The 72,089-nt window shown below is 31.5% G+C and overlaps 1 protein-coding gene and 1 long non-coding RNA gene across 2 annotated transcripts; one reads left to right on the forward strand and one right to left on the reverse strand.

Annotated features, from left to right (window-relative positions):
* The first annotated feature begins 26,448 nt into the window (after positions 1-26,448).
* Positions 26,449-51,476, forward strand: LOC148609146 (paired box protein Pax-6-like). The gene is made up of 11 exons (XM_088596286.1): positions 26,449-26,503; positions 26,927-27,014; positions 29,660-29,743; positions 35,222-35,568; positions 39,695-39,908; positions 48,342-48,491; positions 48,925-49,007; positions 49,224-49,390; positions 49,646-49,752; positions 50,051-50,167; positions 50,460-51,476. The coding sequence occupies exons 2-11, from the start codon at positions 26,963-26,965 to the stop codon at positions 50,570-50,572; spliced, it is 1,434 nt and encodes a 477-aa protein (XP_088452412.1). The 5' UTR covers positions 26,449-26,503; positions 26,927-26,962; the 3' UTR covers positions 50,573-51,476.
* On the reverse strand, positions 27,008-33,608 carry LOC148609147 (uncharacterized). The gene is made up of 4 exons (XR_015924803.1): positions 33,558-33,608; positions 28,964-29,029; positions 28,119-28,185; positions 27,008-27,717 (listed from the first exon to the last, which is right to left on the reverse strand). It is a non-coding gene; the product is annotated as an uncharacterized LOC148609147 (long non-coding RNA).
* Positions 51,477-72,089: the final 20,613 nt, after the last annotated feature.

A 72,089-nucleotide genomic window follows, 5' to 3' on the forward strand; every position in this document is an offset into this window, starting at 1 on the left:
TACATTTAATTCATCAAAAATAACATCACAATTAGTATGAACAACTGCAGTTATCGATACATTTGTGAGTGACATCTTTTATGTCATTAAAGGTCTGTTGGCACTGTATGTTTGCACTTAAAAACATCCCACAATTGATGTTCAAGTGCCACTTAATCGCCAGAAGCTCGGTATATCCCGTTCATCTAGGTCAATCGAAGCAGAGCGAAAACTCGAAACATCAAAGACCGGTATTAGCACCAGTAAAGACAAACTGGTCTTTTGGTGGCGGAGTTTTGAGTCATCTGCATCTAAAACAGACGATATTAACCTTCATCAGAAGAAATTTACCATCGGTGTAGGGCTGATTACACTCACGAAATTCAATTGCATGAAATTGTGAAAAATTAGCTTTACATCTTGTAGAAGCCGGGAGAGAAATTTTCCGCTTGGTAAGGAACGATTTAATTTCGGTATCTTGCCCAATAAGACGTGAAATTTGGGATGTAATGAAAACTCATTGATACTGTGCGACATCACATCCGCACGTCTTCAGTGCGCTTCAATGCTTATTTCATCTTCAGGCTCACAGATAAATTTTCTCCAGGCAATTATTTCGTATTTGTAAAATTTCCAAATTATTCCACAAAAGGTTAAGACTGCTACGTTTCATGACCATTCATCTTTTAATAGGGTTGCTTAACGTGACGTTGTATACAAAGAAACTATCTCCTCTGGTCATTTGAGTGTTTTTCATATTAAGAGATCATTCTCTTGAGTAAAGATCATTTAAACCGCGATTAATCAATACAAGTTTTAATCGTCGGGTGTTTTTGTCTAATATCTTTTCTTCTTTTAATAAAGAGTGCTGAACTTTGGTGCCATGTAAATCATTTTTACTGTCAATTTACAACTTTTAGAGTATCTTGGCACATGAAATTAACATTGGTAATAGGTATCTATGACACTACTTTACAGCAATTTTAGCAGAATTTCGATCTTGTAGCAGTGTTGGAATCGCTTCTCAAGTAGCCGTAAATCTTTATTTCAATTGTGTGGAAATTTGTTTTCTTAGGCGAACAACATTAACCATCATAAAACAAATAAATGGCTACATAACTATGGAAATTTATTACATTCTGCCGACTTTGGTGCCCAGGAAATGAATATGTTTGGGTGCTCTGATGACATTTTATGCAATTTATTTTACTAATTTGTGAACGTAATTGAAAACTTGTAATTAGGTTGACAACAATCAGAGAAATAAATAGTTTCTCATTAAAACAATAATAGACAAATAAGGACCAAGTCCGAACTGTTCTCCTTAATGGCAACCTTGTAATTATTTCTCCACGAGTCGATCTCGTTTGAGCATTTTCAAGCCTACTTAAAGTTTTGAGTGGTCCATGGGAGTACAAGATAAAGCAGATGTGTCTGGTCGATGCTGTTGTAAAGCATATTATGATTTTTCGAACCTTAGAATGTCACCATCGGGGCAGAAAATTGCTGATGTTATTAAAAATGACGTGAATGTAAATTATTTTTGCCTGGATTTTGTTTTCGAAAACTTTATTCATGGAAATAGATTTGAATATAAAATTAGGAAATAAATGAAATCAGTTCTAGCTATGTCAAAGTAATGTTGGATCCTTCTGTAATACTAAACATTTACTGTAAAGTCGCGAGTATGATTTGTCATGTTTGGGTGGAGCTTTGTTGCTTTGTTGAATTCAGACCTAATAAAATTCATTTAGGGTACAACACTATCATAGAAAAGTTAATTTCCGTTTTAAGATTTTTTTTAATTTCTTGATTTACCGAACAATGAAACCACGAAAATAAGTTCCCTGCGACCTCAGATATATTACGATAGTTTTATACATAAAAATTATTCAAGGGTTTAATTCATGATAACTCACTTCTTTAAGGAAAATAATTTATTTTAAATGTTATGATATTTATGTTTTTTTAAATTCTCATTTCTCATGAAACAATGAAGATTAATCAACCAAATTCTTTAGCACTGTTTATAAATTTATAAACACAACTGAATACGATGCATATTTTCACACACACACACACACACACACACACACACACGCACATATCTACATTTATATCTATATCTATATGCCTCTATATATATAAATAGGGCCTCTATTACTAAGCTCCGGATCTAAAAACATTTGGCAATGCTTTGAAGCCAAGCAATATAATGTGGACGTCAAACATCATATTAGTAAAACAGATATTGCTTAAAGCTTAACGTTGAGATATATCTAGTAATGAACTTATTTTATACATGGATTCTATAATTTATTCTCATCTAAAAACATCAAATATTGAATAAAACATTGACTTGCCATCTGTTTAATGGATCCTGCAGATCAGAGGTACACATTTGAACTTTTCATTTTGAATAACCGGCATAGTATTTTTGCAATTTGATCAAACAATTCATTTACATTTTCATTAAATCGCTAAGGAAATAGTTGTTATTGCCTTTCTGTGTTCTACATTATATATTCTTTTCATTGACGATTAGACAAAAACATAGGCACTACCCACCACAATTGAAATCGGTTTACCATAAATGGAGATTTCCCTACAGAAATCAAATGCAAAATTCACAACAAAGTCTACAAAATTACCTGTAATTAATTCCTGAAAATGAAAATAATGACAGTTGAGACAACGCTTGTGGGTTATACACCTTTTAATGAATTGTAGAAGTTCGGTGGAGATAGATTATTGTCGCGTTTTTTTTTTAGATTGAATATCTTTTTTTCGGCCCACATGGGTCTGGTTAATGTCAGACATTTTTGCTGTATTGAATATGGTGCGTCAATTTCACAGATTGTTTTCGCTGTTTAATTTTTATTGCTACTTTTTTATCAATGAAGTGATAAAAACAGAATGTTAATAGAACTTTACCTATTGTCAATTGTTTGTCATTTTATGCACCTTTTTATCCAGGTGAAAGAAACACTTAAAATTGTAAAGCTTATTATTGATAAACCCTCGGCAAACAAGTTATTTGCAGTTATGTATCATCAAAATTATTATCCTATCAATATTCCTATTCTTTTCGCTACTAGTTGGTTAAATATACTGTCTATATCTTAATTACGTTCATGTGTTCAAAAAATATTTGTATTTATCTATATGTTCTGTATGCGAAAGCATCACTAATTTGCTTGGTTCCCTTGATTACTCTAATAAACAATCGAGCTTGAATTACTGAGATCAAAGCTCCTCACTTAAGTAATTGTTCTTCTGTCGCATTTTGGGGGAGAAAACAGTAGCATAATGCACAGAATATCAGGTATATTTAATGACTGACTATAGAGAAGATAGTGTTGGATTGTGAAAGACAAGGATGTTGGATCTGACAGGATTTATTGAACACATTAGACTGTTTTATAATGTTTATTCATGTAGATTTCAAAATTTCAAATTCTGAGCGTTTTGAAAGCGGCATACGAAAAAACATCAATAATGTTTTTTTTTCCATTTTCTTCCATGTTTAATAAAACAAATTACTTAATTCTCCAAAGGTGTGAAAAAAAACAAAGTCACCCTCCTCCGATATGTTACAGTAGTGACTCTCCTCCGATATATTATAGTAGAGACCCTCCTCTGATATGTTATAGTAGAGACCCTCCTCGGAAATGTTATAGAGAGACCCTTCTCCGATTTGTTTTAGTAGTGACTCTCCTCCAATGTATTAAAGTAGTGACCCTTCTCCGAAATATTATAGCAGTGACCCTCCTCCGATATGTTACAGTAGTGACCCTCCTCCGATATATTAAAGTAGTGATCCTCCTCCGATATGATATAGGAGAAACCCTCTTCAGATATGTTACAGTAGTGATCGTCCTCCGATATGTTACAGCAGTGACCCTCCTCCAATATATTATAGAGAGCCTCCCCTCCGATATGTTAAGTAGAGATCCTCTCCCGATATGTTATAGTAGTGACTCTCCTCCGATGTATTATAGTAGAGATCCTCCACCGATATGTTACAGTAGTGATCGTCCTCCGATATATTACAGTAGTGACCCTCCTCCTATATATTATATTAGTGATCCTCCTCTGATATGTTACAGTAGTGACCCTCCTCCGATATGTTAAAGTAGTGACTTTCCTCCGATATATTATAATAGTGACACTCCCCGATATGTTATAGTAGTGACTCTTCTCCGATATATTATAGTGCAGACCCTCTTCCGGTATATAAAAGTAGTGACCCTCCTCCGATAAGATATAGGAGAGACCCTCTTCAGATATTTTACAGTAGTGATCGTCCTCCGATATATTATAGTAGAGACCCTCCTCCGATATGTTATAGTAGAGACCCTCCTCCGATATGTTATAGTAGTTCACATCTCTTTGATATGAAAACGAGAGAGAAAAATGTCTGCAGTAATTTTGTTGAAAGTTTTATTTGTTACAACAGTTTTCTGTTTTGATAGCTTTCTTATTGTCAGTTCAGTGTTATTCTACTATGACAAGCACTTAGTGATATGAAAACTGCATACACGAGAGCCGATGGTATGTTTCAGCAAATAAATGGAAAATTAACGATAAAATCTTCACAGTCGACGTGGAATTAAGTCCCTCGTTTTTCCTCTCGCGTCGATTTTCAGGCCAGGACACGACTAAGACAGACTTAGGCGGCATTGTTTACGACTTTCAAGAGACATGTCGTTGAGAAGAGAGGCAATTTTCCGTCGCTTGAATACCTGTTGTTTGTTGCCAACACATTGGTCGAATATTCAGACGTCTTGCAACCATCTTCGGCGTGTTTAGAAATTGACCAAATGTCGTATCTTATGGGTATTCTCTTCTTTATTTTAGCTGAACATATTGCATTGTAGTAGATAAATCAAAAATAAAATAAAATTACAGCTAATTCTGGCATTCTTGTGATCCTGAAATTCCTTGTAATCCTGAAATTCTTGTAATCATGGCATTCTTGTAACCCTAACATTTTTTCCTGGTCTTCTTGTAATCCTGACATTGTTGTTATCCTGACATTCTTAAAATTCTGACATAATTGTAATTCTGACATTCTTGTAATCTTGACGCCTTATTGTTATTTCAATTATTCACAAAAATGATCATCCAGAATTAAATTTATTAATAAAGGTTTTGATTTTATCGACATTGCCGGTATTTGGAATGATTATACATTTACGGAAACTACCCCTACTTATTTTGATAATATTCAACCCCGTGAATTCTATTTTCTATATTTACAAAAAGCCATCCCGTCAATGTGTCTTTAATTATAGTGAAGTATGCAAAGATGTAAATATTAAGGAAAATATGCCAATATATTTAAATTGAAGTAACTCAAAATGCATTTATGGTCCCAGTTCCCATGTTATTACACATAATCTGAATGCGGGTAACGACCGTTGGTGAAATTATTTCTTCAAAAAGGACCTAAGTGTCGCTGGAGTAGACGTCGTAACATCTTCCAGCACTAACTCACTTCGTATTGTATAAAACGGATAAAACGTTAGAAAGTAGACAAAAAAGCATTAGATCCTTTCTTCAAATAGTTATGAAAATACAATATAGTTTACATCCGACAAAAACATTTTGAGGGACACTTTACTACTAATTAATAAAACATAAAGGCCGTATTTCCCGATTGAAACACAAATGTCATGACCTGGACCAGGGATTTATTTTTGCTCTTGCTGTCAAAGCTGCAAATAATATTGTTATTTGACGTAAATTCTATATTGAAATTCTATCAAAAGAAATAACGAATTCACCTACATTCCTACTGGCTCTTTACAATCTGAGCCTAGTAGCATGAAGGTTCCTACCATGTACTGGCTACCCAAACTTCACAAATCACCTTATAATTAAAAATGTATTTACTCTTCAAGTCATTGCTCTACACCCAGACTTTCTACTTTACTTACTAATGCGCTCGATATCATAGAAAATCTAATTATAAATTTATGCAACAAAGCGTATGAAAAGAGTGGTATTAACTATTTTTGAGAGTTAGAAACTCTCTTGAAGTGCTTAGTAACATACATGCCCATGTGAGATCTTTCGAATCTGTTCAAAATTCTGATTTTTCTTCCCTATACACTACACTTCCATATTAAACAAAAATTCACATATCCTATCAAATGGTCCTTTGATAAATCGGGATGTAAATATATATGTTCGTAGATCATTTTTAGTATAGAAAAAACATAACATGCTTTGATATGCTTACAACACTAGAATTTCTGTTAGACAACATATTCGTTCGTTTTTGGCGATATCGTTTGTTGTCAAGTTATTGGAATTCCCAAGGGGACCTATTTTGCACTGTTTATTACGGACCTCTTTCTGTATTGTTACGAATCACAATTTATGGCTAGAATAAACAAAGAACCTGCTAAGCAACAATTGGTCGAACTGTCTTTGGATAAAGCAAACATTGATGATAAAGAATGTCCGTTCTTAATCTTAGTATTCATTTCAATAATGGTAAGCTTAATACTAAAATTTACGATAAAAGAGATAATTTTTCCTTCCCTATTATCAACTACATGTATCCGTTTTTAGATGATGACGTTCCTTGTCACCATCATATGGCTTTTACATATCACAATTGGTTCGATTGCTCGTATTTGTAACAATGTTTCAAATTTTAACGAAAGAATTTTTTATATAACCAAGAAATTACTACATCGAGATTTTCGATATCACAAGCTCGTAAAAACATTCACAGACAATTTTAATCGGTACAACAGACAGATGTACTTGTCAACGATTAATAAACGCGCGGGTATCTCCCATCCTATATTATATGGTAATATTCTTCCCAAAGCACGGAAAGCTAAATACTCACCCAAAAAGTTAACTTATTAATAACTATTGTATAGATTCATTCGTAAGGGATAAGTTATGATATTGTTGTCATATCGTTGAAGATAGCATTTGTTGGCGCTTATATGATCTTTACATAGAAACAAACACACTATATGCAGTTTTTGGCATGGCATGAATTGCGTCCTTATTGTATGACTTATGATGTAGCATAGCATAAATTGGGATCGATTTTACATACGATGAGGACATAACTTTTTGTAGGTCTAAAATGGTCTAGAGTTGGAATGTCAGTTAACTGTTTGTAGTCTTGTGCTGGTGCATTTGGGTAACGCATAATCAGTTTCTTTATTTCTGTATTTTTGCGAATGTCCCAAGTCAGAAATTCTGGTCTCTGCATGTCTTGTTTCGTTTTCACTTTTCGTTACTTTTATCTTGCTTGAGTAATAGGGGCAACTATTTTGCTGTACCTGTTTATAATGTTGTTTTTGGGCCAGCTGAAGACTGCCCTATGGTTTCCTCGTCTTTCGTAGAAGACCCATGGGTGGCCTTGAGTTGACATTTTCATTCCGGTAGGGTTTTTGTCACTTCTCCATATCTATTCTCGTTATATTGTAATCCTGACATTATTGTTATCCGGTCATTCTTATTTACCTGAAATTCTTGTTATCCTAAAATTCTTGTAATTTTGACATTCTTGTAATTCCGACATTCTTGTAATACTGACATTCTTGATTTGTAACTAACATTTATGTAATCATGACATTCTTGTAATTCTGACATTCTTGTTGTTCTGACATCCTTGTAATTCTGACATTCTTGTAATGCTGATGTTCTTGTTATCTTGACATTATTTTAATCGTGGCATTCTTGTACCCATGGCATTCTTTTTCACCTGACATTCTGGTAGTCCTGATATCCTTTCATATCTGCCATTCTTGTTATCCTGACATTCTAAAAATCTGAGAAACTTATTATCTTGAAACTCTTCTTATCCTTACATTCTTCTTTCATTCTTTGACCCTTGCCATTCTTGTTATCCTGGCAATCTTGTAATCTTGACATTATTCTTAGCCTGGCACTTTTGTCATCATGACATTATTGTACTCCTGTCATTGTTTTAATCACGACATTCTTGTATCCCTGATATACCCCACCTTTAATTGCATGATTCAAAGGTGGACTTAATCTTAAGTAGCAGCCTTCATAGAGGTGATTGATGAGTAAAAAACAAATTCGCCTTCCTTTCTTATTAAAAAACATAATGAAATGAGTCCTAGTCTTCACTTTATCTGGATTATGTATGAAAATGGCATTTGGCGAGAGTTATTGTTCTTAATTTGGTAGATTTATGTGGGAGATGAATGTATGGTTATGAATGTGTATACATAAAGGACATACATCTTTTTATTTTTTTTCTCCCAAACTTATTTGTTTATACCAGAGTAAACAAAAGGATGTAGCATTTCATAAATTTGATACATGTACATGTAAAGCCCTTCAAAAAGTGATTTTTTTTTTCAGCTAATAAAATATCTGAAGCTTACAAAAGTGCGTTATATCTCGGTCTTTATGTTAGCGAGTTCCTTATATTTCACCAATGAAAATCGGGCATGCATTGTATACATCGAAAGCGCATATGTCTAATTCAAATACTTTTAATGTATCTTCTGCGTTTCTTTTCCAAGATGTAGCTATTGTTTTGATTTTATTTAAAGAGACTATCGACATTTTATCTAATGAAAACATTCGGAAAACGAATATTTTTCCCAATTTTGACTAATTTCGATATGTGGTGAATTAAAATTATATAAAAGTTGAGGTCAGTCGTATTCTTATCTCCAGGGTACACTTCTTCGCTTTAAAAAGTTGATAAGGACTTGTTTCACAGTTAGACATTTTAAAACCCCGCTATTGAAACATGGGTCAATAACACCTATATCACAACTAGACACGCGTTATAACGTTCATCCCTTAGATTTTTCCAGTCGTCAGAAACTATCTAAAATCCATGAAACGATTTGGAAACAGGAGGTCACTCGCACCCTTATCTAAAAAAGACACTTGTTAAATGAATATCTCTTTCACTTTTGACTTGTTTCAGTGTTAGGAAACATAAAAATACCCATCAAAGGAATAATCCGATCTGCATGTCATAACTCACGGCTCATATGTCGATTTCTGTCATGTATTCACAAATACACTGAGAAAGGCTGGGCATACGTGAAAAAGAAAACATATCATTAGTAAACTGAATAAAAGCGAAAGTAAAAAGTCAATATCTACTTCAGACTAATGCCTTTATAGAGATTCAGGGCAGATATCCCAAATTTGTGCATTATTAGATGTTAAGAATCTACACAATATCACTTTATAAGCAAATACAGACTTTTGTTGATGAACATGACAGATTGTTTTGAAACATTTTTATCACTTAATTAAACTTTTATGTTGAAAAGGGCTTTCTGTATCTCATAAGAACAGGTCGTTTTTGATTAATTTTTCGTTTCTATAGGTGGGTTGGACGGATTAGAGAAAGAATTTTTGGAGCTTTTCATTCTTCCTCAAGTTCCTCAAGTCTTTTTACAGTACTGTTTAGATTGTGGACAATTGGAGATCGACTTAAAATTCTGAAAACGATTTTTAACATTTGAATTGTTGCAATAATTCAAATTATATTGTAAACTATAACACTTCCTGAGTGTATTTATATTCACTTTAACTTTATAAGATCCTTAATCCCCGTTCTCTCTTAAAACCAACAATAATTAGGTACAAGAAAAATTGCCATGTCCAATAGCCATAATTTCTTAACTGACGCCTGAATTCCGAGTTTACGGCGACAAACAAAATGAGAGCACTCAAAAGAGAGACAGGAGTTACAAAGAAAACTCTCCTCCTGCTTGCCCTTTCACTTCACTATTGTTCTATCCGGTCACGGGGATAATCTATGTATCAGAAGCGTTTATTCACACGGGGATAGAAGAAACTAAAAGGTAAATGCATTGAATTGGATTTTAATGCAGAAAATATAGTGTTTGGACCAAATGCGGGAGGCTAAAGAATTTTAATTCCGAGTTTATGAGGTGGATAAGTCTGAAAAGTGTGCAGACAAAACTTTTTAGAATGTATTTGGCTCGTCTGAACTTTATTAATTGTGCCTAATGAACCAATATATAAATAATTTCTAAATGATATCAATGATATTAGAAAATAAATAAAATTAATCGTTCATAGCATACCATAGTTAATCTCGTTTATAATTTTGTTTGATCCGTTCAAATTGTTATTTAAAAATAAAAAATACTTTCAAAATTAATATTAATGAATTTCTTTCATACCAAACATTTCTGTATCTGCTGATAACATTTCTATCTTGTCCTATTTTAGTGGTTTATAAAAAAGTGCGTTTTTTTATGCGGCAATCTATACAAACGATTCTGGAAAAGATTTTTTATAGATAAAAAAAACTAAAAAAAAGGAATGAAAGAACGAATCAAACAAAAATTCAAATTTAGTATATATGTGGCATTTCTATTATATAGGGAAATGCATTGTAATTGTCCCAGTCAATTAAGTTTGCATCGATAGGGGGCTATTTGTAAGGGTGAAATCGGACTGAAACTTATGCATAGATTTATTTGAGGACTTTACTGTCGTCGGCGCGACCTGATTGACCACCATGGCGTGTCAGTTTCCTATATAAAAAAAAACGTCTCCATCCGTAACAGATTCCATTCACAGCGAGTGCCTTATTAGAATTTTAAGCAGGGATTGCGTACCCTTCCGGGTTACCTGACCTCACACCTGATTTAAATGTTGCCGTTTCTGTGTATCTGTGTATTTTTTTACATGTCATTACTTTATTGTGTTCAGTCGTGTGTTTTTCCATCATTTTCCCCTAGTTTGATATTTGCAGGGTGCGATTTTTTTATCGATTTCCTCTCTGTTGTCGTTCCCCCTGTCCTATGTCTTGGGAGATCCCTTCGTTTCATTTTCCCATGCTGTTTTGTCCACCGATCTCCCCTCGTTAATCGTTATTTTGATGCCCCGAGCTTTGATATCCCGAGCTGAGTTTTGTCAACCGATCTCCCCTCTTTGGTCGTTATATTGATGCTCCCGAGCTGAGTTTTAATTTAACTAGATCTTCTCATGTTTGTATTTTAAGTTTTGCACAATAAATTGCCGGCATTAAACTGCGTGTAATATTTATATTCGATTAACTTTACACAAATCGTGAATGTAGAAGTCGCATTAATTAGCACCTTTGCGTGGCGTTGTTTTGCATTGCAGAATTGCAAATATTAACGCTATAGAGGGCGTAATACACTAGTAGAATTAAACACAACGCAAGATATTGCAAATATAAGAATCAGCGTTATTGTTGTTGTAATCAACCTGAACGGCTGCAGGGTTAATGATGTTCAACACACCGTATTAATTCATGCAAATCAACCAACTTAATTACTTCAAAATAAAATTAACGCATTAAAGTTCTCATAAAATACTTAATTTCAAATTATGTAAAAGGCAACGTACAATTGTGGCACTCACGTGCCTATTTTTACTTGTACTTTTCATAAAAGTAACGCTATTTCTATGTAAATTGCAATTAATTTGGGTGTATTGATGAAGTTATTTGGACTAAATATTTTATATAACTAATCGTTGATCACTAAGCCTCCATAATAAATTGGTATCAGGCTTGAACGGAAGTGGATTAGAACGATTTTTAACAAGTGATAAAAGTTTGGTCTGGTTTTAATTAGTTGCTATAGCGAAACATCCGAAGAAAATATGAAAAGCTTCCAAACTCCCTCTGGGTTGAAGCAGAATATGAGAAATTTTCCACACCAGAGACACAGGTTTCCTCCAACCTAGCTGCATCTACATAATGCGATAATTGGATTATTCCCCGGAAAACAGTCAGGCGTAAACCGCTTTTGCCTTCGGATATTTACACAACTCTGCTCTCCTAAATCTGCCAACTGTTTGGCATACGTACCAATCTTCTGGTTTTCATGATTGGGAAAAATACAGGGACACAGGACATCAATCTGTGCATATGTCTTTATAAGAAATGTGCTAATTTTTGTTGTTTCTTGTTTCAATTGAGGCTATAAACAGGCAAACACTATGTTGCAAATATAATAAATCCAAATAAAATTGTTTCATTTTAACTTCTGAAGATAATGTACGGTATGGCTACTCTATGAAAACCATACAGGAAATGGTTAATTTTGTCTTTTCACTACGATATTAAAGTAATTGACAAAATTCAAAATCCTGATGATTACTGCCTCCCTTATCTAGATTGCCTCATTCTAATCCTCATTAAAAACAAACTGTTAGGAAACACTTTTCCTGTCCTAATCTGACTCCGGGCATTAACCACGCCTTTTGTTGTAACTTAAACGGACAGGTGATATAATATTTAATGAAGTGGAATCTTTAATCACCCAAAAAATGAAGAAGCTAGGCGTTATAATCCATGTTTTATCTGGATTATATATACCTTAATCAAAGACGTCAAAAGATATTTTGTTGTAAAATTACATTGACCGGAACTTGTAAACAAAATTGTGGCCGATCCAGTATACACGGAATACTATGTAATGTGTTAGCATGAATAAGTTCTAAAGTGTTGTATTGTGGCAAAGTGTTAACATTGTAATGTAATCCTGGGTAATATTTTAAATACAGACAACTGGTCAAGCACCACTCGACATAATTAATGGGAATATTATGACAGGCTTAGCAAATAAAGCACATTTTAAATCCAACCACAATAGTTATCTTGATAAAAAACTGACTGGTGTGATGATCGTTTAATGTATGTAAGGTTATGTTGTGTGTATTTGTCTACCACATCGTCCACATCGATGCTTGTACACAAATTTTGACATGAATTTCTGACATAACAGAGGCTCATTAAAGTGGCTCTTATATGTCGCGGGGACGTGATATTTGGAATAAGGAGTGGAGCAGTACACTACCTCTTTTGGCAAGCATGGATAACTCAGGTTAAGACTACCAGTCAAAAAGAGAAATGCAAATGTGTACCAAATTCTTTTCGGGTTTTAATTTGTTATGTTTTGTTTTGTTTATTGTTGTTATTTTTTATTTTGCTGAATTCTTTATCCACCTACACATACAATTAACAGTATTGAAAACTATATAGTCAAATTACCAAAGAATAACTGGATTGGGATCACAAAATTGCGCACTTTTAATCTCAACTTACCAACTGAAAAAGGACGCTGGTATAACATTCCAAAACCTGAGAGATTATACGCTTTTTGCAACGAGAATATTGGCGAAGAATTCCATGTTTTTTTTGTGAAAAATGGGTGGTTTACTCAATTTTTGCAATAAACGTTTTAAAAAGGCTTTCTATGCTCATTAAAATATATCTGCTATGTTACGATAGATTTATCACCTTTCGCTCTCCATTTGTATCTGTATTTACATGTAGCTCTGTATTTATTATTGCTCATTTCTGTGTCGTTTTCTTTATGTGATACTGATTGGCCACATGTAACACATTTGTATGTGTCTAAGTGCATATAATGAAACCTGAATCTGAAGTATTCATTCCAAATTTTCGACTAAGGATATCTAAAGACAAGCATATCCCCAAGTCAGAACCTTCTCCGGTGATGTTATATCTATTTTGTCCGATTTATTTTGCACGTGACTTGATTATGGATTAGATTAACGTTCGGTAATGTTGTTGTTACATTTATCATATTTAAGTCAAACATAATTATTTTATAAAGGATTATGTAGTATTTTAATTTATATTGCTTTTTTTAAATATTTTTTTATTTTATATGGCTTACTGGTATTTTAAGTGCCTCATATGTCAATAGTGGCCGGCCGCGGGCAACTAATAATTTCATAAATGTGCATATTGTATTGTGTATTGTTATGTATATCTGATGTGTGACACTCCAATAAAACTAATTATAATTTATATTATTATCATAAAAGTGTATTTTACAAGTGCTTAGGAAAAAAACGTTATTAATAATTATAGGATTCAATTTATTTTTATTTTAATAAATGAATGAGAGTCAATTCATATTGGAAAATGGGATGGAAAACTATTCTTATTTGAAAAAGTATACCTGTTGAAGTTAAGAAAGTAATGGTGCTGTGTTAGGTCTGCTTCATTTCTTAACATGTACTCACATTTATCATGAATCCATAGTTTTTTTTTTCCGAAACATATCTACAAGTATTTACAGAAGTAACTAACATCATGTATATAGAATAACCATCAACACAGAAAATTTGTATATGTAACTACAAAGAATACCAAGTTTTAATCTACGGGGAAAATGTGAGAAAACAATCAAAACCAAACTCACGAGAAATACGAAACAAGATTGTTGGAACCATTCTATCCCTTACTTGGATACCAGTATAGCCATTATACGTTCAGGGCCAAAATTACGTAATTTGATAAGAGGCTTTCATTGCAAAAACCTAGGTCTGAGAATCCTAAAAAAAATCCTTATTCTGAGTAAGTTTTGGATCTAGGTATAAACTAAGGAATTGTCCCATTCCAACCTAAAGATGTGTATAAATGCAGACAAGGAAAGACAAAATTTTATTTATTATCTTATATATGTCATGTTAATAGTAACAAAAGTTAATTTTATCTAGTGATACAACATTTGTTCTATTCGTTGAGATATTTTTTCCCAACATATAGATGTATCATTGGCCATTTGAAAATACCAAATACCAAATGAATGCATTTATTTCTTTATGTAATTTTTTTTTTACTACTTATACAATGTACGTGTATACAAGCCTTTTTTCCACAAATCTTATCAAGAAAACAAACGAAAATAGTTTTAATTGATTCTTTGTAAAACTTTTGTCAGGAAGATTTTTTGTTATGACCTTGGGATATTTTTGTACAGTTCAAGTCCAAGATTCAGTAGAATGTATTGGACATAGTGTCGGGGAATTTAAATAAGAGGAACAGTCCCTGAAAACTTGATAAATTTTCGAAGTAAAGACATTTTATATTCAGCATTTATTTTATCTATGAGATATGAATGAATTATGTAAAGTTGTTCACCTGTAATATAGTTCTTTGATCATTAATGCCTGCATCATGTGCAATACTGCTGAAATCAAATTTAGTCATTTCGGAACTAAACGACATATTTTTATGTTTCCCGCCATGCACTGTAAATTATTTCTAGTTTGTTTGTGAACTAAAACCATATCATTAAAGGAATAAAAACCCTACGCAATTCATTAATTCTGAAAAATTTTAAACATGAATAATTTTTATTTTTTTAGAACTAAATTTATGAGGCTGTAATGAGTAGTTGTTATTTCGTGGTCTTTGAGCAATGAAAGACAATATTGCGTAAGATTGGTCCAGTACCGAAGGACCTGACTGAGTGCGCCACTGGTCTGGTACCGATTGACCTGACTGAGTACGCCATTGGTCTGATAGCGAATGACCTGAATCCGCCACTGGTCCAGTACCGAATGACCTGACTGGGTGCGCCACTTCTTCAAGTTTCTCTCGTCCTTTTCTGTAGTAGGCAATGAAACAAATAGCTGCATGCAAATTTGTTGAATACTATTATAGATTAAAAATGTCAAATAAAATCAGAGAAATTCCACAAAATTTCATACGTTCAGGCTAACCAGTTAGATGTGTGTGTGTGTGTGTGTGTGGTAGGAGTAGCATTAGTTTTTCTTCCCTGGATGTAGAACCGTTTGCTGCATTTCAAAATGCAGTATTCGAATTTTGTATGCTTGCATGTTTTATCACTGTAAAACACGTGCAATTGAAGCCAAGGAACCGATGTTTTAGCTTTACAGTAAAATTCTTAAATGAATTGTATTAAATTATTCACTAGTTCCCAATATTCATGTAATATTTATATGTTCGTTTGGTGTACAGACCATACAGACCCCGAAATGTATATAAATGCCCAAAAAAACTGAGACAAAAAAAGAAATTTTTTTTTTTTTTCTATTTTGTTTTCGATACTTTTTTATCGTGTTTTCAAAAGAGTTTATTCTTGTTATGTGTACATTTCCTATCGTTTTATGAATGTCCTTTTGTTCTCTTTAGCAAGTAAAATTGATATAAACTAAACATGTGTTTTAATTGTTAGATCCTGTGTCTGATTCAAAATTTTACTAAAACACATGTAAGTTTATAAAGCCTATGATCTTTATGAATATTCATTGTTTTCGGGGCGTCTTCATATTTATATGTTTATATATCTACTTCATACTTTTATTTGAATATGTATATACATATGATTGTATATAGTTGTACGAATTGCTTGTATTTATGCAGAATCTTTGCCATTTGTAGGTATTGAAAGAAAATAACATTTCTGGTTTTAATTGTATTTGCATTCAGTGACTAAAAGGTAAAAATGTTTATTTCAAAAATTAAAACACATATTTAGAGTGCGGCTATCGGATAGTTTTAATTATGGGCACTCATGGAATAAATAAAATCTTATTCATTTTTATGAAAGCCTCTATAAAAAGATTGCTTACAAATGTTGGTCAATATAGCTACAGAAGATTACAAGTCACTGTGTATGTTTTGCATATTATCACATGCTGAATTTGTTACGTGTTGTGTGGTTTGTTACGTGTTGTATAGTTTGTTACGAGTTGTTTGGTTTGTTACGTGTTGTGTGGTTTGTTACGTGTTGTGTAGTTTGTTACGAGTTGTTTGGTTTGTTACGTGATGTGTGGTTTGTTACGTGTTGTTTGGTATGTTACGTGTTGTGTGGTTTGTTACGTGTTGTTTGGTTTGTTACGTGTTGTTTGGTTTGTTACGTGTTTTGTGGTGAGAAGCTTTATCTCTTTAAATTGTGGACGTAACATAAGTTTTTCTCAGCATCTGTGTTTGCACCTTATATCAACATATTTACGTGTATATGTATGTGATAATACGGATAATAAACATGTAATTTTCAGAAAAGGGCGCTTCCATCAATACAGAGAAGCTTGATGCTAGCAATAAAGGACATTATAGTGGCACAACTACCTAAAGCGGTTGATTTTTTATTTATTTAAATAGGGTTTTTTATCCGAAACAGTTTTGTTTTTAGTGTATATCATTCTTCTGAAAGTTTTCAGGAATTCCGATACATCGGATACAAAAGTAGCTTAATGTATTATGCATTCGAATAAATGCTAAATGAAATAGGTTTTAGAGCATGAATAGTTCTGAATGAGCTATAAGAGCACCCTATGCTGAAGTGGTTAAAATATCTGCCTTATTGTGAAAAAGTGTGTAATGGAGTACCAGTATAGTGTTCCGGAAATCTACAGATACGTGATGCTCTTGGAAATAAGTGAACTATTTGGATATTAATCACGAAATTACGCTTTAAACTTGGAGGAATCTGGGTAATGGAGCACATATAACACACATTTGTATGAAAACACAACCATATATTGTTCAGCTTTTATACCGGAGGTAAAAACACACATTCACAAAAAAAACAGAAATTCTTTCAACCGCCTACAAGCAAGTGTTCTCATTTTTATCGAATGTTTAATTAATAAAAGCAAGGGTTGTTATGGCAAACACTATACTTAAAATACGTCATGTATATAGAAGAAGTTGTGATTAGTAATCGTTTGGTAATTAAAACATTTATTGGAGATGAGTTCTCTTGATACATTGTAATTCTACCAATCAAATTTCAAAGATAAGAGGATACATTATATATAGACGAAAAATTCTATTCTAAATCTTATTTGTCTAATTTTCAAAAAAATAACAATTACCAAAAATATTTTGAGAAATATGCTTACAAGAAAACAGTAGCAACCGAATAGTCTGCCAAAATTACCCAGAATAGTCTGCCAAAATTGCTTAAAATAGTTTGCCAAAATTACCCAGAATAGTCTGCCAAAATTACTCAGAATAGTCTGCCAAAATTTCCCAGAGTAGTCTGCCAAAATTACTCAGAATAGTCTGCCAAAATTACCCAGAGTAGGCTGCCAAAATTACACAGAATAGTCTCCCAAAATTACTCAGAATAGTCTGACAAAATTACCCAGAATAGTCTGCCAAAATTATTCAGAATAGTCTGACAAAATTACCCAGAATAGTCTGACAAAATTACCCAGAATAGTCCGCCAAAATTACTCAGAATATTAATTTGATTTAATTGTTTTTTCTAAGAACCAAGGATTTTGAAATATAGTTTAAAGTTCTTTTTAGAAAAATTCTTCTTGCCTTGCAATAATATTGTGCAGATACATTTCGTTTCTGTAAATTCGATGGTATTGAGCACTGCTTTTGGAGTAATTTTGCATTATCTACATGTATGAAGTCATTGCATGTTTTTTCGTCAAGTAGATTTTAAGGTTTGACAGCATTTTATATTCTTTATCATAGTTTATCGGGATATTTTTTTACTACGTACATATTGTCAGTGCTAAATCCTACTCATTTAAGAAAATTTAATTTTCAAGTTTTAAATCTATTATGAAAACATTGAACATATAATTTTCAGTCATACATATTTCAGTCTGTTTTCAAGTTTTGTTTATTTATCTTTATTATTTGATATGATTTTGAAATTTTATTTATACAGTCAATATTATTTTCTGAATATTTTTAACACTCATTAGAAAATTCAATTGCCAAAATAAAAGGACAAGATTTTTGAAATCGAAAAGGGTCATCAAGTTGTCATCATTCCATACACTTGTTACTTATTTCTCTATAATTTGGGGAAGATTGTAAAATAGATGAAATTTTATATGAACTGAAAAATATTTTTATCTGTATTACAATTTAAAAATAGTCCAAGCTTATCAGCTACGTAATTTTATAAGTGTTTGTTTGTTTGTTTATTTATTTTTAGTATAATGATATAATTCTTGTTAACTGCCATCTCCAGATTCGTGTCCCAGAATTTCGGAAATTCTAAAACATTAGCAGATGTTTTAGAATAAAATATTGTTTGAATAAAAGAATTATTTTCGAGAGTCTTTCTCGTGCACTAAAGCAATTCAAAGTTTTCACTGTAAAAGATATTCCAATAAAGATCAACGACGAAATTAAAATTTAACGGAAAGATGCATTCGTCAGTTATTTAAAAATTTAGGCAGTAGGTATACTGCGAATATAATTTTTCCTTATTAACATTAACAACTTTACATAAATATAACAACTACACAAATTATTTGACCTTTCCTGAAACATGTAAGAAGGGAAATTTGATTTCACAGAAAATATACATTTCATCATTGCACTGAACCGATTCTCGAAAATAATTTAGTATTTAAAATTGAAAAATCGAACTAAAGTTATGAATGAAACAATTGCATGATGATGTATCATCATGCAAAATTTAAATAAATAATTACACAATAATAAACAAATATTCATGAGCGTTAAAATCGACAATTAATACATTTTTATGAAAGACTTACAGACATTTTAATGAAGAATTTAATTATTATCGACCAACATTGAATTATTAAATCCGAAAATCTATTCAATATTCCATAATAATCTTCAGTTTGGTTAAAAATGCATTAAAGAAATGAAAATGTCGCTTCTCTATCCGATTGGCTGATTTGAAATTCAATTATCTCATTATAGCAGCAGAAACCAATCTGGATCTGCATATATTCCGCAAAAGTACCCAATTGGATGTAATATAGTTTAATAATTCAATCCAATAGTTATATTATATTTATAATTTCATCTATGCATTAATCATTTCTACCGATTTTAATCTTTCTGATTGCTCAAGCTTAACATTGTCAGAGAACTAGTTGATGATTGGGGGAAATGTATGTAGCTCCGCCTACTTTTCATGATTTAATAAACATGTGAATTCATGGCTAAAAAGAACTTCTGGATTGAGGTGCCAGTTTCAAATCAGGCGTTATAACGTATCAAAGTGGTGGAAAAAGCAATCGTCCCTAAAATATTTGGAAGAATCACTGTAGATTTATAAAACTTTGCTGCAGAAACTTTATTTATCATAAACAGTACGTTTCCAACCGACACAAACTAGGAATTTATTACATAAAGTTATAAGTTTAACTTTCGCTTTGATTTTGGACTTTTACATACCGACAGAGACATCCATTTCTAATATGTTTCTCAAGAGATAATTGCACGTGTGTTTACTGTCCAGAGGAATTGACGGAGCAAGTTGTCATCACTCAGTCGTGAAAAATCAAATAATTTATCTTCATCGGAGGGACAAAATTTTGAACTGATGCGTGAACTACACATCCACAGAGGCTGCTAGATAATTGAATCAAAAATTTTCAAAACTTTCAGGTAAGTCATTTGAAATAATTGTTTAAATTTTCGGAAAATGGCACCCTCCCCTTTTGTGCATGATTTTTTTTTCTCTTGTGCATCTACAAAATGTTTTGTTCATTTTTAGAATAAACTTTGGGTTGTTTATTCAGGCACACAAGTCTGGATTGAATCACGGGTCATTATGTTAGCTTTCTTTCCTTGCATAACTGCAATACATTTTCTAAATTATTTTTAACATATTTTTTACATTTCCTAGGGCTGAAATTGTACTTAGATTGAGTTGTCGTTTTAAAAAGACACTCTGATGGTCATACCAGTTAAAGACTTACAAAAAATTCGATGACCTCTAGCTGCCTTAGCCTTTGTCAAGGATGATTTTATGATTTACGAATTGAAGAAGTTTTATACAAAATGCATGTTTTTGGGAAACCTTAAGGCAACCGCATAAAACAGTTGGAAAGCATACAAGCTAGTTCATAGTATACATAGATTTACTGCGATATTTTATCCGAATGCAAAAAAAAATACATACAAAGCAAGTTGTTCAAATCGACTATTAAATATCAATCTCTCAATTGATCCATAGAAATAATGCTATATACATGTGATTTAAAATTGGATAACCATAAGTTTTCGAATATAAGATTTCGCAAAATGTTTGTTTCCAATGCGAAAACGTGCATGTTAAATGAAAAAAAAACTCGTCCCGCTCGTGAATAAAAAGCTTAATTGCAATTTAATTCAACCAAATTTAACCATTAAATTCCAATCCATTGTAATAAATTTTGTATTTTCACATATAAATCTCTGAAGAAAAGTTAAAAAGAAAATCTAGTTATTAACATAACAAGGGTAGGCCATGAAACCGTCATGGCGCCGTGTGTATTGGGTCCTAAATCCCGCTATATAATGCGTATTAATAATATTTTACCTAAAGCCATATTTCAATGTATAACGTTGATAAAAATTTTGCTTGTTTTTATTTTATTACATTGCATGAAATTTACCAGGCATAAAATTGACAGTTGTCATTTACCGAACACACGATGCTCTTTCCAGATAAAACGGATTATCTCCCCTAAAGGAAAATATTAAAACTTTATCAGAAATGTATTCAAAGTAAACGGGATTAATCTGAAGATGATCATATACATATATACAAGGAAAATGATCTAGGAGCAGTGTCTTACGGCTTAAGTTTTCTGGTTTGATCCGTGTAATGGCTGGCTATTTCACATATCTAATTGTCCCTTTATTTTCTTTTGCTCTTTCTTGTATTTGCACATTTATCATTATCAAAACTAATATTGCAAAAGAAATATTGTATTTTTATTATTTAATTTCTATCATAATTTGTAGGAAATTCATGTTTTACAAGCCGAACAAATGTATAGAAAATTATTCATGTAATTACAACATATATTTTTTTCAAACCAAGTTTAAAAAAGAGATGTAATTTTACGTTCTTCACAAGAACAAATTTGAAGGATTTGTAAGTTGAATTTTTCCAACATCCAACATTCATTTGTGTTTGTCTATTACATAAAAAAATAAAAGCTGATATGTAATATTTTACTAAAATATGTTCAACAAATTTAATAATAACTTCTCAATGATTCTTTGCGTTTTTATAAAGAAATAATAAATCTCATAAAATTTTGATTACATGTGAAAGTCACCACTTGAGTTGGCCTTCAACACTTATCTCTTAATACTATTGTATTACCTTTTAATAAATTCCCTTTTGTATTTACACAAAATCTTTAGAGATTAAGGGCTAACTGTTCACTTAATTATCAAGTAAATTTGATAGAATTACCAGGTAAAATTCCTTAATCGCAAAATGGAGTTCATTTCCTTTTTTAAGGATGATGCCGCAGGAATCTTGAAGAATCTTGAATAACATTAGAAGATAACAATACCATAATTTTATTCGGCGTTTTTCTTTCTTATGAATGAAAAAAATATTTTGCGATCAGTGAAATAAAAACTTCAAATGTGTTAAACTCATTCTGTTTTTAAAGTTAAATAAAGATAAATACACATGTAAATTTTAGATTTTTATTCGTTACAAAAAAGTCAACAAACGCCTACATATACTATTATAATGATATTTTCTATAAAATTGTATGTATATGAGTCACGCTGGATTGACATCTGTCGTTTTCAATGAAATGATGATTTCCTTATGAAAACATGAGACAATATTAACAAGAAATTTAACAGGAACTACATTTTGTAGTATGTAACTTCAAAAAGAATTTTCCAATAACACTTCAAATAATCAATATATAAGAGGTGTCGTAAATATAGCCGCTTGTGCTTGAAATGTAATTACTTTTGTTATAGAAAAGCAGTTGCTATAAGTTTACTTCGTTAAATATTAGAATTTTGGCTCAAGAATAATAATCAAAATAACAAAAAAAAAATGTTTGACCATTTTTTTTTACCACTAACTATTCAAATTTCCCCAAAATGAGTTGTCGCCCCTTACATACATATATATGTCATATTCCCGCTAAATAAATCTCTAGGTCCAAATTTCTGATGGTTTTTTTTAGAATAAACAGTATATATTCAAAAATATCATAGCAATTATAGTGCATATGAACAATAATGAGATAGAAAAAAAAAAAACAATTTCTGTATGAAGAGTTATGTAGTAAAATAGTGTGGAGTAGGAGTCCTCGTATTGATAGTATGTAAGATATTTGTCTGTAGCTCTTGGCTGTGTTTTTAAAGATCTGTTACTTGACACCTCGTACCTGTCAGCGAATCACGGACAGTGGCCAGATATTCATACTTAATTAATATCACAAAACCACATTCATTTGTTAACTTAATAGACTTAGATATTTTGGACTGATATCTTGTCCATGTTGCGTCATTGTGATTATTTAGGCCTTTGGGTTATTTGTTGTATCTCACAGATTAACGATGTACCGAGAAGATGATTATAATTGTGGCAAGAACTTAAAACCAATCTGATGTTTGCTGTGTATCTGCTACTAATTACTGCTGTAACATGGATTAGGAAGGCCAAGAATGATCGATGGCATGTGCTGTCACAATGACAACAGACATTCCACAATTTTTTTCGTCATCACTAAGTTACAAATGCTTAACTTCGCCATTAAAGCCGTTTTAACCACTTATTGTTCAGTAAAAAAGTTTACATGTTTATGTAATCTGTGGAAATTCTCGAAATTTATTATTGAATGTAGCAAAAAAAAACAGAATTTTTATTAATCAACAGTTTGTAGAAATCCTAGCTGAATCATCTATAGCTACTTAAGGTCTTCGACGAAGAGAGCACACAACGGCGACCCTTTGTACTAAATAAAAAAGAATAAAATGTGATTAGGAATAAAACACCCCTAATAGAATCATTGACTTTATATCCGGCCTCCTACTATAAACCCACTGCTTATAAACACGCCGAACTATTCCATAAAAGATGACTTTTTCTTAATTGTGGTTGTTCCCGCTGAGCTTGTTTTGTTGGCAAAATATAAGGATATTTTCTTTTGAATGTAAATATTAGAGGGCTATGATCCTTGCCATATAATTATTTGATGATAAGAGACTCTCTACAAGAGCAACAGCAACTTTTAAAAACAGCTTGTCTAACCAATTAAAATGCCTTAAAACTTTCAACAGTGCATTTCATTTTTGTCAAAGAGGCCGCATTCAATACAAACTTTGCACGATATCTGTTTATTTATAACGAAATGACCAACAATGCACATTGCAAAAATTCTTAACACAGCATAACCTCTTTAAAAGCGGTCACATTACAAACTAAAAATGAAACGGTCTCTATTATCAAGCTGAAAAAAAAACTTATTTTCTCAATTTCTAAAAATTTTCTCCAAACTTTTAGCAATTTTTTTCTGGTATAAGAATAGAAATGCTCATGTTTCTTGCTCGATATTTTACCTTAACACAAAAAATACCATTGATATAATATATTAAAATCGTTTTTGTCTAGTTTTCCAACGGTGCTTGTTGTGGAATTTGATTTGATCTGAGTTTTATAATTTAAAAAAAGTATCTTTGAAATAATTAACTCTCTTCAAAATTTCATTGAAACTTGTGAAAAAAGTGCTACAACCGCATCAAACATCCATATCCCTGCAACACACGGCATGGCGGTGATACTTCTGTCACGTAACATACGACATTACCTCTATTACTTATTGCCCCATTAACACTTCATACTTTAGTTTACATTATTAGAATTATTGAATGTAAAATACTACTTGGGCAATCTAGAAAGACGGAGAATATATATATTGACCAATATTATACAGTAGAAGGAGCTGGCTTATTCACCTTCAAATTTACTTATAACGCCTAACAGGCTATCACTCCATCAAAGATAACATTACTTCATAATAGGAGCTTACGGTTGATGTTCCCTGACCACGGGCTCTGTTAGTTTTTGTCATAAATGACCTTGCCTATATAATTAACCAACCAAAGTATTCAGGACTTGCTATGGACTTGGACCGAGACGTGTCATGCTCTTTACCTTGGGTTATTTATATTTTGTAACACTTGGCATCACCCTCAGCCAAAAGCCGTGTATCTAAATATTTTTTCTGAATCGTGCAAAAACACGTACGAAAGCGTGTTTCCTACAGCGGAAATGTTTGCACTTCTGTGAACATTGTTGTAAAAACATTGTCTTCGTTAAAGCATCTAGATCTATGGGTTATACGTCTATTGTCGAAATAATCACTATTTGACGGTTTCAAAGCGTGGTGGTTTTTTGGTAGCACACAATGAAGAGATGCGATTATTTGGTACCATTTACATTGCATTGTTCTGAATTTTTAGGTATTAGTTATCAAACTCTGAACATGATGGTTTGATTCTATTTCAAGTAGCCATGTCTCTTCTCAGAAAAAAACTTTCAATTTTAAAACTGTAAATAGAAACACTTTAAAAAAAAAAACTGTTTGACGAAGTCATGCAAAGGTTGTCAAATTCAATAATAGTCTGGCCACCCGAGTTGCTAAATGGTTATTGTATAAAGTATATAATTTGTTTCCGCTTTCCAAAAATATACAATAAAATTGTTTTCGAAAGAAATTTACACAGCATCATCTGAAACCCACATCTGTTGTAAATATATGTTTTAAAGCATGAGACAATGTGACACAGATCTACCCTTAGATTCCTATTCTTTTAAGGTCTTTTCAACTCTTGTAAGAAGCTTAGAAGCATTGTGAAACTCTAAGCTTGACAAAGAATGTGAGTCCCGAACCTTTTTGTTGTTTAAAACCCGATGAATATCACCAAGGTCGTTACTTGTCCTTCCGCTTTTATGGTAGCTCGTGTTTATTCGCTGCATTTTTAATTCGTTGCTTTAGAGAAATATTTATACTCATTTTTGCTCCCAAAACCTAATCATCTGTAAAAATGTCAGAAATGTGAGTTTGCGTTGTCATAAAGCCAAATTTGTCGATTTATAACTCTTAGTTAGAAGTCCGAAAATTGACAACATCCATTAAAAATACAATATCTTAATTTATGTGTAAAGAAAAGAAACCTTATCTCAAATATCACGGAAATACAAACAGCAAGTGTCAATTTCAACTATTGCAACGAACATTGCTTTAATTCTTTTCGTTTCTATTGTGACTTGATTGTAACCCAGTATTTAGAGCTACATTTTAACTGCATATATATTTCATTTCACAATCGCATGCTTTATGATCTGATTTATTTATTCTCTATTAAAATAATACAGTAATTCAGCTGAAAAATGTAGAATTGTGTTGATTCATGGGAGAAATAGAGGGTTGGTCTTTGACGGATCAAAAACATGATTGATGGATTCGGTCGGTTTGTCGTGGCTAAGCCAATAGGATTCAAGTCTCTTTATACTTAACTTCAGTTCTAACTATGGGTATTATTGTGTGTGAAGTCGCAAGGCCTTCGTTTTCTGCTCCGTTAGTTGTTCGACAGCGTTATGAATTAATTGGATTCATTTAAGCATAAGGATAATCTTGAACGTCATTGTTTTTGAGGGGTCACTGTTCCGAAGGACAAGGCATGTAGTTCGATTGTCCGGAACTACTACGGTCATTGGGTGCCGGTGGAATTACCAGAATGGACTCTGTAAGGACTGTTTGAATTGTGTTTGGACTTTTTACGACCTAAATTCATTTTACATGTAACCGTGTACACATTTATAAACAAAAATATTGCAACACTGGTGCATTTTAAACGTTTAACGGTTGAGTTCATGTAAATAATGTGTGTGACTTACTCTTGTGTGTGGTCATGGTCTTCTCTGTAAACAAGCTGGAATACCTCATGTTAAAACTTTGACATATTGTGATTATATATCTAATAAAGGTGAGATAATTTATGCGACAACTATTTGTCATTTTTTTCATAAAATAGCGACTTAGTATTCATTTTTGGACATTTATAGTGTCTTCATTCACTTTTACCCATAAAAGTATCGGAAGTCAAATGTCTAAATTAAATGTGGTTTATTTTTTTTTCTGGTCTATTATGTTTTTTTTTTTTTTTTTTTTTGCTCTGTTTTTATTTATTTATATTAAACACGCATTTATTTTAATCATTTTAAAAGAATTTAAAAAAAAGAACAAAATTTATTTTGTTCCCAACTAAGCTGCAGTTGCATTAATTTATTATTTACTCATTTTTCTTTTGGCATTTTTGTGTGTTTGGTTCTATTTTTTCATTTTAAGTCGTAATCTATTTTCTTTATTTACCTAAAACTGCTAAGCAAAATATTTTTCTTCTTTTCAGAATTTCATCGTAAAAAATATTTTTTAATAAGTTTCTATGACAACAACGATAGAAGATAACTCAAATTCTAGTGCAATGCCAACAAAAGGTAAGTAGATTTATGTTTAGCAGTAGAACTACAAGGTAATGTGGTGGTTTGTAATTATATTTTCCATTGCCAGTACTACTTATTAAATTTTAATGAATGTCAAAATATAAAAGCCATTTTTTAACAATATATTATTAATTTTGCATTCAATAAAAATATATCAATTTAAAAAAGAACAGTCTTGTCTTTCTCCGTCTTAAAGTATTTTTACTTTTGCGGATTTATGTACTAATTTCAAAATGCGGCATGCAATACAGAAAATTCCTGACCGAAAAATACATCCGATTTAAAATTGTTAAAAATTGTTGAATTAACATCAAGAAATACAAATATGTTGACTTATTACCAATCGTAGATTATGACAACCCGTTTCAACAATTATATTACCATCATGAATACAGAGTAAGCGTTAATTTTGCTTTAGTTTGGCATTCTATCCCATTTTATTGGAACCCAATAATAAATCTCAGACAACAATGTTTACCATCAAAGAAAAATCGTTGTCCAATATTCAGAAAATACTGTCGACAATTTAGCATTTAGACACTAACTGACATAAGATAAGGTCAGGCTATTGCCTCTTGACGGAAAGGATTTACTTGGATTTTCCTTCGGAATGTATCTACAATCTCCACTAAATCTCAGTAATTATTCTTGGATTGTTGTTGGTTTCTTGTGTTATCATAACAATCTACGACGGTTTCTGAAAAAGTCAAAATGTCCCACTTAAGTCAATAAATTAAGGTTATGAAAAATCGTGTTGACATGTTTTAAGAAGAATAATGACCAACAGATATGCATTGATTCTTTGTAATTCAGGAAGGCTGATAAAAATGCTAAATTTGAAATTTGGTGCTTTCAAATTCTAGTCACGCCGGAAATCTAGATTTTATTCAATCACACTTCATTATTGTTGATTCAAAACTTTCTTAAAAGCAAACCTTCAGCTAGAATTTGGTCAAGCTTAACTTAAAAAAAAACATGAATTCCATTTAGTTGACAAAATATATTGTACTAGAAAATTCCGAAAATGTGACAAAGATATTTTTTTATCTTAATCAATATTTTGTGTCTAAAGTGGACTAAGTGCCTTTCTAAACTTACTGTCTATATATCACGGTGTCTGTTGAACAAGATAAATGGACATGCATGTCAATTTAGTATGAAGCTGCTATAAAGAAACAAAAACAGAAAAAGGATGTGTACTTGAATATTTCATTTGAAACATAATTTTTCATGAAAAATAATTTTACGTCAGTTTTAAATGGAAAAGACATTTTCAACATGACATTTTGACAGCCACTTTGAAACAAACGGCTTTTCTACAAAGCATTCTTTAAACAAGATCTTTTGTAAAGGAGTCCAAAAAGATGATGTATATTTCTTGCTTTATGACAACTCAAAACGTTTTAGTGACCTTAGGTCATTTCATAGCGAAGCTTTTCCGTTCGGAACAAAGCTATTACACTAACTAGGATTGTCAAGAGGAGAGTAATTAATGCGATAAGCATAATGGTCTTGAGAGACAAAATTAATATTTGTTATTTAGTGTCAAAATAAAGCATAACTTGTCTTTAATTGTTTAGTATACAAGGTTTTTAACTGCACCAGAAACAAGTTCTTCTTATGTTATATTTCATTGCATGTTGCGGTTGCAGTTGAAGAGGTTCGTCCATATTTCTTTATTTAAAATATATATATTGGGTAACCTTACATATTTGTAGCATTAGTTTTCATGTTAAAATTAATTATTTCATATCTGTTTGCAAGATTTCATGTTGCGTTACTATTTTAATTACACCGTGCATAGACAATATTTCAATATATTAATCTTCTCTTTTGTTATGTCGATTTACTATTTGAAGAAAAATTGATAAAACTAAAACAAAGTACAATAGCGTGGGACTGTTACTCAATAAACAAAAGACACGATCGATAACTCGAACTACCTCGGGTAAACCTATGCAACCAGTTAACTTTATCTTCGCTGTAGGGTGCTTAGATTTGCCCAAATCCTAAAATGAGAGAATGTAGATACATGGATACATAAACAATAACCTTCCATTATTTTCCTTCGAGTTAGTAACTGATACTTATGAAGCATGTACTACATCCCTATTTATTGCTTTTTGTAGTAAAACATTTAAAATCGCTGAATCATTTAGCTACTACGTTTTTTTACAACTTGCACAACTGATGAAAGATAAGAGGTTCAGTTTGTAAATGGTGCTGTTTTAATTGTTTCTATATATACGCATAATACAAGGTCGATTAAAATTGCACTTAAGCATGCTTAAGTGGCATAAATGGTTCACATTTCCTGGGAAAATGCGATAATCCACCTGTAATTCATTCACGATCATAAAATAAATGAAATTTCTAGAGTCCCTGTGTTTTTCTGTTTGCTGCTTTAAAAAAAAACATTGTAAGAGTTGGTAGATATATATTTATTCAGGAGTTAATTGTGATATGTGACTGTGGCAATGAATTGTGATATATGTGACTGTGATGGTGAATTGTAATAGATATGACTGTGGTTGTGATCATTTGGATACAGTTACCACTTAAATATTTATGGGGTTAATATGTGTGGAAATAAAAAAAACTTTGGCTTGTTTTCTTTATTTCTTACTTTTATTTTTCAGACGAGGATTCGAGCGGAAATTCTGTTGGAAGCCCTGATAATTCTGGTAGCGTGAATGGCAATAAGAAACCTCGGACGAAGAGGGGTGAGTCTTTTAATGTATAAGGCAAATGTATATTCATTGTCACCCTTCATAGTAACATAAATATTTGCTGACTTCAGGTATAGGAGAAGGGTTCTCTTACTTATAACTTATATTTTCTTGTAAATGCATGGAAGTTGTTGATACCAAATTGACACAATAATAGAATATGAGAAAGCTTGAAGACTCACCAAACGTAGTTTCCTGTTATGTGTTAATTTTTTTTTATCATCTGTTATGATGAATTCAGTGTATAATATAAATATTGCCAAATTGTCGCCTGGATACATGTACCTTAATGAGGCATTGAGCATTTAATAACATTTTATTTCAAAGTCCTCAAGCTAACCGTACTAGTTATAAGCTGTATTCTTTTAAACAAAGACAAAAATTGCTCATTTCTGACAAAGCTTTGAAAAGCCAGTTGCAATGAATTCATTACCGATAATAGGTCTGTACTTGAAGGCTTTGAGCAATTAAAACAATTGTTCAACAGCCTCTAAAAGTCAAATCAATCAATATCCTCAGTGTTTTAGATGATTTGTATTAAGTATCATGACTGTCAATAACTTGTGTTTCAACAATAAATAAATCTTCGTCGACATCCTATCTATTCTATTGATCCCCCATTTCATTACCAGATAATCATTTCGTTCTGTATCTCTCAATCTGGATTGATCCGTAATTTTAAGTTGCAAATTCTTTGCTTTCTGTATAGCGCAATTCTAGGATATCAACCTATGATGTGTAATTGCTTGTTCCGCGACGGAATGACAACGATTTGAAGCCAGTAATTTGTATTGTGTCAAAGCTTTGAATATTTTATTGTAGGCTTGTTACTGACATGGTTAAAGGCAATGTTGCTATTTTTTTTTCTTTCTTTGGTTACACATAAGGTCAGCGTACGACATCTTTTCGGTTTATTGTATGTTTCAGTTAGAATACTTTAAAGTAATACGATATGTCAATGTTGGATCTGTAAATAAATGTTCTGTTTGCATTCATAGTCTGTATTCACATAGGCCAATCTATATATATCCTGAAATTTCCTGCCGGGAAAGACCTCTTGTATTATTTTTAACAATTTAAATCTTCTAAATGTTGAATGGTGCAATAGAAAAGATTTTAAGTAACATCACATTAAAAGAACTCTCAATGTTTTAGACTACTTTAAAGTCAACATCCGGCATGCTTCAAAATCTTTGTGAAATCCAATAGAACTATTTGGGTTTCGAATACAAAACAAACAATTTTGTTTGATTTCTACCATAATCTTGTCTTAAATGCACACGTCAAAACTTCAAATAAGTTAATCTTTATAGAGATGAACAAGATGTTGGTTGTCTGTCGGGTTGAGTAATATGATATACTGCTGTAAAAACAAAACAAGTAAACTCGCTTTTTTAATCTGGTTCTTTATCACAACCACGTGAATGAATTTGATCACAGAAAAGCAAGTAATATTTTTATTTAGATGTTAACCTAGTTGTAACGAGGGATTAAATATATTTCATTCATAAGGACAGTTATGGGTGGGCAGTATACATATTTGATTTTCAAATCTTGATTCTTTTTAAGTCAGTGATGACACATTTGAATCAAATCAAGACATTATAATTGAATTTAAGTTGACTGCTCCAGCACGTGGTGCTAAACATGACCAATTACCCTCTATGGAGCGTTGTGTACTTTAAAGGTTTATGAATTCAAGTCACCTTTCAAGGTCTCGCAATATGCATGTAAATACTCCTTACTACACGCTTTGAAAACTTGCGCGATTTCTATACGTATATGTTAATTAAAAACGTCTGTGGTTTACTAATGCTATGTTTTAAAGTACAAGTCTTACTTTTACTGCTTGAATATGAAAAAAACTTCAATTTTCCATCCTTGTCACGATAAGTACAAGTTTTATTCATTACTCTATCTGCAGTATTATATGTAAACTCAAGAGGTTTCGTTGGTGCAATGATTTTTTAATATTTGTATTTGAATCGAATACACAAGCGAACATTGTCAAATTATCCTTACAACTACATGAAACTGTTACAAAGCATAGAATAGCCATCAAAGGAATTGGGAACAATGAATGGTCAAATCTATCTCCATTCAACACACATTTCAACCTTGTAATTGGAAATTGCATTTATTGTGATGTAAATGTAAATCGTAGGTAAAAAGAGATTTTCTTTTTAATATATTCTTCCGGAATAAAGGTTAAAGGAAAATTCTCATTTGGAAAGCTTGTTATGAATATTGATCCGAACTTCAATAATAACATTTGGACACGAAAATTCAAAAGTATTTCTTAATAATTGTAAATCCTTTTCCGGGATCAATATTTCTTCAAGTAAGGTGGGAAAATATGAAATTTTCTTTGCAGTTGTAGTGTAAACGCCGGGAGTCACATCACCTTCTTGACAATGCGTCCTCGCATACAAGCGAGAGCGGAAACAATTTATATTAAATAAGTGACGGAGTCGGATGACGGGTCGCAGCATCCCTTGTAGCAACGGACATCAGATTTAATGAATGGCTGACAGTTAAGTTCGGAGGTTATATTGGGTTATCAATTTTGGCCCATTTAATCTCGACGGTGGTCTGACGTTTAAGACAGATTAACAGCGTTAAGCAGCCATTTTATTTCGGGATTTCGTAACTCTCTAAGTAGTTGTAAGAGATGATGTTCGCTGATGTTCCGAATGACTGTAATGGCACGATTGTATCAGCAAACATTCATTAAAATGAATAAAAGCTCTGTAATTGAAATCATACACTTTGATTAGAAGACTCCATTGTTTGTGGTAGAATATTGAAAAATTGTTTAAAGCCTAGAGCAGATATCAGATGTGGAAAATAACATTCGTTGACTTCAAAAATGACATCTCCACGAAAGTAATATTAAACTATAAACGACAAAAGTAGCCAGACGACTTGCACCATAAATAATACACGATCAACTTTGTGCTTATTGATTATGGGTGTCGCATTAAAAGTCTATGCTGAGGTACTTTACACATGTACATACGTAACGTTAATAAGGGAGTTCACATGTAGTAAATGCATCCAGAGTCGTGTATCATTTAAACAGTCTTTATGCAAGTCATAAGTGTTAATGTGGATACATTTTTGTACAGTACGCCTATTTGAATCAGTTATTTTACCATCTCACCTAATCCAAAATACTTTCACAAACAAGATTATCTTGTACTGCTACAGATCTGTGTTGAGCAATTAGAATTAGATTCAGGCCTGCTTGAATAAATTACTTAAGTTCTAAAAATCTGTTTCATATACGGTTGATTATAGTGTGCTTTCTGTCAACGATACCTTATTATCCTTGAAATTTTCATCCCGATATAACTATTGACTTGAAGCATGTAACACCTTTCCACCTACCACCTCGAAGGAATTAGTTGTAAATACCATATTCACCCACTTGTTTGTTTGTAACTTTTTAGAGAAGATTGGATATTAAACATACAATCACTTCTTAGAAGCAGATTTCCATATGAAAGTTATTTGTATGTTAAAATGTAAATTTCAATAACAGAGCCCGACTTTAGATGTAAATTACATAACGTGGTTTACCATTAATTGGTATAATTTGCACAAATTTCTTTTCACTACGGCTTACTAGAAAACCATGTGTTGCCACAGTGAACATTGATTTCTGAACTATGTATTTGAGGCCACACACAACTTTCTTTCTAATCTATTTATAAATATCTTATTAATATACAGAATATACGTATTTACGTTTATAACCTTCGTAAATTGAAGGCAACATATGCCCAACGTATTGAAATCGTCATACCTTTTGGACCGGAAATTACCAAACGTCCATTTTGCGTTCGATGAGACCACGTGATACAGATGATCTGGTTATTCCCCTTTACAATTTCTTTCTACATAAACGTTATTTTTTTTAATCAGATCGAACAATTTTCTAAGCATTCAAACACAATGAACGAGTAACTAACCACTTGTTATAAAAACGTTGCACACCAAAAAGTAAATTGTTGTTCTTTATTTGAGTTGTGAAATCCTATCAATTGAGACTAGTTTGGTACATGTATATCATAATTTTATTTTTTAACATACATGTATAGTAAAAAGCAAAGTAATTTGGTTTTCATATTTTCTAATCCATTGTAAATATATGAAGTGTTGGTCAAAATTTCATTCTTTGTAACTTAAAAAAAATAAACTATTTCTACAATGGAAATTTCGTGCAATAGGGTATAAAATGAGGACATGATTTTGTAAACGACCTCTTCTCTTTTGTGCAAAATCATACATTAAATTAGTCCTGTGTTGAACTCTGTAATTTAAACTTGAGCGCTATAAAGCAATAATAGACAATACATTTTAAAACACAAATTCAAAAATTGCAAAAAATTAAGTCCTGGTTCAAAAACACATTATTTAGAACTGATAGTTTAAAAGTAGCAAACAAGAACTTAGTTTTAAAACGAATCGACCCATACCACCCTCTCTTGTAACCTCCTGATTCCTGATTTTATAAAAGATAACAATCTTGTTGGCTTTTGTTAATTGTTTCTTTGTATCTTATAAATTTATGTACACTGCTTCTATACTGCTTTACCCGAAGATATTTCAACTAAATATGTCTTCCGTATTTGTTGTATAGGTTTTAACATTCTCTTGAAGTCTACAAGATGCCAGCTGATATATATAAGTACAAGTTGCACTGTAAAGTTTTAAAATTATTTCAAAGTTGAAACGTGCCATTTAAAATTAAGAAGGATTTTACATAAATTAAGCCAGGGACTGTAGAGAATGTGGACATCGTAGCATTTGCTTTAAAAGCCCGTCTGTCAATCACTTACACCCTGTAGCAATACTCTCGAATATCAGGAATTTAACGTCACACGTGAACAATAGTGTGCACATCAAAAATTAATTCGATATTAATTCCTTAAATTAGAAACTTGTAATCTATCATTTAGTAATGTGGGTGGGTAAGAACGTCTTGACACTGAAGTAATGGGGTGGCGAGGATATCAACTAAGCGTGACGGAATATGTGAATGGAAGAGAACTACAATGTGTATCTATTAACCACATTGTTGTTTTCTACTTGTATTCCTTCTGTTTGTCAGTCAATGATAGAAATACACTCCTTTCTTTCATACCAATCTGATAAAAGTATTGCGTTTCAAACATGGTAAAATTACAATTGTAAATTAACTTTTAAATTTTGGGAAAACATTTACAGGACGTAATGCGTTGAAAGAGAAGAATGCGGATTCTTGCATGAAAATTTAATTCTCCATTTTTTGGTAATATAAAACGCTAAAGTGTTGCATTAAAACCTAAAGTTTTTATTCCAAATGAATCCATACATGTATACACACACGGTCAAGATGAGCATACATGTAGGTAGTTCACGTCATATATATATACACGATTTTTTATGTAAGATTTAATTTAAAGGATTTTTTTTCAATCATTGCAGGTCACAGTGGAGTAAACCAGTTAGGAGGGGTATTTGTTAATGGTCGACCACTTCCAGACTCAACAAGGCAACGAATAGTTGAACTTGCTCATAGCGGCGCTAGACCCTGTGACATTTCTCGAATTCTACAAGTTTCTAACGGTTGTGTCAGTAAAATTCTTGGACGGTACTACGAAACTGGGTCAATCCGCCCACGTGCTATTGGTGGCAGCAAACCAAGGGTGGCAACTAATGATGTTGTTCAGAAAATTGCTCAATATAAACGCGAATGTCCATCTATTTTTGCTTGGGAAATACGGGACCGGTTATTATCTGAGGGGTGCTGTAATCAAGACACAATCCCCAGTGTAAGTAGTACAATAATTCTTTAAATACGAGGTTTTCTTTTTTATGTATTGATCTGTCTCATTTTCTTGTTATTTTGTTTCTTTTTTTAACATTTTTGATAACTCTTTTCATATAATTCTTTTTTTATAAATCATGAATATTCGGTGTTCATGTACAGACTTCTCAATTCCTAATCTACTAACAATTAAGGCTCAGGCCTACGTCAAGAATCCAGCTTCCTGACGTACCGTTCAGTAAAAGTATAATTCTCTCCGAAGGATGTCTGTAAAGATACATGTACTTCTACTGCTAGGAAACACTATGTGTTTTGATACTTGAATGGTATGATCAGAATACCATACAAGTTTAGTTCTTTGTATAAATTTCTTAATGTACTTTTAAGTCGCTCCCTTGATTTTATATGGATATTTAAGAGCTAAAGACTTATTCATTTTTTTTATTTTTTTTTTCACATTTGATTCTTAAATATGCATATGTTTATATAAAACATTTGAATGAAACGTATTAATTTTTGCACATGATTTACTAAATACCTCGATGAAACAGCGTGTTTCATATACATTTGAATAATTTTTGTTTGCACAGCAGAAAATGATCCTTGACTTTTGATGGTTTGGTATAGTTGTCACTGTGACAGACTCGATTCTGAAACTTATTATTAAAAACGCTTAACATCTTAATATTTGGATAATTCAAAGGATAACAATTACTTTAATGAAATGAACGTTTTAAATGTTTTGGTATCGTTTATTTTGCTTCAATTGTGAAACATATTTATCCATTAAATTGCTTTTTCTACAATAAATCTCAGTGGAGAGTCTCAGTTTATTTGAACATGTTTGAGAAATCAAGCGCACCGCCTGGTGATACATTGAAAGTATCGGCGTTATTTGTAAGCTTTCATCCATCTGTCCATAGCTTGTTGAAAAAAGAGCTTTCTGACTTTGAATGTTCCCTTTACAACTGATTGAAAATACGTTTCTTTGATACCCACAGAATTCTAATTGATTTCTTCTAGATTTATTAGAATTATGACTCCTCGATTAAGTGAATTAAAAATTAAAAGACGCAATATTTTCAATGAATTAATGTCGCCATCCTGTTTTAAATGCAAATTTAAGTGAATTTAAAGTGTATTTCGTTTAGTTAAAGAAAGGATTAGCTAAATAAATTATAACGAACCTTTTCAATATGAATGCAATTGCCGTGAACTTTAACCTTTGTATAACATGTATATAGAGGAAGGTTAACTTGTTTGTGCTTTAAAACTAGTATCTTGGCACCAAAAATTGATATACAACGATGGGCTTGTGTATAAATAGAACATGGAGAGAACCTGCTTGTTTTAATACCAACCAATAATATCCTGATATACAAAAGAAAAATTCACTTTATAATGAAAGGGTAAAAGAGAAGTTCATACACAGTGCGTATCGGTGTTTCCTGGTAACCAGGAACAAAAGTTAAATGCTAATTAATGTCCCAGGGTCATAAGGTTATTTTTGCTTAATTTCACATTTTTTGTTCATTTCTCGAGTACTTTTTATAAAAGCTGATGCATCTGTAAAATCAGACTAAAATATCTCTAAAAATCAAATTTCCAAAAGAAATCTATTATGGCCAAACTAATTTAGGGTAGAAATAAAAAAGAACATTCTTGACTTATGCCGCTTGAATACGTTTGGAATAATAACCAAATTAGTCTAAGTAGCCGGTTTAATTTCTCCTTGTTATCAGCCTTTTGCAAACTTGTATTGAACCTTCTATATGATTAAAGATCACTTGAGACTGTTCATTGTAGAATATGCTTGGCCAGTCCTTCTCAGGGTACTGAAATACTGCGGCTCTTCACACACACAATAACATGTCTTTTAAACGCCAGTATAACTTTTTACCATGCAGTCGGCCACGTCGTCGGCGTCACAAACGCTAAATACTTTATCCCTGAACAATATGTGGGATGTTTCATGCCCTTGTTGACTTTTTGCCATTGCGGAAACACGGGTATCGTTTCTTATTCTAAACAGTTGTTCATTTAATTACTATGCAAATATTGAAAGTAAACATCCCTCTTCTTCGCCACAAATGAAACATTTACATTAGGGTTGGAAAGAAAACATAAAATTAACTCTTGTATCAAGTTGCTCAAGTAGAGTTAGAACTTGTGTAAATAAGACTCTACAAAAGGCACGTGCTTCCGGCATTAAATTCTTGTCATTATCTTCACATTTTTGCCATAGTATTGCTCAGCTTATCCTTGTTGCCTCGGTTGTTATCAACCTTTTATGCAAGTTAACATGAATTGATCATATTCCTGAATTGACAAAAAGCTGCTGATTTTGTTCCATTTTTTTGTTACTGTCCCTAAATGTTACTATTTAGCCCTTATATTCAGATGTTTCATTGTAATCAATGCCTGCTGTGTTTGATTTTTCTAAGTCTTAAAGTTATATTTGTTAAGCTTTAATCAATTCGTAAAACATTTATCGGACAATTGATTAAAATACTTCAGTACAATTGCATATTAAAACTCATATTGTAAAACCAGACACATTGCAGAAGAGAAGTTTGTATCGTCTGCAAACCATTTTATTGCGTAGAACAGATTAATTAGGTCTGACGCATCTGCGCCGCCGCAGTTCAGAATTTGATTTCGTTCGCTTGGTCGCACAAATTCAACTCTTAATCGTTCAACCTATCATATTTGCATTTTTCATCGAATTTGATTTCCCCATCATGTAAAACGTTCAGGCCCTCGACATTTTAACAACGAACGACAAAAAACTCCCGACACCAAACACAATCCTATGAATTAGGAATGAAGTTCAGCATTCGTAGAAAAAATGGCGCCTTCATGGAAACAAATTTGTTTCAGCGCTCAATAACAAAGAAATTAGCATGAAAAAGTAAATACGACAATGAAAGTAACAAGGATGATAGCAGTGACTTTTAGGTACTCTGTCCTTAAGAAGGATTAAAGTACATTTGTAACTCTCCAGAGAGATGAATGAAGGTGAAAAGGCTATATGGACAAACTGCTGGGAGGGTGTCAATAGAACAAGGGTGAATACAACAATTCTTTAAATACTGTCTTCCTTCTTTTAAAGTATGAGCATTCGTAATCTGCAATCTTTCTATATCAGGTAAAATTTGAGCTTCTTGGACATTATTCTGTGACCCTGGGAAAAATCAATTGATTTGCAGAGGTAACTTGTAACATTCCTTGAATAAACGAATACATTTTTGTCTTACGTTTAGAATTTTACAATAAAACCCCATGTTTACGATGACTCATAAAATAGCCATGAAATAACAGTATAGCAGTTACCTTTCGTGTTTGTAGACATGTCCCCCATAAAACAGTGGTACGAGTTTCACGAACATTATGTTTAACAAGATACTCCATTTGCACGACAAGACTGAAACAAACTAAAACTGACAGCTTTAATTACTCTCCTCATCCATTCTTCCCTTCCTCATTAATTTCGATTGTATCTTTTATCGAAATTAAATTGGTACAACCTGAATTTGTAATCATGTTTTATACGACTATCTGTTATTTTAGAAACTACGTCCTGTAATTTTACATGTTGTGAGTTCTTGTTGTTCACTGATTTTAGTCAGTCAAACATACATGTACATAACAATTGATATAATAAACAAATCATTAATATTAGATATTAAAAAACTCAATGTTTCGGGGTTTTGTTCTGTTCATTAAATGACCGGTTGTTGTACTTGAAGTTGGTTATCTGAACTACAGTTATATTTTGCTTTCTATATTGAATTTTCAAATGAATTTTTCCACCATGTCATAAGTCAACAATATTAATCAAACATACCTAATATGGACATCGTGTTACATACAACTCTCACGTGACCAAATTACTTTATCAGTGCCTTGCCATTCTGTGAAATGCTGGAAATATTTTTTTACTCATCGTAAATAAATGCATAGTTTATCAAAAGTTTTGCAATTATCAGTTGATTTTTCACACAATATCACTTAAGCATATAGTATTTATTGCATGTGTATTCAATAATTTCACAGAGGACTTTTTTTTTCATTCAAAATGTGAAAAACTGCTTTGTTTCAAGCTTAACCTTTTATCTTTCTTTTTTCAGGTTTCCTCAATAAATCGGGTACTACGCAATCTCGCCAGCGAAAATCAGAAACTAATGGGACAAAGCGCAATGTATGATAAATTAGGATTAATAAATGGCCAAGCTTGGCATCGGCCAAACCCCTGGTATGCCTCAAACATGCATGGGATGCCTGGGATCCACACGCCTTCTGTTTATCCAACACATCAACCATCAAGCTTAACAGAGAAGAAAAGTAAGTGTTGATAAAAAAATGATATGCCATGTGACCAATCATATCACCAAGAATGTGCCTTGTTACCAATCAGGTCATAAAAGATATGCCTTGTGACTAAACAGGTTATAAAATATATGCCCGGTTACCATCAGATCATCAAGACTATACCTTGTGGCCAATCAGGTGGTAAAAGATACACAATGTATGCCCTGTTACCATCACCAAGAATATGCCTTGTGACCAATTAGGTCATGAAAAATATGCCCTGTGACCATCACCAAGAATATGCCAATCTCATCAAAACCGACATGTACAGTTTGATAATACCTCTTTTCTAGTACTGTGTTGAAAAAAAAGTGAACCAATTGCCAATAATGTGTTCGAAACTATGTCTTTAATATACCCATAGAAATTTGCAATAAAATACCGTAAATTATTATCCCCCCCCCAAAAAAAAAGAATCGCAATTCTGAGGTTCCCTATCCCTACTCTTTCTTAAGTTTCTAATCCCTTTATTATTTTTAGGTTCCATACCCTACTCTAATTCTGAAGCCCCGCCACTTTCTAATTCCCTAGTTCCTTACCTCTAACCTTATTCTGAGGTTCCTACCCTTCCTAATTCTGAGGTTCTCTGCCCCTTTCCTTACTTCTGAGGTTCCTACCCTTCCTAATTCTGAGGTTCTCTGCCCCTTCCCTTATTCTGACGTTCCTACCCTTCCTAATTCTGTGGTTTTCTGCCCCTTTCTTTATTCTGAGGTTCCTAACCCTTTCTTATCCTGAGGGGTTCTCTGCCCCTTCCTATTTCTGAGGCTCATTACCATTTCCTATTCTGAGGTTTCCAATCCGTTCCTAATTCTGAGTTTTCTTAACCCTTCTGAATTCAAATGTTATATTAGCTGTGTTAGTCACTTAATATATGCAGTTTTAAAAACATTCTATTCTATTCATTTGTTGCACTTAGGCTTCATTTGTTAGGTACTAATCCATTAAGTGTATTTTAAAAACAATTCAAATTGTATATTTGGTTTTCTGTTATAAGGGAAAACTACGTTTCTCATTACTTAGGATCGTCAAATTGAAATATAATTTCAATGACGTATTGACGGATAGGTAAAGTCTTTTATGCTAATAAACCATACTCTTATTCATGGAAAAGTTGTTTAAAACAAATTAATATTCTCCCCCATTTCATTTTTGTAAAGGACAATACTAATGCACGGGCCGTACAAAGAAGTATATAGAACCAATCCCATTATTGGAGCAAAAAACTTTTTAATCCAATATTTTGTGGAATTTTAATGGAATTTAGATTGCAATATAATACCTAAGAATTGCATTATAATCACTCGGTCTTATAGACAAACCTTAATGCATGTAAATCACACTTTATTTGTATTTTTCTAAATTTCCTAACACGTGTTTTCAATCGCAATTTTTATAACTTCGATCCTGTCAGTGGAAGAAAGAGAACATCATCTTAATTCAAATTTTATTAGTGCAATTTTTCTGACAAGTTATCGGATTAAAACTTTCAAAAGAAATGGCTGCAATATAAATGGCTGCAAAAGCATCCTAGTTTATCCTAAAAGCACAACATCGGGAGTGTAGTATAAAACCCTTTTGTCATAATTTCGAACGTCTATTGAGAATTTTTGCACTTTAAGATTTTTTTTAAATATTCAAAATGAACGATAAGTGTCATTAATCAAAGTTTAACTTAAAATGAGAACTTCAAGTTGGAAGTTTAGTAATTTTCAATGACAAAAGAGCTTGACTATCCCGTATGGACGTGCACTGAATGACAGTCATCGGGGGGAGACTTCCAGTAAAGCTGCTGGGCATTTTTTACCCTTGAATTGACTACTGATATATGTTTATTTGAAGGAGGTAATATATTTATTTCACATGACTCATACCCTAATTGGTTACATGGGTAAATCCGTGTGCACATTTTACTTGCAATTGCAAAACGTTCTGATGACCATGATTCGAAACCTCCAGATCAACAATTTAATCTATTTTCATGCCAGTTCAAATCACTATATCAAATTAGACCGATCCTACAATTAAGTTTCCTAATGGATCTTTTAGGTTTTGGTCGATTATATTTTTATTCAAGCGTTTTCACAATACAGATTCTACCCTTATTGGATGTGCAAAATATAATTATGGAAACCGACCGTTCACACTTTCCACTTGCCTAAAAGTATTCAGATTTCTTGAGGTCGACAGAGGTGTGTAACATCTTCCGCTCTATCAAACCGATGTGCAGTGTGTTGTCTGACTTGAACTTCTTTATCGGAAGTACCTTTTGGAAGTGTTAAACATTTATACATAGTTGGTGATGAAAGCATTAGCTTCGTATAAATTTATGTAAAATTGATACAAACTTCTGGTAATGGACATTTCTGGATTTGATTGCACACTAGAAGTGTCTTTTTTCATTTTTCATATTTCGTTGTCCCTTCTTGTCATGTTAACAGCAGAGGTGCGGCGAAGCATACAAATTAATATTAATACGCGATAACATAGTGCGCTATAATCCGACTTCAAAGTTTTGATATAAAAGCAAGGTCTCACTCACGCTGTGTTATTTTTTCTCTTCCTTTTTAATAATTCAGCGTTGATGAAAATTAAATACAATGTGACTGCAAAATAAGTTTCAGATCTAAAAAGAGATTTACCTCTTCATAGTAAATTACATTTTAATATGATTCGGAAATGTAGCAAAATATATGCAAAGTCAATAGAGAATAAATATCAAGGCTTCTCAAATATACATTTAATTTTTCCTTAACAATACAACACAAGAATATAATTTATCCAACTTTTTAATTTACGTCTTATGATATAAAGCTCATACATATCTAGGGATTCGTAAAAATCTTCTTCTATTCATAAACAAGTAGGAAAATTCGACATCAAAGATATGATTTTTACCTAATATTCAATGATTTTTATTTCTGTTTCCTTGTGAATTTTCATAACTTATTGTTTCTCTTTCTTTTTTATCGAAGACTTTGTTTAATACTCTAAGTATATCTGAATGATATTCTGGTCATTTGCATTGAATTTTCCTTTTTTTTCTTTAATACCATGTCAGAAATATTATTCTTCTCTATGTTTTTACCACAAAGAATTTTTTATTTGTTCTTTACTTAGCAGTATTTAAGCATTCAGGTTTCAGTAGGTTTTTGTAAAATAAGAAGTCGAATATTTATAGTCCGAACTTTTATTTCTTTTCCAAACATTTGTAAATGTACATAGTAAAATGGTAACAAAAGACTCACGAAAAACTATTGTTTTGTTTTGTTTTTGTTTTTGTTTTTTTTTTTGTTTTTTTTTTCAAAGCACACCTTTGCACCCCTCATTACAGAAATTACACGATTGGATGAATTTTTAAGTCAGAACGGTTGCGGAAGCCATTCTCTTCAAATCCGGTGAGGGTTTCTCGTTTACAAAATCATAGCTTTGTGGCAATTATGTATTAGAGAGTAATTACTGGCTAGGCACTAGACATTAAAATCTAAAAAAAATTTTACAACTGATTATACTGTGAGTCTTTATAAATGATAGAGCGCACAAAATTCTTGTTAATTGTCAGGTTTTAAGAATTGATTCGACTGTTGTTTTCGTTCATGGTTGCATGCTTAGGACAGATCATTCGTCTTTTTTATTTTTTCAGGGAAATTAGAAAAATCTTTCTTATAGCCCCCTTGGAAATCCATCCCACAATTAACTCTGATTGGATTTTTTAACAATGTCTGGAAGTTTCTATTGATGTTCTAAACATTTTTAAAGTAGAAATAAAAGAGTGTAATAAGAGGGAGTTAGAGAAAAAAATCATTTAAAGATACAAGTCTGTGAGAGACGCTGAACGAAACAGACGAAAATAAAAGATCATTTTGATACCCAGTTTTCCTTATCTTTATACAACCGAAGTATGCTGAACACTTCGTCATTTATGTAAGTGTACTCATACGAGTCGTTATGCAAATAATATGTAAATCGGAATCCATGATGCAGTTTTTCATTACGAATTATACTCTAAAATTGAAAGCAACTTTCACACGGTTGTTGTTCATTTAAGAATTTCTCGTTTTCTCCATATAAGATCAATTTCCCTTCATTTTCAACACGAAAGAAGATGTCAATTTCCCAACACTACAAATAATCCGAGAAGATAACTCTATTAAAGTGTCTCTTACTATTCGTTGTTGTCAAACGTAAAACTCCGGACGCGTTGACAATGAATGGAATAATTTTATTTTGAGAGCCTTTCTTTTATTTAGGATAGTCATTCTGTCTGTTATCTGTTTATACACTTAAAACTAATGTGGCCAATGTATAAATATTGCTCGTTGAAGATCAGTGATTTACATATATTTGTTGAAGTCTATACGTTATGTTTTAACGGTTGTTATTTTATACGACTCTTGGGTGACATAATAGTAATTGGCAAAATAATCATTTTATTTTTTATTAAAAAAAATAAATTGGTTTTAAAAACTTGAATCAATATCTGTTTCAAAGTTTTGGATTAGCAAATTTATTAAAAATAAATTCAGAGATTTTTTTCAGGCTTCTCTACCCCTGGAAATGCCTTAATATTTGCATGAAATAAGGGTCTAGTTTGATTTTAATCATTTGTATGCATAATATTGTTCAAGTATCACGTGATATTTAGTTTCATAGCCTGTGCATACATACGGAGTGACAGAATTGAAAGATCGCTTTGAAATTAATACAGTATTTTGTCATAAACGTGGTTTATTCGCTACGGTAAATGAATTTGAGAAAACCAACTCGGATTAAAACAGTAGGAGATTTTCTCTAATGTAAACATTTATCTTCACTTTAGACCGTAACAAAACATATTACAAGAGGAGATTTGTTCAATGTAAATCCGTTTAATACAATTTGGTTTATATCTCTTTTCAATATTTTCAGAAGGAAAATTTGAATGAGAATCTTTTATACAAATATTTAGGAAATGTTTAGAATTGGTATAACCAAGTGGCGCCAAGAATCTTCAGCGACGTGTCAATTGTTCTTAATCCTAGTGAAAAGCACTTGTCTTAAGCAACATTATTGTCACAAGTTTATAAATAACAATCATTATCTTAAGAAACATTAGATTATCCCCTCCTTGATACCTAACAGCAATGACACTTCATGAAATTATTAAAACACATGTATAACGATTACCATGGAAAATCTTATTTTATTTTTGAACTCCTAGCTTTGATTTATATTGTTTTTTTTTTATATATTGTTTCGGGTTGGTTTTGTTTATAGAGGTTGTACTGTAAATTTGATGTGTACGCATAGAGAATTGTATTTCATTTAAAACGATCGGTGCTAAAGTCATTTATTTGAATCAGCACATTTAATCATAGATCGACATGTATGCTCTCCTTTCTGATTTTAAGTCACATACAACTGAAGTAATTTTTCATTTCAATGTAAGTTCAGATATAAGGTGCATGTGTACATGTTTTTAGCTTGTTAAGATCTGATTAGATGTTTGAATATTTGTCACCTTAAAGTAGTTTTTTTTATCAATACGTTATTATAAGACGTGGATAGAGGAAAGACTGTCTATGTTGACAGAACATTACATTGTTTTAACATTTATCCAGAGAAATACATTATTGTAAATTGTTATTTTTATTTCTATTCACGGAAAATTTGTGCATTTAAAATTTGCACGCCGTTTATCATCGACATATCTGTAAGCTTTGTATAAAGTAATTTAAATTAACAGAAATACTTTAAATTATAATATAGCCTTCCAGTACAAAGGATGCGTTCAAATTAGTCGCCTGATCGACTTCTGCTCTCTAGCGTGAGATCGTTTTTATGAATGAAATACTCGAGTCTATGTCACGTGACTTTTAATGGCAACCTTTTTCAACTTCTTTATGTAAACTTGCTTCATGATTTGCATTTTTTAAAATTTAAAACATTACATTTATTGTCATCAATTAAATTCGTGAAGAAATATTTTCAAAAGTGTGAAGAGGGCATGCATCATACATCTATATCGTAACGGGTGTTTCTAAAGCTAATAAACCCAAAAGACATAGAGGAAGTTAAGATTTATCGTTGTCCTCTTTTGTACTAGTTAAAGCTTATTCAAAAATACATTTTTGTTTACGATTATTTGTACCAATTTTTTTGTGTTATATATTTGAAAATAACGTCTAATCTTTCAATGACCATGGTAAAGATATTCCCATAAAACGAACACGCCCCATAATTTAACTGAGGTCTTTTCGGTACACGATCCACCTAGATGGCTATCAATCCCTACTTTAACTTATTTTTTATGTTCGTAATAATTGTTTACTAAACAAAGGAGATATTGTACTACCTGAAATGGATTATAAAACATATGTTTTCTATAAATTTGGTACTGTTAAAAAATACGATCATTTTCCTTTTATTTTGAACATTTTAGTAACTAAACGAATGTGCACTACGTTTCTAAATTAAGAGTGGAAACTTTAAGATTTTTAATGCTTTCATGGGTTAGTTTCTCTCCTAAAAATGTAAAATAGTATTCTATTTCTCCAAGTTTTTTGATAGATTACATCAATATTTGGGGAGCAATTGAGAGATCAACATTGTAATTGTATTAGATTGATTGGATAGTTTCTTTTTGTTTGTTTTCACGATTTACCGATATTTTATTATTTTTCCTGTCGGTTTAAGTATTTATATAGGTATGTTGACTCTTGTACCGATTTGTAATTCATTTCGTGCAATGTTTGTTTCAATGATATACTATAAATATAGAGTCTTTCATTATTACTTTTGAAGACTGTGAATTATAATGATGCTATTAGTGTTTTGTTAACAAAACTGGTGTCATTTTCAAATGTTAAAAAGTAAAATAGGGTATTATAAACATTTCCACTTAATTACAACGAACTTTAAGACAAAGATTACAGAGCAAATCACATCATTGCAAAACACTTCCTATAATTGAATGATTGACTAACAAACTCCTTTAACTGATGGCTCATACATTAAGTCGATCAACTGCTTACTGTGTCACCTTGGCTAATTGAACAGCTTTAAGTCTTGAGAAGAAAAGATGCATAATTACAATCCAAAACGAGGCTTAATCACGGCAAAGCCTTAGCAATTGAATTTTAAAATGATCCCTAATTACTGTTTAGTACAAGATTTTTCAATATGCACAATTGAATTAAAATATAATGCTTTACCGCTAAAGCCATCACTTGTTATATTGATTGGTTAATCCAACAGAAAACAGTTATTGATTTATTAATTATAAAACAACATTTTAAAGCAGTAGTCACCAGGTAAAAATATCACTTGAGCAAAATTAGAAGAAAATACGACAATCATTTTACTTCTTTTCATCACCACCCTAAAAAGGAAATGATGCTCTGGCTCTGTAGGATTGTTAGTTCCGGTAAAATAGCATTCCTGGTCCGTCATCGATTCACTGGTGCTTTGATTATTGTGCCTCGGATAAAGAGTAAACTACGCCATGATCTCTATTAATTTCGTATTGAGGACATATCGCTCGCCCCATTGGATAATAATAACCATCCACGTGGGATAGTTTCTTTGATGTTAAGTGAATTTTTCTGTTGTGATTTTTGATAGGAATAGAAATTGCATATTTATTGTGTACATTTTATAGTATTAATCATAACCACAATATGAACTGTATCGAACCATCCGGATTCCTGACAATGGAATTTATTGATGTCACTGGGTGTTCTAAGGATTTGGTAACACTCGCACTCAAATAAAAATAACACGGAAATATACTAAATTGGGGATAGTATTGTATTGTAAGGTCTTAATATTAAATAAATCTATTGATAATATAAGAAAATTTATGCATCTGGGTCACATGAGACACACCATATTTGTGTTTACATCAAATTCAAATGGGCTTGATCCGGTCACCAAGTACGTAGGAAAAGATTAAACACTGAAATTCATGGTAAAATTACATTATTTTGCACGTAAAACCTCCCAAATGGTGTCCGTATGTAGTTTTAATGAAATAAATACAATATCAAATACGAATTAATTTATTTTTCGTTTGAAGTAAGTTGGTAAGCCTCTTTTGCACCTGGAAAGTTTGTTTCCAAATCATTTTCGTGACATGCATGTGCTTACGTAGGAAATGCATTAGTCTTTACATGCTGGATGTTCAGATCGGACTCAAATTTCTTAAAATATCAATACTGTAGAACAAAATGCTTCGCTTATGACATAAAAAAATTGTAAAGCTTTTATATGTGGAAGTTATTATAATACGGTTTGTAAATTGAGGTACTTGTCTAGTTTTGTTTGCTGTTGTGGCATATATACTGTATGTTAATTTTTAATGTGTCACATTTATTTTAGTTTGATGGCAAATGTTGCAACGTTTCTTAAATACTATAAACGTTCTTTCAGGTATTGATGGTGTACATTCCAGTTCAGAAAGTAATAACAGTGAAGGGCAGAATGGCGAAGCTGATGAACAACTGCGCATGCGTCTGAAACGGAAGCTACAACGGAATAGGACATCATTTACTGCTACACAAATAGAAGCGTTAGAAAAAGGTGCAAGATCTTAAAAGCGAACCATTTTTAAAGAGTAATCAAAGGAACCAAGAATCTAGCGGAAATCAGAAGAATATAATGCAGGGACAAAGACCAGATACAGAAAACACACACACAAAACGAAAAACATAAAATAACCAAAAGACATGTAACATACTGAGACAAAACAAAACATAACACGCAGCAGCCAAATTAATTCATACATCAGTACTAACATAGATTGCTGAAGTTGGACGAAAATTTATGTACGGTTAAAAATTCCTGGGTTGGAATATATTTACATTATGTATTTGTTTAATTTATTGTGGTAATAATGCTCCGTTTGTATTTCTGTGTGTACTTTTTCACTTCCATTGGTGTTTCCGGTGTTTTTTTCCTGATTTCCTCTCATTTGTACTTTCAGTAAATGTACAACCTGTTTTTCTTTCTACAGAGTTCGAAAGAACCCATTATCCAGATGTTTTTGCAAGAGAACGCTTAGCTCAAAAGATAGATTTACCAGAGGCGAGAATCCAGGTAAATATAAAAATGACACTAGATATATTCATTAACTTTCAATTACACCAAATAAACGATATTTAATTTTGATACAACATTTAAAGTGTTGAAGTATGGTCTACGAAATCTTAATATAAATATAAGAGTCACTCGTTCACCAAAAGAAAGAAAGTCTTTTTTTTTTCTTTCCTTGCTTTTAAAGTGTATTACACACAAAAAAATTCTTCTATGCAGGTATGGTTTTCAAATAGAAGGGCAAAATGGCGACGAGAAGAAAAACTACGCAATCAGAGACGAGATATTCCGAATGGAACACCAAGATTACAAGTAAATGGGGGTTTCCCAAATGGAATGTATCCATCAATACATCAACCTATTGGAACAATGTCAGAATCTTACAGGTAATAAAAATGTTGAGATTCAGGTACAAAATGTCTTACTAGCCATAGATCTATTCCTATTTTAGTTTTATCATTTTGTTGACACAAGTTTGTCAAACAATAGTTTAATGTCATAATTTCTTAAAACACCTACTTCTGTATGAATAACCAAATAAATGTATATATTTTGTTTTCTTTTTAAGTGATTATTTCAGACATCTCACCCAAATTTCAACAAGTGAATGCCTTATTCTGGAATATTGTTTTATTTTACAGCTCAATGTCGATGCCCACCGCGACATACTCTCTGTCCAACAACTTGCCAACGAACCCGGCATGCCTACAGTCCAGTAACTCCTCATCTTACTCTTGTATGATACCAGGTAAATGTGATAATCGTATTATGGATTGACTAATGTTTTAACTATGACAAAGTCTCAATTACTTCTAATGGTTTTTATACTACTGAATGATCTTTTTACACTATTATAAGATTCTTCCAATTGATACTAATGTAACAAATTCAACCATTTTGGAGTTATCAACTTGTTTTTTTCCTCAAATTTCTAATTTTATAATTATTTTTTTAATGCCAAGACTATATTTTACTTGTAGTATTATTTTTTTATGGAATCAATTTTAATCGTTTAAGTTTTTAAAAATAAATTTTTACTCCTTCAGAATACTCATCCAGAGGGTACGACCCATTGTCATTGAGTTATTCACGTCCTTCCTGTAATCCAGCTTCCGGTATGCAGAGCCAGTTAACGCACAGTTCACACAATGGTGCATCTACGGGTAGGCACGTTTACGTTGTCACGTGGGTGAAAAATATTTCAAAACTTTTTAAAAGCATGTCGTTCAGACATTGTTGGTTTTATTTTTGTTTGTTTGATTGTTTCCTTGCTTGTTAATTATCAAATTTTAGTGTAGATTGATTATTATCTTTAATGTTGTTTTTGTTTTTGTTTTAATCGTCTAATTACATTTTTAGTCTTTGCGTGTAATTTTTCTACTACGGACATTGAGCATTTAGATGTTATATATTTCTTTTGTATAACGCTATTAAAATATTTTTGAATGCTTTCAGGTTTGATCTCCCCAGGAGTGTCAGTCCCAATACAAGTTCCCGGAGGCGGACATCCGGACATGGGGTCACATATGGGCGCTATGACGTCACAATATTGGCCGAGATTGCAATGATAAAACAGTCATATAGGTCAATGCCATTCCAAGATTTTCTGTGAAATCCAAGCTAATAGTGTAACAGTGATAGACTCTGTATAGAGACGTGGATTTCAATTCCACGATAATTGAAGGACTCTGAAGTCGGTATCTGTGTTGAGGGATACAGAGATGTGTTGAATGTTTTCTACATGCGATAGTATATTTTAATTGCAAGAACTACTAGTGCTCAGGAAACAAATGAAAGTCTACTAAGTAGCGCTATTAGTGCTAAAACACGCTAAATGTGCAGCACGTGCTAATAAGTAGATCATTCACAAACATTTTATATATCATCAGTCACGTGTCAGTCACATGAGAAATCCAGTACACGTTAATGTTATTATGAATTTTTACTTGGCTTATAACTGTTGTTAATTCTTGTTACGATGTGTATCATTTATTCTTTCATGATGTATTATGCTTTTTAAAGACAATTTACGTCCTTATTCCCTTAAACTTGTATTCTCAATGGCCAGTATTGAAAAAAATATGTTGGAATACACTGTATTACTTTTTATATTTTGGAGCAATTGTATAGTGAAAAAATTTAAATGTTTCAAATTCAATATGAAATATTTTCTTTAAACATGAAACAAGAGATGAGTTTCTTTTTTATAACTTAAAAGTATTTTCATTAGACCCTACGCAACCCCTTTACGTAATTTTATCTCCAAATTAAACATGTATGGTTGGTTGTTTGAATGAGATCAATAACTGGTTTATGTTGTGCATCATTATATTTTGGTTATCAGTACGATCTCAACCTATTTACCTCGCCTAGCATTAGTGTTCATCGGCACTATTTTCAATTGGTTTTTTTTTTTTTTTTGCATTACATGTCATAAAGTTGAGTAAATTAAATAAATATCCAAAAATCTTAGTTTTGTTTGTATTTCTATTTTTTTTTACCAAATCTTTTTTTTTTTCGAAACTCGTATATAAAGTAACGAAAGCAAACAAGAAACAACAACACACGTATAAAAATGAGCATAGCATACAGGAAAACAACATATATTAGAACCCTTCCATCAAAAGTTTGGTTACAAATACTCTTATTTGGTGAAATACCCCTTACTGTGTAAACATCCGTCGTTCAAAGTTGTCCTATAAAATTCCAGCAAACCATCAAAGGTATGACAACACTAAGGTTATTGATGATGGTTTAATACTGTTGTGTATTAATACGAACCATGTTAACTTAAGTATGTATCGGTTATAAATCGTAAAGGGTAACCAACCAACAAAATTTTATAGCTTTTTTACTATTATTCTGCGGGATAAATGTATTGTATACATAATGTAAATTTTATAAGTATTGTGTTTTTCGTCATAAACAGGAGATGTATGGTCAACCCAGGTTCCATCAATCTAACTGGTGACATTCATAATCAGCGTATGAATAACAAAAAATAAATACGGTTTATACAGCAATTGCAAGGCATAAAATATTTAATATCAGATGATCAGTCAATTGATATTTCATGTGGAAAACGTAAATTAGGTTTAGCCTATCTACATATTTTTTTTTTTTTTTTATTTATTTTTTTTTTATTTATTTTTTTTTTTTGCTGTATTATGTTCTGATATATTTGTTCTTTTTCCGAAGTTTTTTCTGTGTTTATTGAATGTTGTATTGATCATGATACCTCCTGTTTACCTTTTCGACCCTTTGTAACACTGAACATAGAAATACGTTTATGACCTTCTTTATTGGGGTTCATTATTCATACAAATATTTCACCCTTAAACATTAACACATTTCTTGTATCTACTGGATTATGGGCATTGCTTGTGTCTTTGCATATGGCTTTGAATCCTTTTTTTTTTCGAATTTATTTTAACTATGTTGATTTTTGGCAAGGTTAACCAACATTTTTATTGACATTTTTCAAGATTTAGGTAATGTCAATTACATTCAACGTAACAGAAAAATATGAAGTACATTGGTTACACATGAATTATATGTAAAAGAACACATGGATAAATATAGAAATACGAGTGGTTACTTCATTTTTCAAGACTTTTTCTTGTTAAGAACAATGGCTCATAACTCATTGAATGGAATTGATTTTACATTTTAACACAAACAAGTCCGATAAACACATATCTCCTATAATAAAAATCCCAGTGAATAATTGTATAAATGTTATGCACTATAGTTTTCATCATAACATTTAAAGTATGATTAATGTGAATGTTGCATTTGAGTACAATGCCTTTATTCCCTGCAGGTTTTAATTCTATATTTGGTTCATCCAGTGTAGTGCATACTTTATCCCAATTGTAAGAAAACAAAGATGTAAGAATTAGCAGGTACAAATAGTAATCACGCTGGATACACATCATCAAAGAATCCATTATATTTCTCTTGTACAAGTCCAATTAACCATTAATTATTCTCAATCTACTGCTGGTAATGGTAAATGTTACTGTTGTGCATGGAGGTACAAACAGGTGGGGACTATATTATCAAACCTAGTGACGTTAAATAAGGAATGTACTTATGAATAATGTTGAAATCCGACACAGCCTTTGTTGTAGATATGCGACGTGAATACAGGACAGACCATGACATTATAAAGACAAAGTTGAAGAACCAACAAACAATATATAAAAAACGATGAAAAATATTGAAAAGTAAGTAGATAACACGGACTCCACAAAAAGTTCTAGCATTGATCATGGGTACCTGTAAGGTAAGCAGCCTCTGATTATATATGATGTTAACATCATGTCTGTTGCTTAAGGAAAAGCAGGATAAAATATTGAAAGATTTATAGATAATATGAATCATACCATAAAGGCAAAGTATACATCACTAAAACAAAATTTAAAATTTAGACACAAAATTAAAATTAAACCGTAAATTATGATGAATATTAAACATTGAACGTTGTTTTCTAGAGAAGATATAAAAATGAACAAAGTTCGAGAAGAATCACATTCATATAACACACGTTGACAAAAAAACAAAGACTTTGTATGTCTGCTATGTATTGTCCGCTTGACAAACCAGACTTCGACTACAACGGAACAGCTACTACTCGTTCGATGATTTATTGTTAACCGGATTGATCTTTTCACCATAGTGTTTTCAATGTAGCGAAACATTTTCGTTACATAATTATATTCAAAGAAGCCTCCCTTTGGAATGTTGTAATCTACAGATTCAGAATAACGAACAACATGCAGAAATCTAAATATATTAACAATCTCTACGAACAAACAAAAATACGAAGAACATGCCGAAACATAAATAATTCCATCTCTACGAAAAAAAAAAAATTCGAACAACATGCCGAAACATAAATATAACAATCTCTACAAAAAAGTTTTATCACGTTGTTAGCATTAGAATTGTGTGTGTGTGTGTGTGTGTTCATCATCTTTATTATTTTACTAATGCATTGTTCAGAGTGTGGTAATTTTGCTATATATAGTCAAATACTTTTGTTACTATTATATTTTTGTGAAATATACTTGTAAATTAATAAAAAAAAAAGTGAGTTTATATTGATAATGAATTTATTTCTCTTTTTCACTTCTTTTGATATCAGAATTAACAGCCGATACCGCATTTCACTGATAGAAGGATATTGAGAACAGTATAAGCGAAATGCTATTTCGAACACACCACGGTTCATGATATGAATTATGAGAGTGATGTTTAGTTGCTAATAAATCTTAGTGCGCATATTTAATTTCTCAGCAATCCTTCATTATATCAAGAAATAAATCAGGTTTTTATGTTGGAGTAGATAAAACAACAAGGTATAGAGAGAAATAACAGGACCATAACAACACAACTATCTGTGGACTTTTTTTGGCTGGTGGGCTGTCGGGTTTTCTTCTTGCCTCATCAATTATTAGGATTCGCCTCTAACGAAGAACGTTAGGTCTCTCATTAAATTTAAATTGTATTTAGTCTTGTTTTCATTTAATAGACGTGGCTACTTTTTTACTAATTTATCATTCATATGCACGGTTTATTTAGCCACTTCACAACTGGCATTATTAGACCCATTTAGTGAACTATTAATGAGGTCAGATTCTTCTTTTGATATTTTCTGTCATGTCTCATTATATGCATTTTTTCTGCCAAATATTTTTGATATGAAGAAAATAAGGAGTCCTTTTCTTCTTTTTATGTTTTGTGTAGCCTTTAATGTAGATTTTATATTCATGTCTAAAGAAATGCTGCTAATATTCATATGGATACAGCCGATCATGGTGCCTGCCCATTAAGGACAGTTTGAATTAAAACACGAATCATTCATATAACTATACTGGTACATTTATGGAGTGTATGTCTTACTATAATTTAATATATCAATCCCTAAAACATCAGCAGCAACAACAACAAAAACAACAAATTACACTTAACAAGCTGGACTCGAACACAAAAATGAAACCCATTCACTCTATAAATGTCAAATAGCTCGATAGGATAAGCGTGTCATGTCTTTTTTTCTCGCTTTAAACGATTCTTAAATTAAGACGTAATAGTACTTCCAACTTAACTCTACCAATTTTATTGCCCAATTGTCAACTGTATTTTCTTGTGTAGTGAAATCGCTTTGCAAGAAGCTGTGGCCATAAGAGGATAGGGTAAGACTTAGTTAGTTAATTACCAGCTGGTTGACCTGACAAAAGACACCAATCTGTCATAGATATTTTCCTCTTTTACAACACACGACCTTTAAAGAGCACGTTGAGTGTCTTGTAAGAATCAAAAGCTGTCCACCCTTCCGGAAGCCCTGATTTCACCACTGGATTTAGGTTTGGCTATTTGGTTTTCTGTGTGTTTCATTACTTCGTCATCTTTTTTCGTTTGGTGTCTTGATTATGATTCCCACTCGTTTGTTATTGTCCGGCACTGCTATTTCTTATTTTATCTTATATTAAAATGGTAATTTGTCTTGAAATTTCACGACTCCATAATGTTCAATAGAACACTCAAAACCAACATAGAATGCACGACCTTTAGCCATAACACCATTATGTATCCGGCTGCAATTATTAACTTGATATGGTATGATCATCACATTCATCATAGTTTTCTCTTTCCATGTAATGTGACAAAAGTTACTCAGCTGAAATTGAATTTATTTCTGGAAATAGAGGATTTATTTTACTTACAATCACAACTATTCAACCACCTGTCTATATACTTGTTTTCATTTGGGGTCTGTTATTGTTGTTGCGGTAATGTTGTTTTCTTATAAGATTCGAGATTCTAAAAATGTAGTTCCACTTGAGGACTCTCTTGATTTAACAGTAACTGATGAAACCACCGGAGCCGATTAATATTTCTCCTTAATCTAATGTTTTAAAACGTTAAGGTCATTGGGTTAATATTTCGATTAATACGGAATCCAGTGCGAATAACCTTTTTCGTTTTTAACTTTTATCTAATATTTTTTTCGTCTCTTGTTTTTTTATTTGTATTTTATTTTTGATATGAGATAAGTTTATAACTAAGTTGTTAGTTCTTAGTTTTAATAATAATACTGAGAATGTTTTGATTTTTTTCGTGGGAATCAATATTGGCAATGGTAAAGACTACTGGACATGATATTGGAATTCGTCAATGTAAAAAAGTATAAACTGTTGATCATTTCGACCAAATGTCAAATATAACAGTTCCAAGCACAGTGTAAATTGTTTGCCACGTAATTACCTTCTTTTGTCCTTCTCTTTTCTGTAATAAAACATTACCAAACAGGAAAACATTGACTGACTTTGTGGATAGTAAACATCTTAACATTTTAAAATAAAATTGGGTAAATGGGTTTGTTATTATGCATTGGGTTGGATTGAAAATTATATATTTCCATGTACTGAAAATGTGCATGTGTTTAGATTCATATTGGTTGGAAGTTATGTAACTTATTTCTATTTTCTTTTCCAAATATGAGGTGCTCGTTTGTGTTCATAAAATCGACATCCATTTTAAACGAATTATACATTATTTTGCACGGAACACAGTAAGTTCAAATACAGTTTTCATATGCTCATGCTAAACTTCTTACCGACGAGCGTTCAAACAGGATAAAGTTAATTCAAGTCATCAACCCAAAGGTTCTTAAAAATCATTAAGATATTTTTTTTTACTGCAGTGATGTACCAAAATCTATCATAAACATTACTTTGCTATATGTTTTTTTTTTTTTTTTTTTGTATACTACAGGTGTTTCATTACAAGTGGTGGTTGTTTCTAGAGATACAGGGAACACATATTTGTAGTATCCGCTTTCATTGTCTGTCCGTTATACAGACCCATCTCTTATCCGTTACTCCTTCTACACCACTTAAAGGAATTAGATGAAACTTTCATACAATCTTTATTGAATATTACCAATGGGCACCTCCTAATTTAGATGTTGATCCAAACCAGTTCGGGGATTTCACATAGCAAAATATTGACTTCATCATTTATGAAAACGAGGGACTTGGGGTACCATTGTCCTATCCATTACTCCTCTTACACCACGGAATGGAATTTAATTAAACTTTCACAGTACCTTTATTACATATTCCCATTGTGCACTCCCTATTTTAGATTTTGATCCAAATAAATATGGGGGGGGTGATGTCAAAAGGTGCATATTATCAAATGGGTGACTGTGGGAACAATTTAGTGAGTACTGCTCACTGGTATAGTTTTTTTGCCCAGACTTACAAAACCACATGACAAACAATACCGACATGCAGTTTTGACTTTTTATTGTATTACAAATCTTTGCATGCTTTTGAGTTTCTTCTGTATTTCTTCAAATGCTATTATTCCATCATCTTGTATCGTTGTAAAATATGAATCAGATATGGTCATACAAATGGCAAGGAACTGGTTCACCACCAAAATATAGTATCAATGCAACATTATGATGTGACAACTACATGACATCATGAGTATTAACAAGTGTATATCTATTTGCAATCAATTTGGAGGTACTAACTTGCAAATGTGATCAAAGATATGCATCATTTTCTTCACGAAAAAAGCATGAATACTACGATTAGAACATTAGGATATAACGCAAGACAAAGACTAGACCACGAAAACAATCAAACGCCTTTTCCTAGTCAGGAATTTTTGGCCACTGTATGTATTGTTTCGTGTTCAGTTTCAGTTTATCTTTATGTTGCTGGAGTATATAGGGGCAACTATTTCGCTATACCTATGTATGTTGTTTTGGAGCCGGGCAGCCTTCCCTGTGGCTTGAGGGTTCTCAATCGTTCACTGAAGATCCATTGGTAGGCTTGAGCTGACTTTTGTCATCCCGGTCGAGTTGTTATTTCTTTCATTTATTCATTTCCATTCTCGTTATAATGTTATTTTTATCATTATCGTTTAAAATAATACGGTTACATTAAGAAAATTTATTTTCTTCCAATATTATATTAATACATACAGATATTTATTGTTTTCCTATTTTAACGATGACCATATATATGATTAATACAATAACCCCTTTTTTCGTTAAAAAAGATTGTCTGTTCTTTGTTGATAACTGAGAAAGGGAAACTGAGAGTGTGTTCCCCGATTGTCTACTCGCAAAATAACATGTAAATAGATCTGTCGAAAATTATATAAAGCAAGACATACATATATCATACATACACTTCTTAGATGCGTCAAAATAAAATTTATTAAAGATACATCCAAAGTCATGCAATTAAAAAGATATAATAAAATCAAATTTGTTTAGGATACATTTATGGGATATCATTATTATTATGATAATTACGGTAATGTTTACAGGAAGATGACGTTCATGACTGGTTTTACAATAATTGTTCAATTTATTTAGCGCTCCCTGCAGCTCACCAGCAGATTCGGCTAAAAACAGTGTCATCTGTGAACAGAATGATGAAAAGCTCGGGAAATATGGCAAGTGATTTGCTGCAAAATTCAGTCCAGACACATTTTCATGCCAGATAGACCTCTACATTGTTTCAGTATAGCAATAATTAGAAGGACGACACATTTTCTCCTTGTCGGACACCAACTTCGCACTTGAAAGAAAAGTTTCTTTTTTTCCATAACGTAAAACTTGGAAAAAATATGCAGTATTACGTTAACAATTACATATGCTGACTTTTCTTCCTAGATATTGCATTTTGGTTTATAAAAAAAAAATTGAAAGTCTTCAAAAATACCAAATTGTGATAGCGTGAACTATTGTATAAGTGCTTTTATTGTATATATCAATATAGTTTTGTCTATTGTTTTGGTGTTGTGATGCTTATTTATGAGAAGAAAAAATTACAGAATTTAATAAAGTTGTTGGATACTTATTTAAACCATTAAGGTGAAAAAAAAACACAGAATTGACCTAGAATTTGTTTTGCCTTTTTTGTTTTGTTTGTTTGTATTTTGGTTTTATTTTTTGTTTTTTTTGTTTTTTGTTTTTGGTTTTGTTTTTTGTTTGTTAACAATTTTCTAAAATAAACTTACATACTGCTTTAATTATCTTTTTTTTTATTCATACGTAATTTCTCTTCAAAAAGTGTTACATCAATTTTGCGTGCAATCTCCACAAATTAAAAGTGATAATTACACTCTTGATGACCCCTGAATCCCCTTTCCTTAATTAGATATTTATTTTGCCAGTAGACTCTTAGGGAATAAACCGCAAAGATAAAGGTGAGAAAACCCGAAGCGTTTTTGTTTTTTTGTTTTTTTTTATCATTTATATTTTTATATTTTTTATGTTTGTTTCATTGTTTGTTTGTGTGTTTACGTCCATTATTAGAAGAGAAGACCACATAAGGATTGGTTCTCTATTTGTTTTTATGATTTAATAAACTTAGATTTCCGATGGTTGTTTCTTGAATGTTGTAGTAGAAACAAAAACACGTTTTTTACGGCAAATGTGGACATGGAACCTTTGAATTTTTGCTTTTCTCTCCATTGAAAGACAAATGGTATTGTTTGTTTTGTTTCAAGATATATAATATATGGTTCATTGTAATTTCCCCACCAAAATTTATATCTTCAAAACAAATGACACGACGACACAATATAAAAACCATTTCAACATTAACAAATTACAACACAGAATGAAAAATTTATGGAATGGAAATCTATTCCGTGCAACGACAATACCGTAATATTATTGAATATGAAAAGTAATGATACAAATAAAAAAGAATTTTCGAAAGAAATAAAAAAAAAAGGAAAAAAATGAAAAGTAAGGGAAAAGTGAAAACTTAGAATTGGAATGCTTATTTATAACGCGAGTGACTTGCGGTTTTTAATGCTTGAGCTTATTATTTTTGTATCACAGAATATGAAAAAGATCACATTTTATTTTCAAAGTGGCGCATTTCGAATGTGGGTTTGCAATTGCTGAAGAAGCATGTCAGAATCTTGATTTGTTCCTAAAGTGTTGCAATGGTTATTTCCGATATCATTTGAAAATCCAAACAATAATTATAAAACTGCGTTGTTTTGATTTGAGGAGGAAACCATCACCTCAAGTGTTTTATACATTTCTATATAAAGTGTCTTTGATCTATAATGCTGGACTTGTAAATGTTAAAATTGTTTACTTTTACAGAAATACTTATGGTGGAAGAATATTTCCGGAGACGCGGCAGAATTCCGGATTCGATTTGATTCTATGATCCGTTCAAGATGGAAGTCTCTTTTGTTACAGTTATCTTCGACTGGTTTTGTGGTAATGTTTATGACCTGAGAAAAGTACAAGTTTGGCGTGTTAAAAATATCAAAGAGACAAAATGTTACCCAGAAATAATAAAGCGTCTATGAATCGAAAATAAACAAAACAAAAGTATACTAAATTCAATATATGAGATCTATGAAATGTTTCCCATGTCATGAACAAAAATATAAATTAGCCAGTGTTTAATTCACTGAAAAACAAACTTGTCATAAGAAATTGTACGTTTCTAAAATTTAAAAAAGACACCCCTTCAAGCATTTTTGACAATTCACCTAAAACATGTCTTATTTATACAAAATTATGACATGCAAATGTTCGATATAAAGAAATTTATAGTGAAAATAAAACACGATAATTGACGAGAGGAGTAAAAAATGAAATTTTAAGCCATTAACAGACATCAAAATTGGCGGACACTTCTCAAAATGTATGTGAAAATATTTCAATACAAGTTTAACCAAAGGAAGGGAAGCGATAGAACAGCAGTAGGCGATGACTGTTTATTCCGCCTCTGATTTTATGCTGTTTTGCATCATGAATAAATAACGTGTCAGTTAAGTTAGCTGTTGTTAGTCTCATTATATTAATATATTTGTGGCTTTAGAATATTTCAAATAAGCAGGAAACCCTAGTTAGGAGTCCGAAGGAATTCACCTTAATTTGCATCATTGTTAAAGCTTAAGGCAGTTTGTCCAATCGGGCACAGTTAATTAGATGATAATGAAGATTATAATTTGGACGACAGTTTGAAAAAAAATGAAACAAAACGGTTTTAAGCATATTATCTTGTGGCAAGACTCATGGCAATATAAAGTAAATAAGCTTGCGCGTCATTTATAAAATATCTGCAAAAATAGGATAATTCAAAGTAATTTAATCCAAGTTACACAGGTTTCAAGATAGTTTGTGTCATGTACGTAACTAAAATATTCCTAAAAATCTCCAAACATGTCTTAATTCTTGAAATCTTTACAATTATAACATTACTTAAGTATTTAAGACGTTTTGTTTCATTCAAAATCATACAGAATCATGCAATATCAAATAAAATCTCCATAAAGACATGCATTTTTTGTTAACAAAAACAAAAGTTAACGAAACTAACTATTTAAGACATTCAGTTTTATCTTGTGTTTGTTTTTTTTGGATTTATTTATTTATTTTATTTTATTTTTTTTTCAAACTGAAGTCTTACAAATAAATATATATAACAAATGTTAACAATGATATTTTAAGTTAAAAATTTTGTCGATATAAGTCGTAATTTTAGTTTACACATATTTATTAACGTATGCTTCAAATCATAAGTGATCTTGAATTTTATGTCAATGTATTCAAGAATATCCTGTAAATACGCATCTTAAATAACAGGATGAATAAACAAACAATAAGAAAAAATGCTTTGTTTAAAGATAATCAAAATCAAATTAAACAAACACGTGGTAAAAAATGTACAGTTATTGCCTTAAAAAGGTTTTGAGGATAATTAAGTGACGGAACAACCAATAATATTTCATTTCTTTTAGAAAAATCTAACTATCTATAAAGAGAGTATCATAAGAAGATATGAAATTAATCATGATACAGACAATACATTGTCTCTTATTTGAAACACATTTTTTTTGTAATGAAAAGAGAAAAAAATAATTATTTTACTTATTTACCTTGTCAGACTTGTTTATCTGATAAAATTCATCCCTGATTATTATTTTACTGGAGAAAAAGGTTAAAGAATGAAACATAAAGCAAAATTGGGTTTAATATCTTAAATACAAGATAAATAAAAACAAAATATGATATAAAGAATTGAAGTAGCACATTGTTTCTGTCAGTCAATAAATCGCTAGATAAAAAAAATAAATAAATAGCGAAAAAATATCGTTAAAAAATATAAAAAAATTACAGAGAAAAATAATGTTTATTTTACAAATCAATGTCACGAAACATGAGCCCATTTGTTATACTGTTTCAATCAAATTATTAAAGAGTGAGAAAATTTTGTTCAACTTGTAGAATTTTACGTTGAAATAGATGACATAAAATGGATAACATTGATAGCTGTGACAAATCAATATGAATAGCTTTTACAATCTTTCTTATTTTTCTAACAACCCTCCTCGAAAAAAGGAAATAAGTTTAAAGACTTCTGTTTCCACAGAAATTAATAAATAAGCATAGTGTCAAAAATGAGACTGAAATTGACCGACAAACCTGTTCGTGCAGACATGACAGAAACCAGTGGGAGGCTAACAAAAAATGAGGAAACAATACCCAAATGATAAATATTTCTCTTGTCTTGCTCATTTGCATACTGTTACATTATGCAACCTGAACAAGGGCATTAAACAATCAAATTACCATAAATATAAAGTCATGTTTACTATGAATAGGTTATTTGTTAGTTCAAACCTATTGAAAAATTCCTTGTGCAATATGATCCATGCCGCTCCTTTTTCTTCAATGTAAAGACGCTATCAATAGAAACCGTCCAGTTTTATAGTTTATGAGCTCGATGGCATTTATTCCACTAAGCCCCTGGTAGGTAGTTGTACTCAAATGCTACGCTGTCGTATTGTTCAACCCTTTAATAATTAGATCACATTACTGAACCCCGTACCGATAGGCTAAATCAGTCAACTTTTAGACCTTCAAAACCCACTATTAGATATTATTTTCAAGGTTTGAGCATGTAAACATATTGGCTTAAATTTCAATTTGAGTTACAAATTCAGTTTTGCCTACCCCAATGATTTCCTTTATTGTGAATGATATATTATGGCAAGCTGCCATATATGCCAAGGTTATGACAACCAAAGATAACTTTTGTTTTTACTATAAATGGCAGGTTTCTCGTTTATATGTGTAATCGGAGAAACGTTTCAACTTCCGGTTCAAAGGTTTTTCCGGGAAAATGTCAGGAATCAATATTGCAAAATGTAGAGAATAATGTCTTTAAAAGGTTTATTGACGCAAAACGCAATTGTTGTAGTGATACATATCAAATATGACTATTATTTGTTTAAAGATAACATGACATTCTTACTTAGTTACCTTGAGTGCTAATGGAAGTCTTGAATGGAAAATTGGCACTTGCTTTATCATATCAAATACGTAAACCCAAATACACCAAGGAGTATGGTTTGTTCAAATACATATTTGTAAATGAGTACATACAATTTATATAGACGTGCCATTCCTTTCGGTCCTTTATTATATCTCTTTTAATAATATCAAAAAATCTTTAATCTGTGAGTCAAGATGAACTCAAGGTTACCCAAAACTACATCACATGCTGTAATCGATGCCGATGGTACCGGGTTCATTTTATTCCATAACTCTGTACAAGGTAATTGACAACTTATAAGGATTGTGAACATTAACTTCGTGCATTGTTTTGGTAAACACGACTTTTTAGTGGGCTTATACTTTTAATTAAAGGTTAATAACATCAGGTAAAATCGAAATTGGTGATTAGAGTTATAACAAAATCAAGAAAAAAAGCCACAGAAACATCAAATAAAAACGTAAATTAACATTTGTCCATGCATATTTCAAGTCTTTTTATGTTGAATGAGTTTTTGATGGTGTTCCAAGCATTGTCTCGTCCAAGAATTTCCCTCCTTTTTTACTTCCGGTATTATTTCTATTTTAGGAATACACAGTCAACAGGTTTTCAGCCACAACAAGAAAATTAATATGTTATCATGAGTTCCCAGCTTTTTTTACTTATGTGATGCTTTACCTTAAAATTAATATCCTGTTCAGAGAGTTTTGGTGCAAAATTACAAATTATATCATCTTCTATCGAAAGGAATGGAGAATTTCAGAATCCTTAATGGTGTACTACAAGGGTCAATTCTTCGATGCTTTCTATTCCAAATATTAATCTGATATTTCGACGTTTTAGTTTTATGACTTCGTTCGTTTTTTAACTATGTCTTCTTACAATAAAGTAGGAAGGAAAAGTAAAATTGGGAGGAAAAACTTTTATTTGAATACTCCTAAAACTGTTTGCAAATACTGAAACAATACTTTTCTGAAGAATAAAAAGAAACATTATATATTTGTATAAGTTAATATCGAGTTATCAGATATCGATAAATGGGTAATTATATTGCATTGCATTCTTTTTCAGATGCAGAAAGAGTCGCATTATTGTCATCAAAACAGGGTATATTAATCATAAATTAACTTGTAATAGAGACAAAATAGATATAAAAATAAGGTCTTCATTTTTTTGACAATATACACTTTTATTAAAACTACTTAGTGCTATTCGAAATAGCAAATACCACGTTTTATAAATGAAGTAATTGATTGAACCAAGCTTACAGAAAAAAAAAAATATTTCAATGTTTGTTGAATACCTTTAGTTTCATATATTCATAATAATGTTTTGAATAAGGAAAATTATTTGTTAAAATATTACAAAATATGTTGAATCGAAATGTTCGTGATTCACTCTCTTTTTATGAAATCTTAGGAAATTATTATAAAAAAATAAATGTGGTACTCGGAATTTAAGCATTATTATATTTTTTAAATGCAACCCCTCATTTCTGCATGACAAAACCCATCTAAAATATATTTTCAAACGTATCGATTAGATCATACCTTTTAATTGCTCAACTGAACGCTTCATGGACTTAAAACACTATAACTGATCATAGCTATGACGAACAAGTCTGGTCATACACCATGGCTCGCTACAGTGTTGTACATTATATATCTAATTACTGGTGTATGATCAAAACCTTTGAATGATTTATTCTTTACGTTGTTAACCTTCTCTGAGGACAATCTATTGATTGTAACTTAAGATAATATTATTACGGATATTTACGTTAGTGTACCCAGTAACATAGAGAAAAATTCAATAAAGTTATGAATATGAACATTATTACTTTAAGGTAGTATGAAGGGGTTCAAGCAAACCACCCGGTAAAGTTTTTCACAGATTTGATTTTCTTTTGGTCAAATTGCTAATAATTGTGCATATTGCATGATGCTATTTCATGTTAGTCCTTCAATGTGACACTCAAAACGATTGCTTTACTGTAATTTCAAAAGTTTCCCTTTTGTACCTACTTGTTTTAATGCTCATGGGAAAATAACCTTGTTTGCTAAATTGCAACCGTTTAGCATGGGTTAACCTGGAAATGCCTTTAATTATGACACTTAGTCCCTATTTGACCACACCATAATTGAGAGCCATAAACTAAAATTTTGCTACTTAGGCTAACATGTGTCTTGTCATAATCGGTGCCAATGTTCTAATGTTCGAAGAATGGCTGAACAATTTTTTCCCGTAATGGCCTCATTTGCGTTATAGACAGCCTTTGTGTTTGTGCTTATACTCTTAAGTGATCTCAGTCAATAGCTCATAGAAAATAATCAACATGTTTATGCAAATCTTGGTATAATATACATAGCTTTTAATTATATATTATTTATTGAATTGCGATTCAACTCAATAAATAATGTAAAGTGTTTTATTATTTCACTAGATGTATAATATAAGACTTTCTTTTTTATTTTTTGTTTTGTTGGCTTATTATGAAGCGTTACTGTATCGTTTCATTATTTTATTTACGTATAAAGTATGCAAATTTCATTTAAATTGAGATTCATGTTTTTCACTATAAGATACTCACAGGAAATCCAATCTAAAAAGTGTTAAACTACCAATATGTTTCTTCATTATTTATCATTTTACTCCAATCTATTGCATCCATATACAATGTTTAATTTTGAAGAATTACTGGTAATATACAAATAAAACTTATTTTAAAACAGAATAACACCTGAATGGGTTCCTTAATTATTATACCGATAACTTGCTTTCTATGATACCCAAACACAGTCAAATATTATATTGTAAAGAAGATACGGAAAATCTTAAGCAACATTACTTTAAAAGCACAAAAGTCAATTCAATCCACTAATTTTCAGCACAAAATTGCATTTAACAATCATAAAAAAAAATACCAAATAAAAATTGTTCAATACATGGAAACAAAATTACTAATTCGTTATTCATTATTTTTCTAAATTTATAAATTGTTAAAAGAAAAAAAAAACGCTACATTTCAAATTTGTTTATATTATATTTATATAATAAATATTACGAGAGAAAAAAAAACTCCACATGAGTAATTATCTTCCATAATTTATTAATGAATAATAATAATAATAATAATAATAATAATAATAATAAGTGAAAGTAAAAGGCTTATCCATATCAAGACAAAAATCAATGCTTAAAAAAATTAAATTATATTCTTTCCTCTGCTTTTGAAGGTTAAATTACTTTATTGCATCTTGAATATGAATTTGAACTCTTCAAAGTTGGTAAAAAAAGGTTTAAACAAAGCAAGAGTAAACCAAAAACACTTATTTTATTATTTAAAATTGCAAATATGTTATTCTCTTAGGACAATGCAACACAAAAGAAAACTATGAAACAAAATTCTAAAATCACAAATAATCATTGAATGTAACAACAAATACACATGAGCACATACAAAAATTACCCCAAAATAAATCTTTCAAGTGAATTTGTGCAATATTGATTAGGGATATAAAAAACAAAAAAAAAGATATCTAGGGGTAACATACCGACTAGATAATAAATAACTTCATACTAAGAAAAAAGGTTCGTATTCATTACGTTTTGGAACAATCCTAGACTTATACCATGTGAACAAATTAATGGTTCTAGTGTCCCTATAAATCTGCGCATTACACCAACAAATTATCTGGACTGTTTTACTATGTTGAAACTGAGTGTTGATACTCTTAGGTTGCTCATTTGCTATTAATGTTTTTTAGGATTTATATCTTTTCTATCTGTTGTTTACTGATTTTTGTTGCATTGTTTTGATTTATGAAATATGACACTGGTGCTTTTGACAATTAAAGGAAAATACATTTATTCAAATCGAATAAGGATAAACTTTGTAGTTAACTTATTTTCGTTGGCACTATGCGTTAATATAAATATTTAACTTAGCATCATTTTTGTCATCTTGTACATTCTCACAGTCTACAGAAGTATGAAGTATGTATTTTCAATAAGTACTAATACGTTGGATATAATGCAAAAACTTTTTAAGACATATTCTAAACTAATACTGCGACAAATCTACATACAATAAAAGAAGTTTTTTTCCCATTTCGAGATTGTTTGTTTTTTTTAACTTTTGAATCTTGAACTTCCTACTTATTTAGGTCTAATACTGCTGACGATTAGAGAAACACACATATACATCATACCGAAATTTACAATATTAATGTTGTTAGTATTTTAGAATTTGTCATCTATATATCTCTATTTTCTTCGGCATCAAACGGGTCTTGAGTTAGGAAAAATCTCATATACTGATAATTCTAAGTAATGTTCATATGCGTTAGAAATCTGGTACAACGATTTCTAACCTATAAAAATGCACTCAGTTGAATTTGTAAAATAATTCAAGAAAATTCCAAAAGGAGTCGTAGACGGTGTACAAACTATCAATCTGGAGATTTGGATGGGTACACATAGAAACAATCATGAATATTATGAAATCATGAATACAAATTTGGCATCCGCAAATTTTTATGGAAACTTTGTCCATATTCAATAAATACGACAGTGAAGTCTTATCATCTTTATTTGTGACTATTTAAAATTCAGTCTTAAACATAGTTTTATATGTTGACTAATTCATTCCATTGCATTGCAGTATGAGAGATAAAATGTCCATCAAAGCAACATTGGGTTTATTTATAAAAAATGTCTGTGAATTTATGCAAAATCCATCCATATTTTAAATATGCGCCTTTTTCTATCTTTCTTTTTTCGCCTAAAGACAAGGAAATATCTACAGACCACCCTAGGCACATTTGATTGGTCCAAAGATGTCCTCTCTCTCTCTCTCTCTCTCTCTCTCTCTCTCTCTCTCTCTCTCTCATAAATTCATCATACAGTTATGAAACTAACGCTCAATGATTGAGACCAACAAGCTAGCTGAAACTGATTGTAATGATATTGAAATGCAAATACACTGCAATGACTGCAAAGGTTTACTTTTCAAATTCTATATTTTCATATTCAAACAACAGAAAGCGTTCTTGGTTAATTGAATATTAAATTGTTAAAACAAATAAGCAAGCAATACCAATGCTGCAGGAAAACAACTGAGTATAATTTATGTCAGTCAGGATATCTCCGTGACAAATAATGATTTTAACTTTGGCTCAGCATGAAATCTACTCAAATTGAAAATAACACTGTGTTAAGATTTTATTCTCCGTAAACTACTGGACAAATGTACCACATTTCAAAATCATACAACAACCATGTATCAGAGTATCAGAGTGAAATATTAGAAACAAAAAATAAGTTCGAAAAAAAATCAGCATCTTACAATTTCCTCAATAATGGTTCCAAAATAATTGGAAATTATAATCATACCTTCTCGTTTACATGTAATCATATAATATTTTCAGTGACTATCTGTTTCATTATGCATTGTAATCACAGTACTATATTCAAAAGTAATTTGTCAATGTCGATTTTTCTCACATTTCGCTATCATGAGAATTTTGATACAGGTGTTTAGAACAGCAGGTTTTGACAGACTTTCCCGTAATAAGCTTCGCATGACAAAACAAAATCATTTATGGAAAACTGACAGTTTTGTCTTAAGCCCCCTGGCTAACCAATACATTAGTTTAAGTTGGCATTTGTCTAAGCTGTTGTGTGCATTTATGACACTAACTTACTGAATAAAAACGCTTAAATTATTGGCAATTCTGTGATGTCTCGCTTTTGTCATAATGTTATACTTCAGCTTGCAATTTGGAAAGTTTAGCTTATTCAAAGTACAATAAAACTGTTATTATAGCTGCAATAAGTGTCGGGAAACAAGCATACTTATGTGTACATGAGAGTAAACGAAACACATCACTTTAGTTAAAGCTTTAACTCCAGTCAACAAATTAATGGGTGAGTGCTCTTAAATTGCATTAATTATATCATTTCTTATACACATCTCAAACCCGTTAGATTTTGGAAAATAACTAAGATATCACTAATATAGCAGACAAAAATGGGATTTTTTAAACCGTCAGACGAACTTTGAATATCATTTCAAAAATAAAAACTGATATCTAAGGTCTTTCCAAAGAAGATATAATTTAATAATTGACATTTTTATCAAATACGTTTTTCCTGCTACCCATAAAAATTTTAATAACATGATTTAATGAAATTTAATTTGATTATGAAAAATACAAGTATGGACATGTAAATTCAAAATGTTTAGGGCAATTACCTTTTATGTGTTGTAATGATTATCTTTTGTAGCGTACAATAAGGTAAGTAAATGGGAGTCGTTGGAAAATGGCCAGTAGCGCGAATTGTAACTCTGTTCAGTGATTCTTTTTTACGTAATGGAAGTTTACAATCATGTTCAAGCAAGAGTGATTCCAGATCTATATAGAGTTATTCTCTCCATTATCAGATATATTAAGGTAATCATAATTCACCGAACATATATTTAGAGCAAATTATTATATCGGTTTATATATCTTTGAATCCAATTCCTGCTTTGCTTTTAGTTGTTGTTGATAATGGCATTTATGGTGGTTGAGTTTTTATAGTAAAATGATGCAATCAAGCAAATAAAAACTGCAATACTTTAATTAAAATAGACGAGTTCATTGAAAATAAAACCCGTACACTGAAATCATTCCGTATGTTATACAATATTGTATTTTATGTAATTGCTTTACGACGAGGTATAAATTATTGAATCATTCTGAAATAGTATCTTTGACACGCTGAAAAACTATTTATGTCGTATTACTTTACATTCATTCATAAAAACAATTCTAACATATTTTCCCCACAACTCTGTACAGCTTTGACCTAGGGAATACTAAATCTTTCAAGTTTTTACCTACCTGTCGTTTTGAGCATCTTTCGCACCTGTGCATCCGGTTTACCTGTAAGCCTTCACCTGTCATGTAATCATTTTACTCAGCATCCCACGGTGAAAATACCATTTAATATGTGTTTAAACACAATAACATACAAAAAAATCGGACAATTCATCAAAAACTTAAATTTTCTGTTTTTATTTCGAGGATGCTACTTGAAATAACCGTATCAGGATTCCATTACAGGCTTTTAAACAAATCAGAAACCATTAATTTTTCGCAACGCTCTCGTAAAACATATAATTTGTCATCTTCGCAAAGAAAGGTCAAATACATTTTTTAATAGTTATTCTCAATCTTTCTCTATGATCATAGAGGGGGGTCGGGCTGTACCCATTTGACTTGTATTGAATTTTAACCCTTGTTTTTGTTTATTGCACAATTCCCACATTGTTAGTACTGATATGACATCCTAAACATTGTTAGTGGTCATGCAAGGACTGTGTAAAGATTTTATAATGAACATTTGCAGATATTATACCATTAGACAGGTGTGTACTTCCTTGGATTACTAGTGCTTGTTTGCTTGCATATTATATATATATATATATATATATATATATATATATATATATATATATATATATATATATATATATATATACAACGTCTCAGAATGTGACGACTCAATTCACTACACTGCTTCATCGGATCAAATTGATACAGGGAAGATAACGTAAACTTATAGAAGGGTCTGAAAAATTCTCAACGATGTTAGAACTGTCAAATTTGCGATGCAAATTTTTGGTCGTTCCCTCCGCGGGACTCGAACTCGTACCGCTGTGACATCTATGGCAACACCGCCTGCACAAAGTCCAGCTCCCTAGACCACTCGGCCAGCTAGGCTATATATATCGCAAAATTCGTTATGCTGTTCACGTGTTTTAAGGAGTGACCTCTAATGAGCAGCATTAGAATCTAATATATAGGAGAATCTTAATCCAAAAACTAAATGTATACAATGACCAAAACTATCGAATAAGAAAGCCAATCCTACATTTTTCAGTGGTTTACAAAAATGAATAATTCTGGTATACCACCCTTCCTCAGCAAGTTCAGGAGGATAGTACACTTGAGTATATTACCCCAACATAGTACAAGTAAATCACTTAATAGAAACGGAAATTTTTTTTATGTTTTTCCACTCCGTTATACATCTTTCATAATTTAGCTCAATCCTAATTTGTTAAAAAAAAAAAGTTTAATGAGGAAAATGATATGCAAATGAAGAAATCACCAGTACTTTTTGTTAATAAGGGCGCAAAGAAGACACAACAATTGTGCAAAGATGATAGAAATGGTTACTCCAGTTCTTTTTGTGAAAGAATGGTGCAACAAACGTTTAGAGAATTTATCTAACACAAATTTTATGATATTCATTATGATTTAGCACAGATCATGACACTCAGAAAAGAATATCACTGTCGTCTATGTCTCGTACAATATTCTTCTTTCGTGGGTTAATTTAGTATACCATCCTCAACTGCAGGCAGTATGTGTATAATAGTCAGTTTGATGTAAAAAAAAAAATGTTATCTACAGAAAAATAATCATCTTGTAATGAAACTTCAACTGAAACAATGGAAATATAATTATAATACCAACATTGCATGTTTCTTAAACTCAACGGGTACAACATGTGGTACATTTAGTGAAATGCCTGTACCAAGTCAGAATCATTGCGGTTGTTTCCGAGTTGCTTATTTACTTTTGTTACTTTGCATATATGATTTTAGTTACTTTATGTTCTTTGTTGTGTATGTCTGTTTTCCATGTCTGGTCTTTGTCCCTGGATTACATTCTTTTGATTACCG

This window comes from Perna viridis, chromosome 8, assembly GCF_037379345.1.
Source record: "Perna viridis isolate PV_CMFRI_1.1 ecotype Kerala chromosome 8, ASM3737934v1, whole genome shotgun sequence".
Taxonomy (NCBI): Eukaryota; Metazoa; Mollusca; class Bivalvia; order Mytilida; family Mytilidae; genus Perna; species Perna viridis.

Bases quoted from the DNA above. Each gene is read 5' to 3' on its own strand.
- LOC148609146 (XM_088596286.1), top strand. From the start codon at position 26,963: ATGACAACAACGATAGAAGATAACTCAAATTCTAGTGCAATGCCAACA. The intron at 29,744-35,221 runs GTGAGTCTTTTA...CAATCATTGCAG, and splicing joins GAAACCTCGGACGAAGAGGG to GTCACAGTGGAGTAAACCAG. The intron at 49,008-49,223 runs GTAAATATAAAA...TCTTCTATGCAG, and splicing joins TACCAGAGGCGAGAATCCAG to GTATGGTTTTCAAATAGAAG.